The 71,651-nt window shown below is 34.3% G+C and overlaps 7 protein-coding genes, 1 long non-coding RNA gene and 1 pseudogene across 8 annotated transcripts; 4 read left to right on the top strand and 5 right to left on the bottom strand.

Annotated features, from left to right (window-relative positions):
• Window positions 1-1,696: 1,696 nt before the first annotated feature.
• LOC126697389 (glutathione S-transferase DHAR2-like) lies at window positions 1,697-6,144 on the bottom strand. The gene is made up of 6 exons (XM_050394371.1): window positions 5,960-6,144; window positions 5,760-5,850; window positions 5,483-5,626; window positions 4,451-4,568; window positions 4,210-4,350; window positions 1,697-1,931 (listed from the first exon to the last, which is right to left on the bottom strand). The coding sequence occupies exons 1-6, from the start codon at window positions 6,015-6,017 to the stop codon at window positions 1,845-1,847; spliced, it is 639 nt and encodes a 212-aa protein (XP_050250328.1). The 5' UTR covers window positions 6,018-6,144; the 3' UTR covers window positions 1,697-1,844.
• A 6,046-nt stretch (window positions 6,145-12,190) lies between these two features.
• On the top strand, window positions 12,191-17,434 carry LOC126697388 (uncharacterized). Its single transcript, XM_050394370.1, has 4 exons — window positions 12,191-12,624; window positions 13,630-15,598; window positions 16,245-16,431; window positions 16,547-17,434. Exons 2-4 carry the CDS (start codon window positions 13,709-13,711, stop codon window positions 17,155-17,157), a joined length of 2,688 nt encoding a protein of 895 aa, XP_050250327.1. The 5' UTR covers window positions 12,191-12,624; window positions 13,630-13,708; the 3' UTR covers window positions 17,158-17,434.
• Window positions 17,435-19,397: 1,963 nt separating this feature from the next.
• Window positions 19,398-20,485, top strand: LOC126697387 (dirigent protein 25-like). The gene has a single exon (XM_050394369.1). It carries the CDS (start codon window positions 19,478-19,480, stop codon window positions 20,339-20,341), a length of 864 nt encoding a protein of 287 aa, XP_050250326.1. The 5' UTR covers window positions 19,398-19,477; the 3' UTR covers window positions 20,342-20,485.
• Window positions 20,486-24,581: 4,096 nt separating this feature from the next.
• Window positions 24,582-26,093, bottom strand: LOC126697386 (dirigent protein 24-like). Its single transcript, XM_050394368.1, has one exon. It carries the CDS (start codon window positions 26,042-26,044, stop codon window positions 24,719-24,721), a length of 1,326 nt encoding a protein of 441 aa, XP_050250325.1. The 5' UTR covers window positions 26,045-26,093; the 3' UTR covers window positions 24,582-24,718.
• A 1,886-nt stretch (window positions 26,094-27,979) lies between these two features.
• Window positions 27,980-28,696, bottom strand: LOC126696557 (dirigent protein 25-like). The gene has a single exon (XM_050393275.1). The coding sequence runs from the start codon at window positions 28,694-28,696 to the stop codon at window positions 27,980-27,982; it is 717 nt and encodes a 238-aa protein (XP_050249232.1).
• A 1,585-nt stretch (window positions 28,697-30,281) lies between these two features.
• LOC126697385 (spliceosome-associated protein 130 A) lies at window positions 30,282-36,771 on the top strand. The gene is made up of 4 exons (XM_050394367.1): window positions 30,282-33,588; window positions 33,907-34,398; window positions 35,450-35,605; window positions 36,301-36,771. Exons 1-3 carry the CDS (start codon window positions 30,580-30,582, stop codon window positions 35,585-35,587), a joined length of 3,639 nt encoding a protein of 1,212 aa, XP_050250324.1. The 5' UTR covers window positions 30,282-30,579; the 3' UTR covers window positions 35,588-35,605; window positions 36,301-36,771.
• A 1,651-nt stretch (window positions 36,772-38,422) lies between these two features.
• LOC126697384 (caffeoylshikimate esterase-like) lies at window positions 38,423-42,277 on the bottom strand (annotated as a pseudogene).
• A 14,451-nt stretch (window positions 42,278-56,728) lies between these two features.
• Window positions 56,729-58,985, bottom strand: LOC126694154 (uncharacterized). Its single transcript, XR_007645615.1, has 3 exons — window positions 58,721-58,985; window positions 57,946-58,015; window positions 56,729-56,989 (listed from the first exon to the last, which is right to left on the bottom strand). It is a non-coding gene; the product is annotated as an uncharacterized LOC126694154 (long non-coding RNA).
• A 5,832-nt stretch (window positions 58,986-64,817) lies between these two features.
• Window positions 64,818-66,653, top strand: LOC126697383 (60S ribosomal protein L35). Its single transcript, XM_050394366.1, has 4 exons — window positions 64,818-64,974; window positions 65,113-65,248; window positions 65,355-65,511; window positions 66,367-66,653. The coding sequence occupies exons 1-4, from the start codon at window positions 64,971-64,973 to the stop codon at window positions 66,439-66,441; spliced, it is 372 nt and encodes a 123-aa protein (XP_050250323.1). The 5' UTR covers window positions 64,818-64,970; the 3' UTR covers window positions 66,442-66,653.
• The last annotated feature ends 4,998 nt before the right edge of the window (window positions 66,654-71,651 follow it).

Genomic DNA, 71,651 nt, shown 5'->3' with positions numbered 1-71,651 from the left:
AGTGTGAATTTACCAATACAAGTGAGAGTTTACCAATACAAATGTAATAGATGTTAGCCCATTACAAATACCAAGGCTAAACTAGCAAGATATTCAATATGAAATCTAAAGAAACAAAGTATCAAACACATAGAAGACATGCACAATGCATACACAAGATTTACATGGTCCTGACACTAGGCCTACATCCCTCGGTCGAGAACCCCAAAGGACCCCAAACACCTTTGAGACGCTTCAGTAAAGTTTGAAAGACCCCTGGTAATAACTTACATCCCTTATCTCTCACTGGTGTGTTTTCTTAGCTTTTGTGCATGTGTGTGTGATGTGAATTCCAACACTTAAACCTTTAAAAAAGGCTTGCAACATGGGCTGAAAAGAGTAAAAACAAAGCCCTTAAGGCCTAAATTAAATACGGCCCAACAAATGCCATGTTTCTAATCTCTTCTACCACCAGACCAACCTCAAATAAGTTAAGGAGCACCGCATTGTAACTTGCCACTATTAATTCTTGCATCCCAAAAGGACAGTCCCAAAGCACATGGTTGACAAGCTCTGCAGCATCTGAGCATAGCACACACTAGTAATATGAGGAAATGCCACGGTCGAATAATCTAGTTCGTGTTGGCAGAATCCCATGACATTCTCTACATATAAAGGCTTTGATCTTGTTAGGCACAGGGACAGTACAGATACACAAGCTAGCCCCCACCAAAAAGCATGCACATCTTGCGGGTTTTTTATGTTGATCCTGTCACCAAATGCTAGCTTGAGCTCTACCACTTGCAACTGGTAGGCACTCTACACGGTGAAATCCCCCCCATTGTCCCTGTCCAAACCAACACATCCTCCTTTTATCTCCCAGTACTCGAGTTAATATCCTCTAGAAAAAGTCTAGGGACATAACATAATGTCAAGACATTTACACACCACCCTAGTTTTCAGTTGTGATAACTGGTAAGTTCCAATATAATATTTATTATTTTATTTTTAACCTATGATAGGTTGAGACTTCCAAGTTCCAACTGTAAAACAAATGTTGACATTTTGTTGTGGCAGTAAAACAACTCTATTATTAACTTAATCATAGTAACTTCAAAAAGGGGGGAGATTTCATCAATGAGGCTCGAATTCCGTGTTATGTAGAGCTTGGTCAATAAGCTTACTAACATGTGAATTTTCCGGCAACAGCAATGAAGGAGAAATTACTTTGTATGTGATAGGGGAAGGAAGTCACCTATCTTGCCATTTGCAAACCTTGTCACCCACTCACCCTTTACCAATTCTCTATCTTGAACCCATAATAATGACTTTTGTAGCTTTGACAATGCACCTCACCCCCTCTCTTCTGGACAATACAAATTGCAAGCCAAGAGCATTGGAACCATATCGTAATTGAAGGAGATGCAAAGTGCTGATGCACTACCTGACTGGTCTATTAGTAACATTGTTAGTAGTATTTTATGTCTTAAGTCTTCCTTTGCTAGTTGTTGCTTTCGTTGGGTCAAAAGGAAGTGTAATTCAGCTGCACATGTTGCTGCAAAATTCACTCTCCATTCTAAAGAGTCTTTATGTTGTAATAAAGACAATCTCCCTAGAGTTTTAGACTCTTGCCTGTAAGAGAGACTGTCTATCTGTTCTATATATATTGTAGTTTATCCAAAAAAATAAATCAAAATTCTCAGGTAACACTCCAAAGGAAGCACAAATATAGAGCAGCTGTTACTCAAGTAATAGTAAATACCATAGTTAACCCAAACACAGATGCATACATTTATTAGGCACGGAAACAAGCCATGTCCAATTAACATAACTAGATTTCAGAAGCCTTATAATTTAGAACTATTTTATGCATTGACCTTCGGCTCCCATCCTGCAATTACGTGCTCTTTTGTAGGCTTGGTTTTCTGGAAAGACTCTCGAGAGAAAAGCAACTGCAAAATATGATCACAAAACATAACTGACGATTAGTTTACTGAAATAACTTCTAATGATCTACTGCTATTCAAACTAGCAGACGTGCATGAGAAAATACAGGAGAGAGACTAGTTCCAGCTTCACTACTACAAAGTCGAATAATATAACTCTATGCACATGAATGTATATGCATACACATTGAAAATCAATATTGTAATTTCAGAGTAGTCAGGGCCTAAAGCGTGTGCATCAAGTATATGGGTCCACACTCCACATGCTGGATTTAAAAAAGGGGCAAAATAAAATTAAAATAGAAACATTATATGCATCATATATCTTAATGGATCTGAATACCGATCCACAAGATCTAATTTGGTTTGAAGTATAACTATTTTCAAACCTTACCATTTTGCCAAATACAACGACTGAGCCATACTAAATATGTGAACCCTACAAAAATTAAGACTGTATTTTACATCACCTATCCCTTAAATCCACGATGCAGAATAAAATGTGAAACAGCAATGAATATCTAGAAAATTTTAAAATATATAAAAATTTCAATACACCTCTTCCATAAGCAGTAGTATTAATAACTGCTATTCTTAATGCTACAGAAAAATAAACATGCATTTCTTGTCATTAAAATGCCATACATTGTCATTAGCAACTGCTTCCAGTATTTAAAATTTTAGATATATGAAACCCCTTCTCATAATGAGAAATTTCTGTAGGGTGTATTGGCTGGTAGAAAATGCATTTCCAGTTAAAAATCTTGGGTAGTTGTTATTTTAGGAGACATTCTTTGGATAGAAATTCAGGTCTGTTTCTAATGTGGGTTCACATTTTGAAACATATAACCAGGTAGCTCTCTCAGAAAGGAAAGATATTAATTGTTATGGGGCAGTAGAACAGGAGGTAACTTTCTACTGGACTATGTTTTTCCAATTCCATATTCGGTATATAAATTTTCAAACTCAACCACGTGACTCTCTGCACCTTTTTTTGATAAGTGAATTTCAACTTCCAATACAGAATAAGTGAAGTGAGAGCTAACTACCACAAGCATCATTGGCATATTATGAGTCTTGGAGGTTTAATCTTCCACCGGACAAAGTCCTTCCAAATTATGATAAATTTCCAAATGCAATACTTGATGTTCTGCACCTCAACCTTTAATAAAGAACATTACAAACATAACCGTCACTGGCATATCATGAGCTACCTATTATTACCTTTCAATGATTCACCCTCAGATGCATTCTACTTAAATGGAACCATGTGAAAAGAAAAGGTGTCTTAGACAGATTAATAAACACAGTCCAAAGTATCTTTATCTCACCCTGCCTATCTTCCGTTGAAGAATTTCCAGAAAAGTTATTCACTAAATCTTGCTCAGCAAAAACCACATCCAAATGCAATGGATGATTCATGGCCACAAGATCATACTCTTCGGAGGGACCGTGTCATGTCAAATTCAGACCATCTATCTGCCCTAAAAGCAAGAGCTTGGAAAACGGGTGCCAGCAGTTCGGTTGAAATTCGGAATTAGATAATAAGTGAATACTTGGGCTTTTTAGACTTTGGTTGGGTAATGGTAAGCGAATTCGCTTCTGGGATGATGTTTGGCCGTGCCATTCCCCTCAGAGATGCATGCCATAATAAATCAATTCACAAGGTTCTCATGACCTCAAAGTGATAGACTACGTTCAATATGAATGAGAAAAAAGGATTTCTCTCCCTATTCAACTGCCCATCCAAGAGCATTTGGCTTCATATAGTTCTAGGTTCAGAGAGAAATGACTTTCCCTATTGAAAAACTACTACAAGCCACTCATTTTTAGCTCGGAGTGGCAACTTTCATTGAGTTTAAACACTTAAAAAATCTACTTTTGATTGATTGGAAGAGAGACGAATGGGTGTAGCGAAGAAAGAAAATCGGAGTGCTATTTACATATAGATCAACATATAATAGATAGTGTGGTAGAAAGGTGCATCTAGTTCTTAACAACATACTATTTCCATATGGCTACCACGCTACAATAACAATTATAGATACTACTATAGTAATCCTAGACCAAAGTCCAAGCATAGGATGACTACAAAAACAACAGTAACAAACACAGTGCCTTTTTTTTTTTTTTTTGGGGGGGGGGGGGGGGGGGGGAGGGGGGTTATTAGTTTCCACACTTCATCATACGGATATCTACTATTTATCGAGGCACGCATGCCAAAAAGCCATCTGATTGTTGAACACAAAAAACGAAAACAAAACAACGTATAAAAATTATATACCTCCTTGTATTTGTGGAAATGAGTTAAGCTTGCAGGCACGGTCCACTTCTTGAAATGACCAAGAGCAACGTCGAGATGGTACAGCTTTGGTGCCAAACTCAAATCAACAGAAGTTATCTTCTCTCCAGCAATATACGGCCCCTGATTCCATCTCCAACTTATCAGCATACATTTCCAAAGCAAAAATGAAGTAAAACTAATAACTCTTACAAGTGTTTTCTTTAAATGTAAACACACATACATGTGCCTTAAGGTGTTCATCCAATGCCTTCAATTCATCAAGCAAAGCCTGCTCGGACCCATCACTGGGGTCCTTGCTCTTCAAGAACTTAACGAAGGCCCCAAAAATCTTAGATCCCCTGCAAGCTCACCATAAAAGGAGGGTAGAAATTAAGAAATATTTACAAAAGGATAACAACCCAGACTGCAAATCAATGAAGGTCCTTTTGAGTGAGACCATTTAGAAAATAATAAACACATTAAATTAAATAATAAGAGGTCGATAACAAATTCTGACCAAAAAAACAATGAACTTCATGTAAAACAAAAAAAATTCCCTGCTGCAAAGTAAAAGGACATCATAAATATTAATAAGATTTTATAAAAATATATTCCCAAATAAACCTTGCATAAACCTTAGTTATCATGTGCTTAGTTATCACATGTTTGCTAGACCCAACACACATTTATTAAAATTAGGAATAGTTACATTTTTGCACTTGTAGTTTGGGTTAACTCTTATTTATTAAAATGAGGATTAATTACACTTTCCCCCTTGTGATTTGGGTCAGATCCGATTTGTAAACAGTAAACTTGTGCTTTAAAAAGTCCCACTTTACCCATATAAGGATTAATTTCATGAATTTATATTGTAATGAGATTGCTATTTTGTTTTTGGGTTTACCTTGAAAAAACGTGATTTAAATATGCAACTTTTTAATGGTTTTGGGTTCATTTTTCTTAGGGAGTTAGACTTATGTGTTGTGTGCGTAAAGTGCAACTTTTTAAACCACAGGGTGCCTGAATGAATTTGGTCCAACACAAAGGTAGGTAAAGTGTAGTTGTCCTTGAAATTAACTATAAATCAAAGAACAAGGGACTATAAAGTCTAAAGTATATTAATATATTTACAACATCCACCACATTTAAAAACAAATGGATAGCCCAAGCCTTGGACTTTCCGCATCCTATGCGTATCAAGAGCACCATCTGATACCTAAAATACAAATCCAAACTCACACAGACAGAGAAAAAGAGAGAGTGAGGAACATACACAGAGGCAAATTCAGGTGGAGGAGTAAGAGAAGGTTCAGGGTGCTTTTCCTCAAGAATTCCAACAAGAACATCAGAATCAGACACCCACTTGTCATCAAACTTCACCACAGGGACCTTCCCTTCTGGGTTCACCTCCAAAAACCTATCCAAACAATCATAATCATCATCATCATCACCACCACCAAAAACAATGACAAACCCATCTGCCCAAACACTTAAACAACACAAAAAAACATGTTTTTTATTTTTAATAAAGGCACAGGCTTTGTGATTACCATTGGGGTTTTTCAGAGATATTGATGAGGTGCACCTTGTGTGGGACTTTCTTCTCCTCCAAAGTTAGGAGAACCCTTTGTGAAAATGGACCTGAAACCAAAAGCATAGCCCAGATTATAACACAAGCAAATTAAGATTCTCAATCAAAACCCAGAAGTGTAGTAATCAGAGAAAAAAAAAAAAGGACATGTGATCATACAGTCTCCAAGAACATCAGGAGCACCAGCAGCAGCTTTGGCAGCGACCTCATAAGCCATTTTGTTACAGAGATTTCACAGATAGTATTACTGGAATGGAATGTAGAAACTGAGATATCAGCTATGGGATTGTGAGCGATTTGATAATATTAATAGCGTTGTGTGTTGGGGATAAAATGGTATTTTTATATAGTTTTATGAAAGTTAGCTGGATGAAATTCTTAATTACTCTGTCAGGATTAGCCTCGTACTAGAAAGTTCGTGTCTTTTTTTTTCTTTTTTCTTTTTTCTTTATTATGGAAAGAAAGTTCTTGTCTTTAAAATTTTAAATCCTATAAAAAAAATTAAAGAATGGGAATTGGTTCTTAAATCAGATATATATAATATAATATGACCCAACTTTTTCATGGGAATCCTTATTGATAAAAGGGAGCTTGAAAGTTAAGCTGCTTTTCTTATCTAAATTTTTTTTTTAAATAAAATAAAATAAACTGCTTTCGTTGAATGAACAACTCCACTACCATGAATCTGGTCATAATGGTAGCCAAATTCGTGATGCATAGTGAATTAGGATATGCCTTTTATTTATGTATTTATTTATTTATTTTTGGTAACGGACATGTCTTTTATTAGTCCATATTTCCATTTTGTTTTTTTGAAACACAAGTGAAAATAAAGTAGATTTTAAACTAAAATAAATGAGTGTATACTTATTGGATTTTATTTCTGCTTTTTAGAAACATTAATTTATTTTTCTCAATTTAACATTTTAATACCGACAATATTATTTTTATATTTTTTACATTGCTCGTATTCTCATCTATATTACTAAAGTTTAATTTTAATTTATACTCAATAATAGGGACGAAATGTGTATCTTAAAAACACATTCTTTAAAAGAGTAATTAAGATCTATCAAAATCCTTGTAGCTTATTTATAAATATATTTTTGTATTTTTTAAAACATCTAAAATTCAGATCATCATTCTCCTATTGTAATTATTGAATTATCAAAGAAAAAAAAAAGCTAATGTTAGTCATCCTATTTGAAAACTATCAAAAATGATTTAACATAATATGTCAATCGACCCAATATGTCTTTTTTTTCTTTTTTGGGTTAAAAACGGAATAGCATAAAACAATTAAAGGAAACAAAAGATTCAGGACAACGCTCGGTTAAATACAAAGTCTCGTAACAGACTAAAATGTCCACAGGCAAAGTATCAAAATAGCTAAAATCTGTGAATATGTCATTTGCTATGTCGCTCCATCACCCACTCCACCCCGCACCCCAAAAAAGAAGAAAAAGAGATGTCATAGCGGTGCTTTATGTCCTAATCCCACACTGGGTAAACGGTCAGGATTTATTGGAGTCATGTAAAAAACAATTCAATTGCAAAGTAATGGTCGTGGCCCACGCAATTATTGGAATTATCTCACTGTCAACTTCTCCAGGAGAATGGGTTCATTTTGTCTACATTTTCTATCTAAACTCTATCTATCTATCACATATTCTTTCTCTTTCCTCCTCTAAATTGTCAAAAGCGTAATGACTTTCACTTTTGAGCTTGAGAGTAACCTATTAATGATTTCTACTTTTGCTAAAGTTCCTTCTTTTTTTTTTTTTTTCTCTTTTTTTTTTTGGCAATTGCTAAAGTAGGAATATTCCTTGATGCACCAAAAAACTTTGTATGGCAAGATGATATTTTGGCATATTCTCAAAATTAATAGACTACATCTTAAAATTTTGGAAATTTTGATTTTCCATCTGTGGGGCCCGACAACAGATGGACCAGATCCACCTGTTCACAGGAAGACTTAAGGCCCAAGCCGAAGAAGATAGTAGTCCAAGCCCAATAACGCAAAGCATCCATGTGCCAGAGAAGCCGCCGAGGAGGGTATAGCCCTCGGCTGGCCCAGAACTGCACTAAGGAAAGGGGCAAAAGTGGCATAGGGATAATCTTGTAAGAAATCTGAAATATCTAGGAAAGGCTGCCCATACTACCTATCCTAGACAGAGTTTTGCCTCTCACAGAGTCGTGTTCCTTTAGCCTACTTAACCACTCCCCAACAGCTCAGGTCTAAAACTGATGGGACAAGTATCAGTCTTGAAAGGGTCGACCCTACACGTGGACGAAGGAAATTGAATGCATGCGAGTATAAAAGAAAAAATATGTAACCTAAAGGGGGGGCCTCCAGTCCTACGGAAAAAGGGGAGGTGCTTCAAAGGAAAAGAAATTGGAACCATGCATAAATATCTTAAGAAATCCACAGCCGGGCAAACATGACTTAGCCTTTCGATCCCACTCTCTACAAATGATATTGTATGGGCCCATTTACGTGCGAACCCAACCCAACTACGGTTCCACGCAAATCGTGTGCTTACACCATCTTTCAAAATTTAAAATTTTTAGATTGTGACCCTTAAGTTTACACATCATTAGTGAGATTGTTTGGTGGCAATTAAGTTAGCGTGTTTAGGGTCAAAAATCATGATTGTCAAAAATCATGATTTCAATTTTCAAATCATGATTTTTTTGTGTTTAATAAAAGCTTCTAATCGTTTGGTCCAATAAACATGATTTTTTGTGTTTTTGCAATGGACACCTTAGGCCGCAACTCCAATTTGCAGCAAAATGAAATATAAAACCACAACTTTTTCATATGACACAGTTTTAGAAAACTAAACCAAACTCACCCTAAAATTACATTATTTTGAACATGTAAAAAGGGTAAAAAAATCATTATTTCTCTCTCTCTCTATTGCTAAGATCTAGAACTGAGTTACCAGATTATGGACTTCAGAGCAATTTTGAACCATTATTTTCCTATTGCAATCAAAAATGAAAATTAGAGAACACTACAATAAAATGATGCCAATAACAAACTCAACCTTGTCCAAACAATAATTATACAAAACAAAGCAGAATAAATAGTAATAAATAAATAAATTGTAGCTAATGTAAAAAACTCTCACTTTTGTGGAATTTGGGAGAGATTGTAGTAGGCAACCTTTCTCCAAATTTTTGAAGAGACTAATTCCCATATATAACATGATCTAAAATTTCCATGTTAACGTTCTCAATTTTGGCTCATAACTAAATAAGTAAGGAGTCATTTACTTCCATTTCCATTAAATATCAAACCACAAATAATCTTGGAGATCCTTTTCCTTAAAGCATTTACTTCTATTTCCATTATATCTATTATCTAAGTATGAATCTAATAACCAGGTTTCAAATATATATATATATATATATATATATATCTAACCCCGCTCACATCAAATTCGCCCAATAATTTTACAAATCATAAGCAAAGGTAAAATAAAATAACTCCAAACTTAGAGATATAAAATTATAAATTTCAATTTAATAATGTTAATATCCATACCTGCCACTCATTTTCAAATAGAGCCTTTGGGTTTGGCAGGTACCAAATGGCCCATGTAGAATTTTAGTTGGAGGGGAGAATGGGAGATAATAACCTGAAAACGACCCATGTGGTTTGAAATAGACATGCGCTTAAAATATACATGAAATTTCTCCACCCCCCACCCCAAAAAAAAAAAAAAAAAAAAAAAAATGTAGAAAGAAAGTAGGTTAAAATTCCCACCCAAACTAGCGCAAATCCGAATAGGCTCTATCTAAACTAAATACAAATTGCCTTACCACATTGAATGGCCCCTAAAAGCCCAAAGGCATTGGTTTGAACTTTGAAAGATCAAGAGGATTGACTGAACTAATCATAAGAAAAGTACTATATTTACAATATTTTCACAATAAATTATAAATGGTAAATTATTATTGGTTCTAATTTAAATTCATAATTTAAATTATTTTTTTACCCACTCTTAACAACTCACCACTTAAAATTTGTTATAAAAATACTCTGAGTGTGTTTGGATACTGTTTATTTGCTGAAAACTGAAAACTTATTGCTGAAAACACTATAGTAAAACAATTTTAAAATGACAAAACACTGTTACTAAAACCTGTTTCTATTTATCACTTCATGGCTAGTTCAAGAACAGTGCCCCTCCCAAACACAAAACACGCAAACCATAGCTCCCAAAAGCACGCTATGAACATAGTGAGGGCGTTTGGGCTCCGCGTTTCTGCGTTTGCGTTTTCTCCAGTTCACGTTTTCTCCTTTTTTTTTTCTTTTTTTTTTTGGCTCGCATTTGTTGACTTTGAGGGACAAATTTTACTGTTATGAACAGTGAATATACTGTTCACATATTGTGCTAACACTGTTCACGTATTAAAAAATATTAAAAATAGGTCCCACGGTACTATGTTTTTAGTTTTCAGTTTCAGCAACAATAAGCTCAATCCAAACGGACCCAGTATTTCTCTAATTATAATTAAGGCGAAGTTTTGTGAGACAACCGCATGGTCCAAGTTGGGCCCAAAAGCCTACTTCAGAAATAAATTGGGCCTTGGTCACTGAGCCCTATTAGAGAAATCTAATCTAACCGAAAACTAAAGCCGACAAAAAGCTGTATTACCGCTGAAACAACAAGGCCCGTAAGTAAACTTCCTTAATGGGTCACAAAAAGTTGTCGGCCCATCAGCCACCAAAGAATTCCCTAGGGTTAAATATGATACAATCAGAAAACTCTAGTTTTGACCAAAAAAAGGCTAAAAAAGGAAAAGAGAAACGAAAACCTAGTATGGTCAAAAAGCTAGTTCATGTCGGAAATGGAGGTGTACCGAATATTGTAAAACGCGAATTTTCGCTATTCCCACTCCAGCTGGCCCTACAATTTGTTAGGAAAAAGTCTTAAGTGGATGATGCTGAATTGTAATGTAATTATAATACGAAATTTTTGGAATTTGACTTTGTATTTTTAAGAAAATTTGTGATTTTAAAATTCAACCTAAAACAAATGTTTTTGTTAAAAAAAGAAAAAGAGTTGGAGTTGGTTCTAATTTTAATCTGTCATTAAAATTAATTTTTTGTCTTCTAGTAATAATTTGCCACTTATGATTTGATGTAAAAATATTGTAGACATAATATTTTACTAAATGAGGTGCTTATATATATATATATATATGAATATAATTCACATAATTGGGACATCACAATGTGATTTTCCTAATTCTTAGTATTAGGGGAAAAAAATCTTGGCTTGATTTAAGGGTGGTTGAATTTAATTTTTGATTATAAATCTTCACATGCAATCTGACTTGGTTTGCATTAATTAGGAACATCAACGATTAGGGCAATTAAAATATTTCAATGATCTAATTCTCAAAAAAAAAAAAAAAAAAAAATCAATGATCTTTTCTTTATTAGGTCTTAGGGTTTGAATAATCCTCCTTTATATGCGTGGTCTCACTTTTGGAGTGAATAAAGGAAATTTGAATTATATTGCTTGGATTCCCTCTATTCGGAGGTCTCTTTTAAATAGGATAATTTGATATAATTCACATGTAATTTAATTTAGTATCACTGATTAATCAAGTTCTTTGCTTTGATTTAATTTGACTAATTGACTTAATTTGTCATTTAATTACGAATTTGAATTTAAGATATGTTTCCTTACGATATGTGATCTTTGAAAATAAAATTTCTTGTGTGTATTTCATATTTTCATTTAATGCAATAATTGTATGATTAGGATAAAGATCCACCTTAGTATTTTCCTTATTTAAACATAGCTAGCCTAGCATCACAAAAGAAGGTTGATAGCTTGGGTACTTTGACTTGTAAGTTATAACCAAAGTGTTGATTCCATTTTTCACCCTAATCTTAGAGTTAGTAGTGTATTCTTAGGAGAGTCATTCACATAACATACAGGTAAAATGTACATTTTTTAAAATCATTTCAACACATACATTTTTATTTTATTTTTTTATTTGAAATAAAAATATAAAACTTTACTTTAGTCCAATTTAAGTATATGTGTATGAAATTCTCTTTTAAAAACTTAAAATCTCGACCCTTTTTTTCTACACATTCTACGTACACTTATATTTATAGAACGACTGTTACGGCAAAGATGTACAGTAATAATACACATTTTTACAACAACTAACCCACAAACTTACCATTCCTTGTGCCTGGCAAATCAAACTCTCGGTAAAAAAACCCATGTATTTGTAGCGCGAGCTACGCTAATAGGACAAAAAAATATTCGCGCGTAGTTCCAGAAAAGACAATAGAAATTTAATAATAATAAATAAATAAATAACTTAAAAACCCCACCAATTCAACACATACACACTCACAAATCTCCCATGTTTTCTCTCTGGTTTCCTATCGTTTCAGACACTTTTTCTCAGATAATTTCTTCCTTAATTCACGTCTCAGACTATTTCTTCAAAAACCCATTTCTCTTTCCAGATAAAATCCATAACCCAATTCCCAGATTTTGCTCTACCGACCATTTTGCGTGTCCAAATAGAAAAAAAAAAGGAAAATTTTTTTTTTCTCAGTGATTTTGACGTTTTAAATTTTTTTTAGCATATTTGTTTGACCAAACTTGTCATCATGTCGGCGCGTCCTTTTGTTGATTGATTTTGTTATCAAGTTCCAAACTTTGATGGTTTGGAATGAAGTGGGATATGAGAGTTTCTGCATGTGAAACAGCATTTGAATTATGGGTACGCATTAAAATCCAGAATCATTGTTATGATACAGCAGAGAATTAATAAACAAGGTCAGCTTTTTCTCTATTTTTAGTAATCAATTTCTGGGTCTTTTTTCATTTATTATTATTTAAAATGATTTTTTATGGTCCACTCCAATTAGTATATGGAATATTGGGATCCATAATTTTGTTGGGTTTTGAATTTTGCGTGTGCTTTTATCAAAGTGGGTTTTGTTTCTTGTGGAAAATTTAATAGGGATATGCTGTTGTAGTGGCATCAATATGATTTTGTTTAGTTTTTGTTTCAATGAGCTGTAGGGTGGTTGCAATTATTATTGTGCAGGTTTTAAATTTTTTTTTTTTTTTTTATTATAATAAAGTTGTGCAAGTGTTTTGAAGGCTAATTGTATCAGATTTGCCTATTTTAAGGATCATGATGGTAGGTTGCAATTACTCATGTTCTTTACACTTGTTTAGTTGTTTCAATTTTGTTCCAGTAACTACCTACCAAAAAAGGTTGCTTCAATCATTTGGTCCTGCATGTTGCAATTACTCATGTTCTTTACACTTGTTTAGTGGTTTCATTGTTGATTGCTCGAAACTTTACTATGTTGTATTCATGAGAGGACACTTACATAGTTACATGGGATTTTCAAAACCGGATTCTTTCAATTTGTTCATTATATTATTATTATATTATGTTATATATAATAATAATAATAATAATAATAATAATTGTATTTAGGGCTAAAATATAGTTTTAGATCTTGATGTGAAACGAGCAATTTCCTGTTTTTTTGGATTTTTTTTTTTTTAATTATGCTTATAGTTTTGCATAAGGTCTTATTGAGTATTCATTTAAATCGTATAGAACTGAACTTCCAGGAAGCAGAGAGGTTTTAAGACTTACAAATGTTCCAAATTTTGCATTTGATATTTGTTCATGCTTGTGGATATACTACATAGCCAGAATTGGTTAGCAGATTGTTGTTGTTTTTGTTCTTTTGTAGATTTAGTTGGCAGTGATTATTATATGTTCACTTCTTCATATAGCATTCTCCCTGTTTGGTGCAGATGCATACTTTTATCTTCTAAAAGGTGCTTGAGTTTTAGTGAGTGTTTGCTAAAACTAGCCAAAGATTTGTCAATAAAAATGGAGTCCAAAGAACGGATGCCAAGTGTTATTGCAAGATTGATGGGCCTTGATGAACTTCCACCTCAGCAGCCTGTTCAAAAACAACAAAGAGTGCTTTCTGAGTATTATTTACAGAGGGTTGCTTCTATAGGTGTCCGGAAGAAGCGTTCATACCATGAGCGTGCTTCCTTTAGAATAAGCAGTGAAGAGCAGAAGGAATTAGGTTACAACTTTAGAGTAGTGGAAACATTAAATAGATGTAAGCAACATAACCAGTCGGTTGAAGACGGGAAAATCAGCTCAAGTTCATCAGAAGAAAAAATGGCTTTCATAAGGCAGAATTTTTCAGATGCAAAATGCATTTCAGTGGATAAGTCGTCACATAGTGTTCTTCCTCACTCGCAATCAGAGCATCATACAGTCTCAAAGTCATCACATACTTCTTGCGGTAGCAATATTGACAAATGTGGGAAATTTGGGAGGACAACAGTACAAGGGAATGTTAAATTGCAGCAGAAACCTAAGAATGGCCTTGTTAGAAATTTGCATGGAGAACTTGGTCTTGATAATATATGCAAGTATTCTAGATCACAATTGGAGTCAAATGGTGAAGCATGCCATCTGCCCACAGCAATTGTTATTTTGAAACCAAACCATGGCAATCCAGAGAATTCACAATGTTTTGCTTCACCTAGCTCATATGAAGGTTCTCTTTTGGGTGATGAGGAGTTAAAAGATTCTCCTTTTCTTGAAAATGGGAAATTAGACGTTGAAGTCAGAGAGAGGAAGAACTTGGCGAATGACATGGAACCTACAAGGCGACGACCTAGAGTTTCAAGAGAGATTTCAGAAGAAGTTACTAGACAAACAAGGCATGGCACAATTGGGATTTCAACAAAGGTATCAAGGTCAGGATTGAGAATTGATGGCACTGTTGCTAAAGAGTCTGAGTTGAAGATGCCTTCAAATTTCTCTCATTGGAAGAACCAATACAAGTCCTCATTTTCCCCTTCGCGTGGGTCATATGTCACCAGGGAAGCAACTAGGAAAATCTCCGAACGATGGAAGATGAATAAGAAGTTTCAGAAAGATGGACTGGCTGGGAGAGTAAGTACTCTGGGTGAATTGCTTGCTATGCCTGATCATGAAACTGGGGCAAGAAATGTTGATTACAAGCCTGTCAAGCATGGGCTGAGCAATCAAACTGGTGCAAATGATGGACATGTGAACTCCGGTGGTCCTTTAGGCATTAGCAGCAGGGATGGTTTGAAGGATGGGTCTATCAGAAACTTACCAAAGTCTAGATCTCTTTCTGCATCTTCATCTGCCATGGAGAGTCCTAGAATTAGGACTAGATATGATGGTCTTCAAAGTGAATGGAATTTGAGCTTGGAAGGGTCTGTTTGTTGGGCACAGCACAAGTCAAGGAAGCAAAATTTAAACCAGAAAAATGGTCTAAAATGTGGAAACTTATTCAGCTATGAGAAATCCCATTCTTTTTCCTGCTTGGATTTGGAAAATAATCATACTGTAGATGAGGTGAAAATCAAACTTCAGAAGGATCTATCTGATAAGAATTTTATGGGTCCTCAGTCATCAACTACCAGTTTTTCTTACTCTGATTTGGAAAATAATCACATTGTACAAGATAAATGGTTGGTGGAAGGTGAGCTAAAGATCAATGTTGACAATATCAATATGTGTGAACAGAATGTTTCACTTCCTAAGCCATCAGTTTGTAGTTTTGCCTCAGTAAGCATGGTAACTGATGTGGTGGCTGATGCGAAGATTAAGTTTGTGGGCAGGCCTACTGGAAATTCTAAGGAAGAGCTGATTGAGCCAACAACTTTCATCCTAGAGACAAATTCTGATTCTTCTAGTCTTGCCTCAGATACTTCAATTCAACAGGTACAATGTTTCTCTCTTATATAAGATATTACTTATTTTTGCAAAGCTCTCATAATTACATACCTAGATGTTTGTAAACAGTAGATATTCTGGCGTAGTAGTTTGTATATTAGGCTTCTTCTATCTGCTATATGGGCCGGCAATATATCTCTGCTTTATTGATATTTTTGTCAAGCTTGATATTCTAACACTGATATGTATCACACCTTGACAATATCTTATGATATGTAAGGCCACAAGGGAAGAGACTGAACATTCAATTTTTATTGTACTGCAAAATTCAAGATTTTTTATTAGCTTTTTCATAAAAAGCATACTTGACTTTTCTAAAACAATACAAAATCCAAGTGTGGTTCAAAATCATTAATTCATTTTTAGACTTAAATATGACCTAATATCTTTCTACAGTGTCTAGAATCTAACACCATTTATTTCTTCTTCTTCAGCATTTGGTATTCTTTAAATCCCAATTGTCTATTTATAGCCACTGAACTTGTGTGTGTTTCTTTGAATGAATGATTCTCGTACTGGTTCAATATTTCCAATTTTCATGCCAATTTTGTTAATTCATACCTTGTTCACCTATTTATAGATTTATGGTACCAATATTTTTCTTTGACACAACATATTTTGTCATAAATTGTAGGAAACATATGCTGGATTCCATGAAGAAGGATCTGTTTTCTCACGGTGTTCTGGCACAGAGCCAGAATCCATATTAAGCTTGGGGGAGGCTAATCATCCTAGTCCAGTTTCAGTTCTGGAAGCACCTTATAAAGAAGAGCTTTCATCTGGTTCTGAATGCTTAGGAAGTGTCAGCACTGACATTAGTGGTAAGATGACTATAACTGCATCTCATTATATTAACCAACCTTTAGTTCAAATTCTTTCGATATATCTTTTCCCCTTTCTTTGGCTGGGTTCATGGATGCAAGTTTCTGATAACAGATATCTCAGAAACTCTCTCAGAGGCAGCTAGAATGATTGTTTCAAGTGATGAAGATTCTGATGAAGGATCTGCAGATGACCTTAAAGAAAATGAAGATTTGATGAGCTTGTTTGGTGTTGAAGAAAGCAGGGATTTCTCCTACCTTGTTGATGTATTAACTGAGGCAGGTTTTCATGGTGAGCTTCTGTATATGGACTTTGGTGCCTGGCACTCTTCAGAATGCCCAATAAGCCTTTCAGTTTTTGAGACCCTAGAGAAAAGGTTTGGTGAGCAGTCTTCCTGGAAGAGGTCAGAAAGGAGGCTTCTCTTTGACCGAATAAATTCAGGGCTGTTGGAGATTCTCCAGCCATGCATGGGCGTGCCCTCATGGGCAAGGCCTGTGTCTAAAATATTTAAACCAAAGATGAGCCAGGACATGATTGAGGAAGAGTTATGGATGTTGCTGGTCAGCCAAGAAAAGGAAGTGAGCAAGGATTCAGCAATGAATATGCTGGGAAAGGAACTAGGATCTATAGATTTAGGAGATGATATCGATTTTTTAGGTAGAGAAATAGAGAGATTATTGCTTGAGGAGCTTGTAACAGAGGTTTTTAGCACTGTCATTTCTTGAGCAGTAGTGTTTTGTTTTTGGCGGATATCTATATTGAAATATGAGAACTTTTCAGAAAAAAAAAAAAAAAAAAAATGTATATAGCAATCATTTTGATCTGAGTGACAAAGTGTGAAGAGGATTTAGGTATAGATTCATTTTGTTCATACATGAGTGTATTGAAATTTTCAAGGTCTTGTATTTCTGATGGATTTTCAAACCATCATGATATTGTTTTTGTTTATTTATTTATTTAGGTATTGAAGTTTCAAAATGTCTCATAAGTGCAGTAATCTTACTTTTGATTTGCCAAGTGTTATAACAGTGGTATACATTTTTTGTGTGATGACTTGCTGTTTTATCATAAACCCTTGAAGATACGATGTTTTGAAGTTCAAACTTTCCTTTCTCTAATTACTTAATTTGATGTTTAAGTTTGCACCTAGATTTATGGTGTAGGTTACTTCTTATTTGGTCCCAGGATGTTGCCAGATAAAAAGGAACCGGTTGCAGTTGTTTTTTGGGCTCATCTTTGTAAGTAGGGATAACAGGATTTGGCAAACTTTATAAGCAAACTAATCAGAGGGACATTGTGGTAGGGTTAGGTTCCAGAAAATGGAAGTGGATGATTTTTTTTTTTTTTTTTAATAACTTTGAAAGCATGATTTACAAAACTTCATATAGTATAGTTCTGACAGTGATGAATACTGATTAGTGATAACCATATTGAGAACATGTAGAATTTTTTCCCTTAAGCATCAACATTGGTGGAGCCATAAATTTAACTATTTGACACCACAAAAAACTACTTTATCTATTTTACCTTATTTTATAAAACATCCAACATCAGTGATTTTATTTTAGTTTTTAACAAAATAAAATAATATAAACAACATAATATATCCACTACAATAACAGTTATCACAACCACTATTGCAGTAGGTTTGGCCTTCTATTTTTCTTCCTATTTGAACACACTAACACACAAATTTGCAAAAAAAAAAAAAAAAAAAAAAAAAAAAAAAAAATCACAAAATTCCAATTTGCAAAACCCATAAAACAAACCAACATCTAAAAAGTGAAGAGAGCTGGGAGTCATTGGCTGAAAAATAGCGTGCATGGGAAAAAGAGGCAAAAAAAAAAAAAAAAAAAAAAAAAATGAAGAAGAAGAAACCAGCGTGCAAGAGAGAAGGAAGAAAAATAGAGAGGAAGAAGATGAGCGTGCAAGGGAGAAAGAGAGCGTGGAAGTGTAATAAAATAAAAATTTTTATAGTTGTGCACTGTAGTAAGAAGCTAAAAAATTTCAGATATAGCACCACCATTGCAGCATGCTTTTTAGTATTGGTAGTGCTAAAAATAGTAATATGACTTTTTAACACCACCAATACTAATGCTCTTTTATTGATACCAAAAAAAAAAAAAAAAATCAAAGGTGAATTTTCCCCTTAACCAATTGAACTCACTAGATCCTATGTTTATTGTTTACAACTGAATTCAGGAATGCCCAAGATGTTCACTTCAATATTTTAATAAAAAATTTGGAAGGTAATTCGTGATGTACTGGTTACCACTCCATCATCCATAACATGGAGGAACAAAAGATGAAAAAATTATGAGGGCAAACATTCCTAATGCTAGCCTCTCGGTTAAGGCAGATCATCCTCAATATTTGAAATGAGCTTATTTGAGCTCTGGAAACTCATTTTTGCTGTCACAAGCATTGTGGGTGCAAGTCAAACAAATATTATAGAATGTATTATTATTAGGTGACCTAAACCTTGTTCTAGCCAAATCATTCTTTTCATCAACTTTTTAAGTTTCAACACTTTTTCTCTTGGTCAAATATATAAAAATCTAGGGTCTGACCCAATGCACCAACTCCATCTCATCAACTCCAATTTCAAAGCTCAAGCTATACACTTCAATCCTTAACCAGAACAAAAATGGTTATGCATACACTTCATAAAAAAAACTGCCATGTCATACTAAAAAGGCCACTAGAAATTTTCTAATGCCAACTGCTTTTAACTTGTAAGATAATCAACTTCTCTGTCTTTGAATGAACATTATTCCGGCTTAGGGAATCCTTTTTGAAGTTGCAAGTGCTGTGTGGGTGCAAGTCAAGCAATTATTTGCATCTCCTTAGGTACCTAAACCATTGTTCAACCCAAACAAATGGTGTCAAACCAAAAGATGCATCACCAACTCCATCTCATCAACTCCAATTTGGAACCTCAAACTATATATAAGCACACTTGCCTTACTTCCAATCCATCACCACAATACCAAACACAATCTTCTCAAAACTCTCTTATCTCTCATTCCTTACCAAGCACTTCAAATGGAAACCCACAAATCCCTCTCTAGCACAACCAAGGCCATAGCCTACCTTTTGTTCCTCACCCTCACCATTTTATCTGCTAACTCAACTCCAAGCCTCGATGAATTGCCACCAGAATCAACCAATGCAGTTGTCCCACCAGTCACCAATGTAGCCCCAGTGACTACACCTAATTCAGCTGCAACCACTACCACTGGTGCCAATGTTGATTCCTCCCATACCTTAATATTTTTCTTGCATGACATACTAGGTGGGACAAAGCCCTCAGCCCAAGCCATGACAGGAATAGTTAACAGCCCGGCTCTCAATGGTCAACTCCCATTTGCAAAGCCCAATGGGGCAGTCCTCCCAGTCAGCAATAATGGACCTCAAAATAACGATAACAACAACTTTCCATTCCTTACTGGCCTTGGTGGCGCTACTTCGCCTGTGTTACAAAACAATGGTGCAAACGTTCCAGTTGTTAATGGGGGTCAACTCCCATCAGGCTCTGACATGCTAAAGCTCATGTTTGGCACTATGACAGTGTTTGATGATGAGCTAACTGAGGGGAATGAGCTCAGGTCAGGATTGCTTGGAAAGGCACAAGGGTTCTATGTGGTGAGCTCAGAGGATGGCACTAGTCAAACCATGGCTTTTACTGCTATGTTTGAGAGTGGGCATTATGCTGATAGTCTTAGCTTCTTTGGGGTACATAGGACTGGTGTGTCAGAGTCTCAATTAGCTATCATGGGTGGGACTGGAAAGTATGTTAATGCTAAGGGATTTGCCACAGTTAAGACCTACACGGATCAGGCCAATGAGCAGCATGAAACTGATGGGGTGGAGACGAAGTTGGAGTTCACCGTTTATATTTCTTACTAATGCATTTGTGTTTGAAATGTCAAAAGTTTGTGGCTTTTTAACTTTGCTGTAATTGTAAGACAGATGCAATCTGGGAATGTAAGCTCCTTAAAGAGCAATGTGTTTGATTATTTGTGATTCTAGTGAAACCAAATGATTCCAACTTGTTTCTTTCCCTACAATGTTTTGAGGGGCTTTTTGTCCCTTGGCATGGTGATGGTATTATAACAGCAAGATGGAAAACGCTCCTTTGTCATCTAAATTTGAGAAGATAGTTCATCTAAAAGATTGCAAAGTATATTCATCTCATGTGATGTAAACAACTTCCAAAAAGAAAGCAGAATGTTGGAAACAAAATGGATATGGAGTGATATGTGAAACACTTATATATGAAAGTCAATTCACTTCCAAAGTCATTTTAGACAATTTTTCTTTAGGAAGATTTGATATGGCAAAAGCTTTGACATCTATTTTTCTCAAGTATATCCCATTTATAATAGTAAAGTTATGAAAAAAAAGAAATAGAAAACAGAATAAACAATCACATATAAACGAAGATTTTCGTGGTTTGGCCTTAGGCCTAAGTCCACAAGTGGCATCAAGGAGAAAGTTTCACTAACTAAAATAGAAAAATCACAAAGATGGCACATAAACACTCACACAAAACTCAAACCCCAAATACATCCAATTTCACTCTTTTTTTTTTTTGGTGGATATTCGTTTCTTTGACAAAAAATAAAACCTTGAAATAAGCATGAGTCCATCATCAAAAATTTTATAAGCGTCTTATAGGTTCAAATATATCACTCTTGGAGTCGGTGTGCCTAATAGCAGTATCCACTAACATGATCTGCAGAGCTTCATAAATTATTAAAGTTGGAAATCTTGTCGTATATATACTGATATAGTGCTTGAATTAACACCTTCAACAACAAATGTCAAATACACGAGGTGTCTTCAAAGTCAAGAACCAATTTTCTTTCTTGTTCCTCAGATTGCATCTTAGGCTTCATCTTCATCTAAAATTACATATAATATATTCAACCTATCTTAGAGTAGATATCGCATGAATGGCCTCCAAACCTCCCCCCTTTTTAACATATAATAAAAAGAATCGTGTCCTTAATTCATCCAAAAGGTATAAAGATGGTAGATCAAAATGATTGAACAAATTCTTTTGTGTTGTTAGCCTGGCTGATGAATTAGATTAAATTAGATAATTGGTCTTTTAGACTCTTTACAACTAATGGTGCCAAAAATCTTTTTGTTGTACTAATATCTCCCAATGTGTCTACCAGAGCTATCTAAGATCAAATCCTCCCTCACTAACTATTGAATTATCTAACAAAAAATGCAAGAACCTTATAGCTCAACTATCGAAATTTTTAGGATTCAAATCCCCCTTCCTTTAATTATAGAATTATCAAGAAAAAAAATACTAATGATAAAGTATCAAGTAATTAAATAAATTCAAAGGGGCTTGAGTCTTTTGATTAGATCTAGACCCATATATCTCCCGTTCATTCACTTTGGCAATAGTTGATGAATAAATTAATGGGTCTAATTAAATAGACAAATAACAGAATTAAGCCTAGAAGTTCACTTCTTATGAAAGGAGTAGGACCCCATTCCGGAGAGAAGGGGTCTTATATCCGCTACATAGCATGAGATATACACCATCTTATTTTTTAGATTTCTTGCTTCTCTTTTTAAAATAAGAATATTAAACAATATCTTGGGAGTACAATATTTTCAAAGTATTGTCTAATTACTTCTTTTAAATAAAAGTTGAACCTTACTTTTTATTTTAAAACTAGAAGTAAGATGGTAAAAAATGATGAATTTGATTGCTTGACTAATATTGGAAACACCTCACTTTATGCATAGGCCCAAACTTGATTTGAATGTATAGAACGAAAACATGGAGTTTGTGGGTGCTTGAGGACCGAGGACGAAGTTGAAGAGTTGCAGTGTTGGTGTTGAGATACTACGGACCACGGATCCAAGGAGGGGAAGGGACGAGTAATAGGATTCTAAGATGTTCCAAGTGGAGAAAAGGGTATGAGGAGAGAGAATACATGATCATAGGGGAAATTTCTAGTTTGAAGTAGTCTGTTGCCTCTGCATTTAATGGTGGGCAATAGTTTTATTAGCTGCATTGATGAGGAAGTGACCTGAATAGTGTAAGTCACAGCTAAGCAGATTCTTTCCGCCACCTTCTTCAGATACAGAAAGAAACAAGTGTCATGATGAGAGGTATGTTAGGTAAGAATGGATGGTTGAGATATGAGAGAAGGAAAGTATATAAGAAAAATGGGGGTTTTACAGAAAGGGAGAGAGACACAAGTACCAAGATATAGAGAAGAAACGATAAGAACACTTAGAGAAAAAAGAGTGAACAGTAATAATTCCTATGTAATTGTGGCCTCCTCGGACAAGCTTATAAGGATAAATTGGTTCACCTATCTAATACAATCGGCCTTTTCTTCCTTGATTTTGTCCTCGGGTGAATCCCCCCTTTGGTTGTCTGGTTCTCTCTGTTACAAATTCTTTGTTTTGGGACACGGTTGAACTAATCTAGCCACTATTCTAAGTGGACCTGGACTGCTAGATCCTTTGGTCCTTACAGAGTTTATTTTATTTTTTTAATTCTTTATTATTAACCTCATAAAGAGTGAATTTTAATTGCTTAAGGTGCATGTTTGGTTAATTTTAATACTTTATTTTTCCGAAAAAATAAAATGTATCTAAAAAAAAAAAAAAAAAAGAGTCTATCAAGATCTATACATAAATCAGTGACAAAAAAAAAAAAAAAAAAAATAGAATTTCAAGTTAAAACATAAATATCCAAAGGAACGGATTTGAGTAGTGTAGGACACATTAACACCAAGGCTATAGGCCAATGAAAAAATCTTGTGGTATATCATGTCTAGTATGATGTGATTTACCTTCAAAATCTTATCTCTTTTTTATTCAACTTAAAAATTTAAAAAAAAAAAAAAAAAAAAAAAAAAAAAAAAAAAGCCTTAAGGTCCTCTCCTATTCTTAATTTACATTGTGATGTTACTGTAGTATTTCACTTTTTCCTATAATTTTAAAGTCTTGTTAGCAAGTGTTAAAGTGTATTTGTTTATGGTTGACATTTGTTTTGTTTTTTTTGTTTTTTTATTACAATTGATTAGCCGCACAACATCCAGTTAAAAATATGTTGCGGAGGCAAGGAATCAACCCACGGTAGACTACCTTCCTAAGTATACAATTAATTTAGATTCTGAGCTTGTAACAATCCGCAATGAGAAGTTTGAACAAGAATCCCGAATTTAACTTACACTCATACTAGTACTTAAAAAAGGAAAACTCTTATTCAGATTATTCCTTTCAGTTACAATTTTCACTCCTGATGTTTCACACACTTGTTTGTCTTCTTTCCTTCTAATACTTTTCTTCTCCTTCTTCCTCATTTTTATCATGTGCGTGGTTCTTATTTTCTTCTCCACCTTGTGCCACAATAGGTGCAATCCTGATATGGTTGGGCAGCTTTTTTGTCCCATCAGGCTCTTCTTTTGTTAAGGTTATGATAAACAAAGACTTTTGAGACTTATTGTTTTATTCTAATAAGTTATTTGTTGCATTGAATGCAATTACATAAGATGGATCGCTATGGATTCAACAGAAAGATTTGGAGGGCATATTCCTCAAACATTAGGCGTACCTCAATGGTATGCCTTAGGCATTTTGGACATCCTCGAATATAGTTCGTACTTCAATGGGATGCCCTTGTGTCTATGGACATTTATCCTGGATGGTTTAAATGGTCCGGTCATGCTTGGATCGAGGGTAATGGGCCCTATAAGGTCGGTTTCCAGGGTACGGGCTTATGAAATTGAGCTCATTTTCTTGGAAAGGTACATCTTGGGCCTGCACAAATCTTAGGCCCAGTGTTGTGCCTTGAGTTTTGGGTGCCACGTCCCTACATAAGTGTAATCTCAAAAAACAAGAGAAATACAGTTTTGAAGTTCAAAACCTTAACTTGAAGTCACAGTTATGTGTGCATTAAGAGATATGCAGTATGCACTATCTTTTTTATTAGCTTTTCTATTTCCTAATACAGTGGATTGGCTTCGAATCCTGCATTTCTTCTTAATCGCTGGCTATTTCAAATTTTGATTCCATTGATAAAGAGATTTTATGTTGTACGCTTGTACTTTGCATTAGCCCCTTCGAGAAATACTAGACTACGTTGCTCATACTCATTCAAATCGATACCCAAAACGATCCAAACTTTCTTTTAATATATAAACAACAACATTCTCATACAAATACAGATACTTGAAATTCAGACACAGACACTAAAACAGCCACACCAATCAACAACAACCACAAACTACCGTAATACTACTAATAAGAAAGATAAACACTGAACTCCAAGATGGTATCCACGCCGTCCGTGGTGTGCTGATCCTCCTGATGAAGCGACCCCAACGTGGCATACCCTTTTGCATTCTCATACTTCCCGGTCCCACCAACCACCGCTATCTGAGACTCGTGCGACGCCGTCCGATGCACCCCAAAGAAACTTATCGCATCCTCAACCACCGTCTGATCATGATGTTGTTGACCACCGGCACCACCACCACCACCATGTGAAAGCAACACCGTCACAGCAATGGTCTGACTCGTCCCATCCAACGAGCTCGCCAAGTAAAAGCCTTGAGCTTTACCAAGCACAGCTGAACCCAGCTCCTGTCCTTCGGTTAACTCGTCGTCGAAAACAGTTAACAATCCAAACATGAGTTTTTGCAGCGAAGCCCCAGATGGCAACTGGCCTGCCGTCACAAAAGGCTGGCTGTTTCCGCCGTTGGTGATGGCGTTGTTGCCGCTGTTTTGGAAGGTGGTGGAGGATTGGGGTCCAATGCCGTTGAGACCTGCGAGGAATGGGAGGTTGTTGTTGTTGTTGAGGAGGCCGTTGAGGTTTTCGTTTGTTAGTGGGACCGTTCCAGAGACTGGGAAGATGTTGTCGTTGGGTTTGGAGAAAGGTAGGCCGTTGATTTGGGTGTTGGCTATGATCCCCGTGACCACTCTGGCTGATGGGTGGGTCCCTCCTAGGACGTCGTGCATGAAGAAGGTTAGTGGGGGAATTTGTGGGCCAGGTGTTGCTGAGGTGGCGGTGGTAACGGGAGTTGGTACAGTTGGAGATGTGGCGGCGGCGGCGGTGGTGGTGGTGGGACTAGTTACAGGTGCCACGCCAACTACGGGTGTTGGAATGGTGTTGGGTACTTGAACATTTGGTTGGGCTACTGGATTGACTATAGGTGCCACAGGTGTGGTGTCTATGTCAGGAGTTTCAGGTTCGGGTTGTGGTGTGTCAACAACTGGGTCGACAGTTGGACTAACTACGGGTGCCACGGGTGTGGTGTTTGCGTCAGGAGTTTCAGGTTCAGGTAGTGGCGAGTCAGTGTCATCGACTACAGTAGTGGGAGCGGTGGTGGTGGCAGGGATTTGGCCGCTTGGCAATGTGGTGGTGGGACCCACTGTTGGAGTTACATTTGGGACAGTTGTTGTGGCAGGATTGGATAATTGAGATGGATTAGGGAGGATGGGGGGTTGTGTGTCCACCTCATCAAGGATCCTGGCAGAGTTGGCACATCCTAGGGTGATGGCTAGATACAAGAGGTACATGGTGGCTTTGAGTGTCTTGGTTGTGAGGAGGGAAAGTTTGGCCATTTTGGGTTGTGAAGAAGAAGAAGAAGGAGAATGTTTGAATGTGCTTTTGTTGCTTAGGGAGAATTCTCTATGGGTATATATATAGTCTAGGAGAGTTTTGTGAGGAGAATTTCTAGAGAAAAGTGGAGCTGATGTAATGGAGTTGTTGCATACCCTTTCCCCTAGCCAGGGTGTGTTTTGGTTGAAACACCTAACTCATTGACGATATATGAGTACTATAGTAGTATAGTGCTGTTGACTATAAACTGAACCATGGGATAACCTTTTTTCTTAGTGGGGACTCTTGTCAGAATATCTTATAATAGAACTTCAAAAACAGGTAGTGGGACTCTAGTGGAGTAGATCAGTGTTACAAGGCCTCCTCGTAAAAATTGATTGGATCCCTTCCTAACTTACAACATTTAAACAATACTTGTTTAGCAAAAACATTTAAATAATACTTATCCCAACAAACCAAAACAAACTTCAAGAAGGTAAGAGAAATCATGCACCTAATGATAATGAATTGGTGGGTTCTGTTTGTTTAATAATTGAGCAAATCAAGTTCCTTTCAGGACCTATTTTGTTAACATAGGAAATGTATCTGTGCATCCACTACGTATCTGTAATTTTTGGGAACTCAAGGTTGTTTGCAGCAGAGGAGTTGCCCAATATCAATGCCATGGTATATATCAATTTTTGCCAATGGCTAGTATTTTGATACATCTCGAACTAGGATAAAGTCACTGAATTTAACATGTTAGAAGTTATCATAGATTATACAACCATTATTAAGTTGAATGGAACTTGGCATTTCCATCAACCGCACCACCATCTTGAGCATTTTACAACGGGAAATTACGTGCATTGCATTTAGACCAGTGAGACATTGAAGCGATAGGATCTGAAGATATAAATTGTGCAGCAGTCTAGTGCATATTTAGGTGTGCACTAACAACTTACATGACCTGCAGAGAATGGAGGTGAATTAATTCATACACCTTGCCTTAAGTAACTTTTCACATAATTTTTACCAATAAAAAAATCACAATTTTATTAGTATTCGTTGCATATAGTGCCATTAAAAAGATCCATTATCTGGTTATTCTTCATAAATTTCAATTTACGATATTCCATTCTTTCTGAATCTGAAGAGGCTAATTGGAATTGTGAAACTGATTCAGTGTAGCAGAAGCTTGTCTAAAAGAAGCATAGGGCCACTACAAGAAAATTTTCCTAATACAGTCGGTACCTAATACTCTTTTTCTTTCTTTCTTTCTTTTTTTCCCCATTTTCTCTTTTCGGGTGACGATTAGTGAGTTTTGGTACCTGTTACTTTGAATCATGTATTGGAATGTTAAATATTGAAAATTCCATTCAAGCTCTAAGGTAATAGAATGAGGCCATTAAAAATTCAAAGCCGGTTGAAGCCTTCTCTTTTAGGGAAGTTTAGGCAGCAAGACCAAAGAAAAAAAAATCCATGAATATGAAATTAATTAAGTAAATTAGTGATATCTGTTAAGCTGAAGCCGCAGCTAGCTTTAGTTGTTCAATAGTAACAAAACCTCTCCATTAATTAAAAAAAAAAAAACAGCTCATTGATGCTAATCATTAATCAACAATGGTAGTATGTTAAAAATTTCTCCATTAGCATTTTCTGCAGAACTGTATGCCTTGAGAAGTTGAGAAATTAACAAAATATTGATGAATTTGCCGTAAACATCTTAAATCTTTCCAGCAATTTGCTAGTTTCAACATTCAAAGAATACATAGTTGATAGGTTTTCAAGTGCCATGACCAAAATTGGATATATTCAAAATTTTACTCAAAACAAAATGATCCAAATAACCCAATTTTCAATTAAAACATTCACTGTATAGTTAAATGTAAATGTAACAGCTGAAAGCACAAGCTTTAGCTTAAAATTGATATGTCTCTTGGCTACCAAAGTTCCCACTAACTTAGATATACATTGAACAAAATGACCTTATTGGTTCCTTTTCCTTCCCCATCAACATGAGACCTTACATCCACAGCCTTAACTGTTGCATAACCATTAGCACCCCGATACTTCCCAGTGCCACCAATAATTGCAATATGAGACTCAGGAACATCAGTTTGGTGCACCCCAAAAAATCTCAACCCATCTTTGAAGTCACTACTAGCAAGATATGCTGTCATGGCCATCATGTGGCTACTCCCATCTTCTGAACTAGCAACATATATCCCTTGTGCTTTTCCAAGTATAGGTGACATGTTTCTTGGCCCTTTAAATATTTCTTCATCTATTGCTTTTACTGTCCCAAACTCCAATTCTTGAAGAGTAGCTCTAGCTGGGAAAGATAGACCAATGCTTGATAAGCCAAGTGTTTGAGTGGACGATCCTGTGCCTTGAATTGTTGGATTGTCTAAGGGGATTCCTCCAATAGGAGGGAAAAATCCTAGTGGTTTTTGGAAAGGCAGCTGACCAGTGACTTTAGTGGTTGAGGGTTTTGATAAGGGGTGGTGAGTCACATTGAGCACGTCTCTCATTAGAAATGTGATTTTGTGATAATGGTTATGATGGGTTGGGGTTCGATTGCCAAGAGTTCTAGCTGAAGATGAGTGGTTGATTATGGCCATGAATAAAAGTAAGATAAAGGCTATGGTTAGCATGGAGGGAAGCTTGGCCATTTTCATGAGGAAATAATGCTTTTGCTTTTGCAGTGAGACAATTCATTTTATAAAAGGGTAGGGCTCGAAGAATTGGTTTGGTTAGATCTAGTTGGGGTGGTTAGTTGTGGATCTAGTATTTTTATCAAGTCTAAATCTAAACAATATCTTATGGACCTTTTTTTTCTTTTGCTTTTTTCATCATCTTATGGCCTCTTAATTGAGGGATGAATAAGCAAAATGTTGCCTTCCTCCTTCAAATTTATATAATAGAGCAATTTTACTTTTGTCCTTGGTGTGAGAGCAATTCTTTTATTTACAAGATGAATTTAACTAGTTTGTTTCTTAAGACAACTCTTTTATTTGTGTGTTTAATATATATATATATATTTATATACATGATAAATTTGAACTTACAACGTTGGTTTTATGATAACTAATCATAGATTTGCGTGAGGCTGGACTCGTTGGCTTTGTGTTCTATTTTATTAGAACTTGGTTTGAGAACCATTTGTCATAGATGTACAAAAAAATTTGACAATTTGTTTGTTTAATAAGTGAAAAATGAAAATAGTAGGCGAAACTTATAAGTGTTAGTCTTACACCTTTTTTAAAATTATGAGATTATTTTTTAATAAAGTATAGTTGATATAATATTTTAGATTTTCTAAATTAAGTTATCTATATTTGTTATTTGAAAGTGTTTTACATTTAGTAGTTTTTTTTCTAAGGAAATATAATGCATTTTACATTCAATTATTATATAGGGCATGATAATTTATAAATAATTTAATGTATAATTAGAGTTTGTTTCTAGTACTTTTTACAAAGGGTTAATCAATTATATGTCTTAAATGATCTAAAGAGGAAGTAAAGATAATTTTAACGTATGGCATATGACAAGAGACTTTACCAATTGCTAATTGCAACCCACGACCTAAAGAAGAAGTAAATATAAGTAAATTCATCACTTATATTAGAAAAAAAAATGTAAGACTTTAATAACATAAAAAATGTAATTTTATCAAAAAATTACTAACATTACACTAAGAATGTGACATAATTTTCAATAAAGTTGCTCATCTTTCTACACAAACATCTTCTTCTAAAGCATTCATCAAATGGACCGAATTGGACTAAAGTAGACAGAATTGGACCAAAACACTGCCATAGTGAAATCGAAAAGAGTATGATAACAATAAATGCCACACTTCAGTTTTTATATTTTATATAGAATAGATTGTTCTTTATCATTATGTTAAGACACTAATTGATTTTTTATACATGCAACATTTGAATCCATATCTCTTAGATGACAATAAACTTTATTAATTGGGTTAACTGAAATTCATGAGTCTTTTATTTATTCTTTCAATAAGACAATAACTAAACAATGAATCCAAAACTTTTTGGACTCATATTGCCTTGATCATTGAGTAATGTGTCATTATTCATGTCTTAGTTTTACCATAAATGTTAATACCTTATTTGAGAATATGGTTCTTACTTGTTTGGGCCCATCTTAATGTGAAGATGCATTTCGGTTCAACAGCTATAGCCTATATAAAGCCCATCTCACCAATAGTAGTTCAAATTCAGCCGTCTGATTCAAACAAACCCAGAAACCATTTGATTTGGTCCATTTCTCATCCCCCAAAACCAAAAAGTCCACTAGGGTTCTAAACTCACTTCTAAATCACCAGTTTATCACACACTAGCACACTCTTCTTCCCTCACAATTACAACCCAAATTTTATCCAAAAAAAAAAATTACAACCCAAAAAACCCAATTCCAAAACCCTCTCAAAAACAAAAACCACCAAATGCCCCTTCTCTAAAACCCTAATCCCCAAATTTTCCCTCGCATTTCAAAACCCTAGCTCACAAAAATTTCCCCCTAAACCATGTACCTCTACAGTCTCACTCTCCAGCGAGCCACCGGCATAGTCTGCGCCATCAATGGCAGCTTCTCCGGCGGCAAGTCCCAAGAGATCGTGGTCGCGCGCGGCAAACTTCTCGAGCTTCTTCGACCCGACGATAACGGTAAAATCCAAACCCTTCTCTCCGTCGAAACTTTCGGTGCAATTAGGTCTTTAGCTCAGTTTAGGCTCACTGGGTCTCAGAAAGACTATATTGTTGTTGGTTCCGACTCGGGTCGGATTGTGATACTTGAATACAATAAGGAAAAGAATGTGTTCGATAAAATTCACCAAGAAACTTTTGGGAAATCTGGGTGTCGTAGAATAGTTCCGGGTCAGTACTTGGGTATCGATCCGAAAGGTAGGGCTGTGATGATTGGGGCTTGTGAGAAGCAGAAGCTTGTTTATGTGTTGAATAGGGATACAGCGGCTAGGCTTACCATTTCGTCTCCTTTGGAGGCGCATAAGTCGCATACAATAGTGTATTCGATTTGTGGGGTGGATTGTGGGTTTGATAATCCCATATTTGCTGCCATTGAGTTGGATTACTCGGAGGCAGACCAGGATTCGACTGGGATGGCAGCAGGTGATGCTCAGAAGAATTTGACTTTTTATGAGCTTGATTTAGGGCTTAACCATGTGTCTAGGAAGTGGACTGAGGCTGTTGATAATGGTGCAAATATGCTTGTTACTGTTCCTGGAGGTGGGGATGGGCCTAGTGGCGTGTTGGTTTGTGCGGAAAATTTTGTGATATATAAGAATCAGGGACACCCGGATCTTAGGGCTGTGATTCCTAGGCGTGCAGATTTGCCTGCCGAGCGTGGGGTTCTTATTGTTTCAGCAGCTACGCATAAGCAGAAAGCGATGTTCTTCTTTCTGTTGCAAACGGAGTATGGGGATATTTTTAAGGTTACTTTGGACCATGACAATGACCACGTTACGGAATTGAAGATTAAGTATTTTGATACAATTCCAGTTACTTCTTCCATGTGTGTGTTGAAGTCGGGTCACTTATTTGCTGCTTCAGAATTTGGGAATCATGCTTTTTATCAGTTCCAGGGGATAGGTGATGATGCCGATGTGGAGTCTTCGTCGGCTTCGTTGATGGAAACTGAAGAAGGTTTCCAGCCAGTGTTTTTCCAGCCCAGACGACTTAAGAACCTTCTTAGGATTGACCAAGTTGAGAGCTTGTGTCCAATAATGGACATGAAAGTTGTAAATCTCTTTGAAGAAGAAACGCCTCAGATTTTTACACTTTGTGGGCGGGGTCCTCGTTCATCCCTCAGAATATTAAGACCTGGTTTAGCTATCAGTGAAATGGCTGTGTCAGAGCTTCCTGGTGTACCAAGTGCAGTTTGGACTGTTAAAAAGAATGTCACTGATGAGTTTGATGCATACATTGTTGTGTCATTCTCAAATGCAACTCTTGTTCTTTCCATTGGTGAGACAGTTGAAGAAGTTAGTGATAGTGGGTTTCTTGACACTACTCCTTCACTTGCTGTTTCTTTGATAGGTGATGACTCTCTCATGCAAGTTCATCCCAATGGCATAAGGCATATTAGGGAGGATGGACGTATCAATGAGTGGAGGGCTCCTGGAAAGAGGACAATTGCCAAGGTTGGCTCTAACAGACTTCAAGTAGTCATTGCACTTAGTGGGGGTGAACTGGTGTATTTTGAGGTGGATATCACTGGTCAATTGATTGAGGTGGATAAGCATGAAATGAATGGTGATGTGGCTTGTTTGGACATTGCCCCTGTTCCTGAAGGAAGGCAGAGATCCCGGTTCCTTGCAGTTGGTTCATATGACAACACGATTCGTATATTAACATTGGACCCTGACGAAGGTATGCAGGATCTCAGTGTACAAAGTGTTTCTTCAGCTCCAGAATCTCTTCTTTTTCTTGAAGTCCAGGCATCAGTAGGTGGGGAAGATGGTGCTGATCATCCTGCAAGCCTTTTTCTTAATGCTGGTCTACAGAATGGGGTTTTGTTCAGAACAGTTGTAGATATGGTGACTGGTCAGCTTTCTGATTCCCGTTCTCGATTCTTGGGACTGAGAGCCCCAAAGCTCTTTTCTATTATTGTAAGAGGCAAGCGTGCAATGCTTTGCTTATCAAGTCGACCTTGGCTTGGTTATATTCACCAAGGACATTTTCTTTTAACACCCCTGTCGTATGAGACTCTTGAATATGCAGCATCATTTGCCTCCGACCAATGTGCAGAAGGTGTGGTTGCTGTTGCTGGTGATGCTTTGAGGGTTTTCACAATTGAGAGACTGGGTGAAACATTTAATGAAACTGTGATTCCCCTTAGGTACACCCCAAGAAAGTTTGTCCTTCAACCCAAGCGAAAATTGTTGGTAATTATTGAGAGTGATCAAAAAGCATTCTCGGCTGAAGAGCGCGAAGCTGCAAAAAAGGAGTGCTTTGAGGCTTCTGGAACAGGTGAAAATGGAAATGCAGAGAAGATGGAGAATGGTGGTGATGATGAAGACAAAGATGATCCCCTCTCAGATGAGAACTATGGCTATCCCAATGCAGAGTCAGAGAGGTGGGTTTCTTGCATCAGAGTTCTTGACCCAAAGACAGCAAGTACAACTTGTCTGCTTGAGCTTCAGGAGAATGAAGCTGCTTTCAGCATATGCACTGTGAATTTCCATGATAAGGAGTATGGAACTCTTTTAGCCGTTGGCACAGCAAAAGGACTACAGTTTTGGCCCAAAAAAAGTTCAACTGCTGGTTTTATTCATATTTATAGGTTTTTAGAGGATGGAAGATCCCTTGAACTTTTGCACAAGACACAAGTGGAAGGTGTTCCTACTGCTTTGTGCCAGTTTCAGGGAAGATTACTTGCTGGTATAGGGCCTGTGCTCAGATTATATGATTTGGGCAAGAGGAGATTGCTTAGAAAATGTGAGAACAAGCTGTTCCCCAACACTATTGTCTCTATTCACACTTACCGTGATCGGATATACGTTGGTGACATTCAAGAGGTATGGTTTTATTTCTTTTTCTTATTTATATCTTTGAGTTTGTTACATTCAAAATTTGAGTTACATGAAGCACTCACGTATCCAAAAAAAAAAAAATACATTAAGCACTCGAATAATTAGCAATTTATCAGACCTTTAATGACTGATAGATAGTAAACCATATATGATATATATTCATACCATCAGGTGGTCATTCTAATCACTAGTTGGGTAGGTGGAATTAATCTGTATCCTGGTCTTTTAATTGCTTGTGGTGTATACTGAAAGTGGGGTGTTGGGAAGTGCTTTCTATAACTGCTTTCGGTGTCTTCTCTGCAGTCGTTCCATTACTGCAAGTACAGACGGGATGAGAATCAACTGTATATATTTGCTGATGATAGTGTTCCAAGATGGTTGACTGCATCATACCACATAGACTTTGACACCATGGCAGGGGCAGACAAGTTTGGGAATGTCTATTTTGTGAGATTACCACAGGATGTTTCAGATGAGATAGAAGAAGATCCAACCGGTGGGAAGATAAAATGGGAGCAGGGGAAGTTGAATGGAGCTCCGAACAAGGTAGAGGAGATAGTGCAGTTTCATGTCGGTGATGTTGTCACCTGCTTGCAGAAGGCATCTCTAATTCCAGGAGGTGGAGAGTGCCTCATATATGGCACAGTGATGGGGAGCTTGGGGGCATTGCTAGCATTCACATCCCGTGATGATGTTGACTTCTTTTCTCACCTGGAGATGCATCTGAGGCAGGATAATCCTCCATTGTGTGGAAGAGATCACATGGCTTATAGATCTGCATATTTTCCGGTTAAGGTAATATGCCTCTTTTATTCTTCCTGTTATATTACTTGTTGTCCATATAACCACCATACGTGCAGGATAATCCTATTTAACTGCTATTTGTTCTTCAATGATATTTTGCAATTTAGTAAAGATGTTTGAGATTCTTGTATATCTTTACGTTAGGTGTTTATAATCAGTCTGCTATTTCTTATATAGAGCATGTGCTGTTGATATCCAGCATATTTTGATCTCTTCTGTGGAGAAAATTAGAGTTATTATATGGGCAAGGAAAAGATTCCACTAATAGGGTGGCTTTTGGAATGAGTCAAGTTCTTATCTCACGTACATATGTACATATGTACAAATATAAATTTTCTTTGGAGGTGACCTGTGGATTTCAAAGGACAGTTGAATTATTTCTCATCAATTTAATGTTACTGCGAAAACATTATTGTTACTGTTGTTGCTACTACAGTATAAGAAAGGTTTGTATATGAACTGTGACCATAGCCTTAGGATATTTACAATTACTACTATTGATGATGTTGTTGTTGTTACTACAGTTTAAGACAGGTCTGTGTATGAGCTATTGACCATTGCCTTAAAATTATTTATAATTACTACTATTGATGCTGATCCTACTCGTAATAATATTAGAACATAGCTTCTTATCCAAAATGTTAGCAGTGTTTGGTGATCATGTTTAACTTCCAGTTATTAATTGGATCAATTTTGACCGTTCCAGCTTGCTTCCTTTCATATATATACACCCTCCTTCCCCTATTGTTAGGCTTGTTTAGACAATCCAACTTTTTAAGGGAATATCATTTAAAACATTGTCTTTTACATACCTATAAAAAAAAAATTGTCTTTTACATTTTAAAAAATAAGTACATGTTTCCAAAACTACCATTCCTAATTTAAACTTTAGCAAAAGAGAGGTACTGACTTTTTAATTAAAGTAAATGGTATGTTTGAAAATTTATAGGTTGACTTTTCAAATGGGACTTTATTTTTGAACAACCCAGAATGGAATAGAGGGCTAACAATTTGTGACTGAGCGAGTATATATATTTGGCAGGATGTGATCGATGGGGATCTATGTGAGCAGTTCCCTACACTGCCTCTGGATTTGCAGAGAAAAATTGCAGATGAATTAGACAGAACTCCAGGAGAGATACTGAAGAAACTTGAAGAAGTTCGAAATAAGATCATTTGAGGAAAAAACAACTTAAAGGTGCCTTTTTCCCCTTCATTCTATTTATTTATCAATATAGCTTTCTTTCTTCTTCTTTTTTATATAAATAATTAGACATTGGTGAACCCAGCAAATTGGTCCTGACATTGTGTCAAAACAGTGCAGCTTTTGGGGCACAATTTTGCTGGGTTCTTTAAATTTTGCACTGTGCTATCTTTTGCTGGTTATGGTGTGATATGTTATGGGTTTAAATACTGTTATGTACTAATGGAGTAGAAATCTAGGAGAAGCTTTGATGGGGTTAATCCCAAGGTTTTAGATTTTAGTCTACTTTAGGCAGAATTTCCGCTCTGGTTTCAATTCATGAAGGAAGAAAGAAAGAAAGAAGAAGAATAATGGAAGCATATGTAATCAAACCTTAGTGTTCACACTTCTCTCCTAGGCAAGAAGGCAATGACACTCTGAAAGAAGATTTTTAGGCTGCTGGCTATCTTCTCATTCCAACTCTGAAAAAATTGACAGATTATATGAGCTTATACATGCTGCTTGGACTACGAGTCTAACAGAATTATGACATTGGTGTAGAACGAAATTAAATTTAATAAATATAGATGGTAAACAAACTGCAGAGTGCAGACCACTGAAAACTGAATAAAACCTAATAATAGTACCAAGTTAAGGTTTTAAGAATGGCCAAATCTTACCCATAATTTGTTTGTACTTTGTATATGCAGGCTATTGTTCTAGATATTGATCTACGTAGATTAGCTGTTGTAATTGCACTGAGGAGGCAGTAGATGCTAGGCAAATGAATGTTGTCTGATTCTTAAACAAGACACGGAGACGCAATCACCCAATGTTGGGAAAAGCCAAGCATATTGGTAATCCCAGACAGCCTTTCTTGTTGTATTTAGTTATAATTTATCGTCGTTTTGTACCTATCAAAAAAAATATATATCGTTGACTTTGTTCTTTTCATGGATTGTATGTTAAAGTTACTGGTATTCTCGCCTGGTCAATGTGTGTAAGGCCTGCTCAGCGCTTAGATTTTTCTGAACTTATATTTGTCACTAATCGGAGTTGTAAAAACTAAGATAAACCTGCAGGATCACATAATGTGAGAATACTGTCCGACCTAGTTTGGAATTTGAACAATGAGACACTGCTGTAGTTAGAAACAATCAACATTCATACACTGTTTCTTTTGTCTCTGAGCATGCAATTTTAACGCTATTCAGCTAGCAATTTATGGTGATCTAGAAGAATGGGTAGCATGCAATCTTTGTCTGTAATGTGTTTTCAGTTTCAGAGACAAAAAACTTTTGCAACTTGTTGAGGTGGCAAGTTGTGATTGGTGCACGTGTAACATCACTTACATTGAACATTGCTTTTATTATACACCAATTATAACATATCTCCTCAACCATTGTAAAATAAATATGTTTTGTAACTAGCATTATTGTTTAAATTTAAAATGGTTGTGGGAATCGATTAAAATGCAGTCTGATGCCTAATGAGTTTATAAAAGTTATGTTTTTTTGCCAAGAGCTTTGTAACTCAACTCAGTTGGCATCTTTTGGTGTTTTTAACAAAAATATTAAGGGTTCAAATCCAGCCTCTCCCAACTGAATTATCACTATAAAAGCTATGCTTTATTTTCCTTTTCCTCTATTTTTGTTTTCCCTTTGGCTGGTGTGTTTAGAGCCCCCATTCTTTAAATATTTGGTGAAATCATTCACAAACCTTTTTTTGGGGCTAAATTAGTTGAAACCTTTAGATTATAATAACGTATATCATAATTAATAAATAGTACATTAAGAAAAATGTCAACGTAGCTGTAGGTATGGATGTGGTTGTAGTTGTAGGCATGGTTGTCAAAAGAAAGAGTGCACCTGTTCGATTCCAGCTTATTTATTTCTTCTATTTTTGGTAGATTGCACGATCTTTCTTAAGATTCGGAGGAAAATGACACTCACTTTTCTTGAAGTTTGAGCAAATTAACACAATAGTCCTTTCGTTATAATAATAACATATATTCAATATTTAACCAAAAGAAAGCCTTCAATAATCATGGCTATGTTTTGATCAAAGGGGTCTCTTTAGAGCATTTCCATTGGCAATCCCAAATGGGAAATGTAAGGGAAAAGTACAATCAAGGTACAAAAACGTGTTGGCAACTGGACTTGTAAAATGCTAGAATTGTAATTTTTTTGCAATTGTGCTACATTGCCATCCTACATTAAAATGCTAGAATTATAATTTTTTTGCAATTGTGCTACATTGCCATCCTAAATGTAGGATGGCACTGTAGCACTTTAGTAAAAATTAAAATATATTTTAATTGATAAAGTGGAAGAGAGAGGGAAAGTTGTATTGAAATATATTATATTATTTTAGTGGGTAATATATATTATCTTGATAAGTAGAATAGGAAAATAAAAATTGAAATGTTGGGTGTGTTGTAAAATGGTATGGTATAATTGATAAAATAGTTTTTTAAGATGGTAAAATAAGATAAGATACTATTTTCCATTACGAATGCTCTTAAAATTTAGAATATTTTGTTACAATTATTAACAGGAGAATTAGTGTATTGATTTCTTTAAACCTTAAGGAAATGGAGTATAATTTATCTTAAAGTTTAGAGTTGAGTGTTATTTCCTGAACCTCAAGAGGGGTTTGTGTATTTTAAGATTTGGGGGTTTAAGGTTGAGTGTTATTCCCTGAACCTCAAGAGGGGTTTGTGTATCTTAAGATTTGGGGTTGAGTGTTATTCCTCCAAACCACAAAAATGAGAGTAGGTGCAAAACAAAGATCAAAATGCAAAATTATAATTTTCAATAAGAAACAAATATGTAATAGAAATAGTAATGAATTTCCAAGGTCTAGCCTTTCCTTTTTAGATTCAATAGTATCTGTATTTCAAACCTGGGGCACACTTATTGACAAGCTCTCTTTTACACATGAATTGAGCTATAAACAAATTTAATATTCAATTCACCAGGCATAAAATTTTCCTTACTCTTGCCTAATTAATTTCCATCCACCCTAAATTTTGGCCACTAAAACAGCAGTGCTATTGTTTTTCAGGCACATTGTTAGTCTTTGAGAGATCGGTCATTTTCATGCTTATGCTCCCTCTCCAACCTCGAGTTTCCTAAGGTGGATCTCTTCTCTAACCAGCTGATAATGTCTGCATACACTATGTCCAAGTTTTGTTGTGGCTCTCCATAGAGTAGACCATGCCACATTTCTGGATACATTTTGATGGTCTTGTCTGTGCTTGAAGCCACCTCATGAAGCTGTTGGCTAACAGCTTTGTCAGTCACTCTATCCTCTTCACCATGCAGAACTAAAAATGGTAATGAAACCTAACAAAGGTCAAAGAAAAACACATGTTAACTCATGCTCTTGTCCAATTGCTTCCATACAGTAGAAAAGTTCTTCAAATTCTTTTTTTTTTTTTTTAACAAAATGTACAATGTCTTATAGAGTCGACAATTGTTAGAGGTATTAGGTTTATGCGCATAGGTTCAATAGGCTCAATTATATTTCTCAACTCATGTATAACTCTATCTCCTAATCTCTTTATATACCTTTCTTAGTATTCATTGTAACTGAATAATTGATATTATAGACAATGATCAGTTTATGCTAGAGTACTTCCTAATAGATTATAGAATAGAACAGAAAATAATAATTAAAAAAAAGACTTGGTAGGTCCAAAAATAGAAATGTGAACTAACCTCTTGAAGTCTCTTCTCGATGTCTGTACTGATCCTGAGAAGTTCATATCCGGTTCTCAGGCGAGTCTTCCCTTTATAGCAATATGGGTTGGCTCTTACCTATTAAAATGTTATCATTAACACTCAGTTTCACACTGGCATAGTAAAGTTGAAAACTTATTCAGTTATTTGTTACTAAATATAAACTATTTCTATTTTCTTCCCTTTTATTATTTATAGGAAATAAAAACAAAAGCAGGAGATATATACCTGTTCTCTTATCTCGGGCTCTTTAAAGGCAAGATCAATTATATCTTGTCCTGGAATTATTTTCCATGTTGGAATAATAGTGGATAGCCTTGTCAAAATAGAGATGACTATTGGACTTGGCTTCATGTCATCAGCAATCTGTGTACAATATAAAAATTGAAAACAAATTAAAAATAAAATAAAGTCTTCTTTTTTTTTTTTTGATGGGAAATAAAGTCATATTTAAATGGTCATTAACTTTATGTAATTGTCAGGATTGAATCTAGAGGCTAACTAATTATTGGAAAAATTCAAACCATGGGTTGGAATATCAATGTTCACGATTGGATCCACATTTTTCTATTTATTATTATTATTATTTTTTTGACAATCCAGATTTTTCTATTCCAAGAGAACATTCAACATATTCTCATTTCTCATATCATCTATCACTACTATTTTTAAATTGATTTGGTCAAGTAATACCGTTTTAAAAGATGAATTTTTTAGTCCTTAAAACTTGGTGATAGAGACTAAATGCCATGTTATTTCGTTATAGAAGTGTCACCCAAGAAATCGCGGACTCGCTTTTGTTTGGTTCTGAAGGAGAGTCGTCTCAGCTAAGGCTTATTTTTTATTTTATTTTATCAACAGTTTACTTCTTTTAAGACAGGACCCACTAGATAGTTAATGGTCTAAAATAATTGCAATCTATATTTGACTAACCACACACGGATTTATTTTCTAAGAGAGAGATAAAACTATGCCTATGGCCCTATAAAAAGTTGTGCTAGTTATGTATCACCAACCGCGTATAAAAAAAAATGTGAAAAATATGAAAAACTCTCTCTAATAACAATTAATTTCAAGACAAACTGTTAGCTTAAGTTGAATTCTTAAGGGTCCAATTTACACTAAAATTTGATTATTATCTTGATTTGATAATAAAAAATTATCATTAAAAACAGACATTATAAGTTAAAACTCTCTAAAAAAATTCAAAACAAACTCTCCTAAGAAAAATTCAAGACAATATTACATAAAGATAAGAGGTCACATCAAATGAACACTGTATAAGGATAAATAATGAAACTACAGAGTAGTTTGCAACAGGACCATATACGTACTTTTATCAGCACACTCAAAAACTAGCGGGACAAAATTGAACCCCACAAGAAAAAAAAAATTGAACAATGGAAGTTCATACCTTGCACATAGGGGCAACCAGGACTGCACCATCCCAGTAATCAGGCTTTTTCCTGTGTAATAGCAGACACATTGCACCTCCCATGGACTCACCCAACAAATATCTCATCTTCCCTTTGTTTTCTTTCTTCTCTGTATATCACCCACCCACACCCAAAAAAAAAAAAAAAAGGCTAATTAGAATCACAATATTGAACTCTTTTTTTCTTTTTTTTCCCATCAAAGCCAGAAAAAGACAAAAACTAAGACTTTATTGCTGAATTATAATTGAAATTCTCTAAAATTTCCTAGTTGGTTTCAAGGTGATAAAAACTGAGTAAATTCTAACCATTTAATAGAATTCGACGCTAAAAACTTTACTAATAGTTTAAATTTTTGAGACAATTGATAATTTAACATGATATGAGAGTGGCAACTCTTAAATTCAATCTCTTTTCCTTCACCGTCCATTTAAAATTATACGGGTTGAGTCTTACCTATTAAAAAAAAGAAAATTTGAGCCTACACGTGAAGGATGTGAATGAAGTATATAATTATATTAAGCTTTTGAAAAAATCGGTTATTTAACACCCAAACACATACGTTTTGACAATTTGTGATCTATATGCTTTTTTTTGTTTAAGGTTCAAAGAGACAGAGAGTAAAATCTGACCACATATGGTTGTAAAATGATCAGAGCAATCATCCACAACATTGTCAAATATCTTAACTAAGCCCTGCAGTCCTGCTGATTTCCCATGGCCTTCATAATCTATCCCATAAACTGCAAAACCCGCTTTCACAAGCCGGGTTGCCGTACCTAATCCAATCACAAAAATTATATCAGAATACTTTTTATTTGCTGTTCTATGTATTACTATTTGGTTTTCCATATAAAATTAATGAACAAACAAACCAACAAACAAAAAAACTCACTGTTCATGGTGATGCTGCACTCCATAGCATATCCGTGGCATAAGAAAATCAAGGCTTTTGGTTCTTGATTTTCTGGAATCCATTTACACGTGAAAAGCTTCAATCCACGGGAATTCACTATGTAGTCCTGCAAAATTATGAAGCAAACAATCAACAATGAATTCAATACACACACATGTATATATATATATATATATATATATATATATATAATATGATAGAAAAAAAAGAAACCAGGCTTACCTCTTCATATTTAACACCTCCTAAGTCAGGTGCTTGTGCCTGCAAACGTTAAAAGAAAGAGAAGAACATTAATATCAAAACCCTTTGTGTGCATGAGAGAAAAAAAATAGATGGTGTATGAGAGAGAGAGAGAGAGAGAGAGAGAGAAACCATGAAGGAATTAGGCTTCTGAGTTCTGAAACTTTAAGAAGAATAAGAAGGAAGAGCAAATAAGCTTTTTTTGGTTTTGGTTTTTTTTGGGACTTTTGAGTTTACCAAAATATGAAAGAAGAGACACTATTTATAACAAAAGAGTAAAGAAATACAGTAAAAAGCACTAATTTTTTAGTACTAGGAATTTTTTGTATCAGAGAAACGTGGGGAGAGCTTTTGATAGTTGAAGGCGTTTTAAATACAAATAGTGAATCACAATAGAAGATGATGAATTATTATTATTATATATCCAATGCTACACCATTCTTTTTAGGCTACGTTGCCAGTGGGGTACCTTATCTACCACTCCGTGCGTATGTATCGTATCTTTATATCCCTATCAATCATATCCCTTATAAAGCGCCTTTAACATCCAAGAGACCCTAATTTAGACTTTTTTTTTTTTTTTTTTTTGGGACCCTAAAGACTTTTTTTTTTTTTTTTTTTTTGGTTGATAGAGATTTTAATTTAGTACGTAACTTTTCAATTGTATTAATTTGGTCTTAAACAAATAAAATTAGTTTTGATTATTAGTTACGTTAGCAATTTTCATTCAAGAGATAAAAAGTTAAAGACCAAATTAAAAATATAATGTAAAGAGATGTAAAGATATGAACTAAATACATATTTTACCATAGATAGAATTGTTAGCTTCAAAAATTCTATTATATATATAGTAGTGTATAATATATTAAAAATGGAAAGACTTAGGGTTTTTAAAAAAAAAAAAAAACTTTTTATAGGTTAAACGCAAAGCAGATGAGAGAAATCCAAGCCTCCAAATTTTTTGCCTAACTTTTTGAGGGTCCAGATAGGTTGTTAATAATCTGTCCCCGAAAAAAGAAAAAAAAAATAGTTATAATCTAATCCGATCTATTGCTTTGGCATGCTGTTGCTGACCAGCTATTTTGGATTGCAAGTTGCCGGTCTATTGCTTTGGCATGCTGTTGCTGACCAGCAATTTTAGATTGCAAGTTGCTACTCGGTTTCTTTGACTTTTCTGTTATATATATATATATATATATATGAGTTAGATTCGAGTTGCATCTTGTGTAATTTTAAATAATGTTACACTATTTAATATTTTTTAATTAGATGTGAATTTTGATAAATCTATTGCTAGATTACATTATCTTCGTATATTCTTCATACTTACAAAATTTAAAGATGATCAAAGATCAATAGCCATGTCATCAATTAATTATTTAAATTCAAGTTTTTATAGTTTAAAATAATGCATAAAAAATGAGTTTATGGATCGAATGACAAATTACATCCGATTAACATAAAAATTGACATGCATGTTAAGAACATATAGAACATGTAATTTAACGATTAGATTTTTAAAATATAAATTGAATAATAAGTTATTAGGTGGTGTAACATTATTTAGAATTACATTATGTATAATTTGAACCCAACCCTACACACACGCTATTAATTGCTTTTACAAACTTACGTGTTATGTATTCAAAAAAAATTAACAAAATATTGTTTTTTCTCTGTTTATTTTTTATTTAAATATAAAATTTGATAATTATGGTAATTGCTTCTAAAAAAATAATTATGGTAACTATTAAGAAAATAGGTTTGAGTGACTCATTTTTCACACATTTTTCATTTTTCAGATTGTTGGTTGAAAAATCACAAATTACGTACCTTAGATTTGACACCTCAACAGTAAACATCTCATTGATGTAAAATAAAGATTTCCAAAAACGATTTTCGGGATCGATGAAGAAAATTGATGTCCTTTCATCGTGTAGCAGCAAATTCAATGTTAGTTTTGGATCTTTAGTACATTTTCATAGCATCTAAAAAAATGGTGACTCATTCAATGTCCTTTCACCGTGATGTGCTCTCATCCATATCCAGTAGTTTCTAAAGCTAAAAATTATTGGGGTCCAAAAAAAAAAAAAAAAAGCTAAAAATTATTGCATAAGTTAAAAATCCTTAATGATTTTTGGAGCTGGGAAGTTGTAACTTCTCCAGAATTCCTGCTGGAAAATGTGTAACTCCTTGAATAATATCACTTTTTGGATCTAGTTTCTTTGCCTGATCCACCATCTTATTGGTCGAAGAAAAATTTTTGTTATGAAAAATCTTTGTTTTAACTTTCAAAGAGGGAAAGAGCTTTGGGAATACAATATTTTAACCAATGAGGTGTCAAATTTAAGAAGGTTTGTGATTTTTCAACGTTAATATTTAATAGACATTTATTTTGATCATGTTTATATATAGAATTATCCATTATATCATTTAAAGAAATAAGCACTAATGCCTTAATTTAAAAGAATATTTTTGGAGTAGAACGTCTCAAAATTAGGATTTTCCGTTGCATGAATTTCTTGAAAAATGAAGAAATAAGATGTAACAAGATTTTTTTTTTTTTTTTTTAATGTGACAAGATTATAATTGAGGGTTTTAATATTTATTTTTATAATAATGACTTGTAAAATTCTGAGACCACAAAAGCTTATATAGCAGGATATCGTAAAATTAGACAAAAGTCAAATAACTTCAATTTTATATATGTTACCTAATCAATAACCAATGTTTAATAAAATATGGTTTTATCCATTCTATCATTTAAAAAAATATGGTTTTATCTTTAAAAAATTGTTTTTATCTCTCTTGTATTTTGTATATAATTAAATATGAATATGATAATTATGATAGTTACTTATGGACATTTATTATGATTTTGTTTTTATATGAAACTATTAAATATAAATTTATGGTAATCATCAATAGGTATTTATTACATATAATTATGGTTTTATTTAGTACTATTAAATATATAATTATAGTAATCATTAATAGTTTTTTAGTAATACTATAGTCACAAACTACAACATTTTTACAAATTATTGATGTGACTAACTTTTTTATTTTATTTTTATCTAAACCCACTATTAATATTACTTTTTTATTGACAAATAATCATTTACCACATTAGCAGTGTGCAAAATTTTTTGTAAAATAGTTTGTATCTCTAATACTATTCATAGTTTTTTATTTTGATTGGATTTGTATATAGAACTGTCTATAAGATTATTTAAACTAGTATGTAGCCCCGTGCTACTGCACGGGAATGAATATATTATTAATCATGAGTTTATTTATGTTTAAAAGGCTCAGTTAACAAAACTTAGCAGTATATATATTTTACACAGAAAGATGAACCTTGGTGAAAAAATGTGTGAAAATATATGTATTGTTATATAAAAATTGAAAATATGTTCTTAAACTACTCTACCAAATGGGAACCTTAGACTTTACACTACAACACATATTTAGTCTAGATTTATATCTCTAATAAATAGAATATGAACAACCTATCAAATAATTGACCAATAATAATAACATAAACAATAAAAAAGAGCTGACCTTTGATAAGAAAATAAGTAGTAGCTAAAAAGCCTCAGTTCGTTCGCAATAGAGTTTTCCAATTTTACGACAATCTGGAGGGAAAAAATCACACAAAATAAGGACATGAATTGTAAAAACATAGATGACCTTTATTAAGACAATAATCTGTTTAAAGACCCTTTATCAATCAAATATTGCGTATTTATAAACAGTAACTGCAATAGTAAATGAACAGTAAAAATATTGGCGTGAAACGCATGTAAAAAAAAAAAAAATGCACACAAAATAAAGATGTGAAATTCTACCTGATGATTCTACCCAAAAAAAAAAAAATTCTACCTTTTTTTTTACTGAAGAAGGGAGAATTGATATATTAAAAAGTGGCAAGAGTACAAAAGTATAAGAATAGGGTCATGAGCCACTATCCGCCTAGGCTATAGGACAAGAAGCAGGCTAAACACTGCCACAAACAGAAGACATGACTAAAGGAAATAAATAAAAAATTAAAGTTATAAAAAATTCTACCTGATTCACAACCGTCTAGTTGTTATAAAGTTAAGCTTGTTGTTTATTTTATATATATATATATATATATATAATTATTAATTACTGTTTACTTTTTATGACCCATGCCATTACCTGACCACTTAGGGACTCTAAATTTTGAGACTTCTAGTTTCAACTTTCAACCATACACGTGGTGGAGGTAGGATGGGTAATTGATAAATGATGTTTGGTAAAATCAAAAAGTCACTCTCTGTGCTTCATAAAAATGACAGAAGAACTGATGAAGAAATAAAGAAAGAAGGATTGGAAGAAAAAAGGTAGAAGAGTTAGGATGCTGGAGATTTCTCTTCAAAAAAAAAAAAAAAAAAGGATGCTGGAGATTTAGAGGTGTTGTCTGCAACTATATGGTGGTGCAGATTAGGTAAGTTGCTAAAATTACATTAAGCTTGAAGTTTTTTTGGGGAGGGCAAGCTTGAAGGTGGCTCCGCCACTGGACAGAGGGCAAGCTTGAAGAGGTGGCTCCGCCTCATCACCACACTCACGGCTTCGCCTCATTGTCCACCATCGGTTGAGGCTTCTCATGCTGACGGATCAGCTTCTTAGTCTCAAGACTCAGGTATATTTTCTTCCTTTTTCATATATCTTTTTCTCTATTTGGGAATATGATTTTTTTTTCCTTTAAATTTATGTACATTTCCTGATATTTAGTTTTTTTTCTTTTTTTGGGTGTTTTCATTTGCTTATTCACAAAAACGAAGGAATAGGAGTAATCAAACCTTTCGTTTTGCAGAGCAGCACCTTTAAAATTGTGAAGAAAAGCACAATCGTAATAGATGAAGAACCTCTACCTATATAAGATACAGAAATACATGCATCATGGACACCGAGATATTCTTTTGAAATTCCATAGCATTAATTGAAGAAGAGGGGAGCTGTATATTGAAGGAGATGAAGGATTTTGGGTTTTGATTATTGTAGAAGGGGAGGTGAACCTGAAAATACGCGGACGTGAGAAGCAGAATGTTTTATTCACCCAAAAAAAAAAAGAGCACAGCATAATCTGATCCTACTTAATTTTAGACGGATTGAGGAAAGACACGTCACAGAATTAGAGTTCAAATTTGAAATTATAATTTGGACAAGTGGCATAAAATTAGAGATCTAATTTGAAATTGTAATTTGAGTTTATCTCTGCTTCACCTATTATTTTATATATAGATAAAATATAACATGAAAAAATTATAATCAAGAGTTTAAATATACAATATAATTTAAATTTAATTAAAATATTGACTTGTGAATTTGTGTGGCTCTGAAAATTTTAAGTGGCAAAATATCTTAAGGCCAACCAAAAGCCAATATCTTCAATTATATATAGATTACAGATATTTCTCAAAATATATATATATATATATATATATATATATATATATATATCGATTACAGATTGTAGATTACTCATGCTAATTGCAAAATATTACATGTCGAAGGATGGGGTCTTCGTCTCCGCCCCGCATGATATTGTCTTGCCCCATCCCCGTCCCATCCCGCATGATGGGGAAAACTTTCTCACCCCATCCCCGACCCTTAGGGTCCTGCGAAGCCCCACCCCACCCCGTAAAACCCTACTTTTTTTGTTAATTTGCCCTACAATTAGTACACTTTTTTTAATGAAAGCTATTTCATTAATAAAAATATAATTAAAATTACAACTAAATTTATCCTATCAAATCAAATCAATTTTTAGAAAAAAAAAAATGAATAATACATCCAAGTGTTTAACAAGACAATCACCAAAAAAAAAAAAAAAAAAAAAAAATCTCATAGTATAACACATAACAAAATAAAGGCAAAGAACCAAATTGGGTAGAATAAAATAAGCTAAGATTGATATGTTTGTTTAAATAGTAGGGTTTTAGGGTATGAAAAATTTATAATTATAACCCTTAGCAACGCAGGGTGGGACGGGGATGGGAAGGGATGGGGCGGGGTGGGTCTAAAAAGTCTAAACCCATCCCCGCCCCGCCCTGCCCCGTGGTGCGAGGCTAAAATTTTGCCCTATCCCTGCCCCACCACCTTTGCGGGGCGGGGCAAAATTGCCATCCCTAAATGGCATGTCTCCATCAAAGTTTAAAATTACACCAATTCATGTGAATGTGGAAATTTAGAAATTTTCTTAGTTACCTCTAATAATGCATTGGTTGCTTTCAGCAAGGAAATGCATGCAATAAATAAAGGCCTACTAAATCCATATCATGTCATTGTTGAAATAGAGTCCAAGCTTAAATTCATGCGCTAAATGCTAATTCAAGTTTTGTGTTTTCCTTCAAGTCTTTCACATGCATTCTTTCTCTTGTTTGCAAGTATTCTATTGTGATGTGCAAACTATGTTAGATCAAAATATGAATGTGGATCGGTGTTCTTCAACGATCACCTCAATGTGGAAATATAAGGCATGTAATGACCGACCCATATTATTTACCACGTTTTTTGCAAGTTGAAGGGAAAAAAAAAAAAAAAAGATGTATATTTCTCCAAGTTTCAATTTGCAAACAGGGTCACTTTCACGCGTCATCTATTGAAGAAATTCCTTTCGTTAAGACAATATTGTCGATCACTTCAAAATTGCCTATCACTGAATAAAACAATGTTTTTTTTCCTTTTTTTTTTTAATTATAAATGTTAATAGAGTGGGATGGGACATTGGGACTACATATGATGCATAGGAAGGTTGGGGCCCTGTGGCGTAGCTAAATGAATTAAGGATGTGATTTGCTAAGATACAAATAAGGAAATAACTAAAAAAGAAATCAATCAGTTATAGACGTGATTTGCTACTTTCCAGCTTCTACGCCTGGACTTCTGCCGAAAATAGTCATTATCGTTGATTTGGGTCTTCTGTAGACTTCTAGATAATTGCCGGTAATAGAATATATATCTTCTGTAGGACTTATGCATGATTGGCAAATTAACCTTAAATAAGGAAGTCGTGGATTCACAAAATTAGTTACCTGTTCTCTGAATTCTCAAAATCACGCTTAAGCTTTACCTAACATTATTTTAAACTAATAAATAAATATGGGTATAAAAGTCATTTAAAAAATTCTTTGTAAAATTAAAAATACAGAATTCACCTCATTTTCATAAAATTTAGCATACCTATTTAAAATTTAAAATACTCAACTTCTACACAAATACAAAGTACAAATGTCCACCACCACATACACGTTCTAATCCTTATATTTTTTCTTTTATTTTTTGAAAAAATAAAACTTTTAAAATTGTTTAGAAATCTCTCTTACTCCTTAACTAAACTTTAAAAGTCTTAAGTTTTAACTTATCTAAAATTTTAAAACTTAAGACTTTTAACTGTTCACAAACACAATTGCCAATATTTCCTTTTAAAAAAAAAAAATTGCTTACACCTATACGTCTACCCACATTTTAATCTCACTTAAAGTTACAAGTTAAAATTTATTTATTTTTTGATACACTTGCTAGATTGGGTTAGTTCAATTTTAACACCGAAATCAATGGCTGAAACAAACTTTTTAGAGGGGTTTTCTAATTTTAAAACATTTTTGTTGGGATTCAATCATCCTTGTTCATGAATTATTACTTGAGACTTGAAAATGCAATTTGAGTACGCTAAACGGCATGTCTCCATTAAAGTTTTAAAAAGTACACCAATTCATGTGAATGTGGAAATTTAGATATTTTAGTAGATACCTTCAATAATGCATTGGTTGCTTTTAGCAAGGCAATGCAAACGATATAGCTCCAATCAATCCATATCATGTCAATGTAGAAATAGGGTCCTAACATAAAATTCATGCGTCGAATGCTAAGTCTAGTCTTGCATTTTCCTTTTAAGTCTTTCACGCGCATTCATTCTCTAGTATGCAACTATCTTTACTTCATAGAATTAATGTTTCAGCATCTATTGCAAAAAAATAAAGGTCTAATCAAAATATGAATGTGCATGAATCGGTGTTCTTCAACAATCACCTCAATGTAGAAAATTAAAGCACTGACTGACTCAGACTCAAATTATTTAGGTAGTTGTTAGCAAGTTGAAGGAAATAACAAGGATGTAGGCCTACTCAGTCTTTGTCATTGCAGAAATTAGATTCACTAATTCGAAAGTATATTTCTTTACGATTCAATTTTCAAACAAGATCACTTTCAAGTTCTTGGATTATTGACTGGTATCTTCTAATAATAGCTCCAAACTCTTATTGGTACTAGGGGAATGGATTGAGAATTCATAGTGTGACCCTGTGGTATCATCTATCAATTCGTAGTTGCTGGGCCTAGGCTTCTTTGTTCAGTCTTTTCTTACTTTTATATATAAAATTCTATCTTCTTTTTCAAAAGAAATAATAAAATAATAATGTTATTAATTAAATATTGTGAAAGACCAAAACAAATGCAATTTTAATGAGAGTTAACAGACAGTTTAATGAAATACTAACTAAGGTCTTAATTGAATACTTTTAAAATATAGAGAACTGAATTGAACAAAAGCAAAGTTAGAGTACTAAAATGAATTATGGTGAAACATAGGGGGTAGGTTTTGTATTTTAGCCTAAATTATAATGACTCTTTCTCCTAATCAATGCAGTTTATTATTATTATTATTATTTTTTTTTTTTTTTTATAGACAAACATCTAAAACCAGTTGAGGACGGTAGGGATGGCAATGGGGCGGTGCGAGTCCGAATGATGGGGTTTTTGCCCCCACCCCGCAAGATTTTGTCTTGCCCCATCTCCACCCTACCTCACATGACGGAGAAAATTTTCTTGCCCAATCTCTAACCCTTGGGGCCCCGCAAAGCCCCGCCCTACCCCGTAAAATTCTATTTTTTGTTAATTTGCCCTACAACTAGTACAAATTTTTAATGAAACCTATTGCATTAATAAAAACATACTTGAAATTATAAGTAAATTTATCCCATCAAATCAAATCAATTTTTAGAAAAAATTGAAAATATATCCAAGTGTTTAACAAGACAGTCATTAAAAAAAAAAAAAAAAAAAATCTCATAGTATAACACATGACAAAATAAAGGCAGAGAACCACATTGAGTAGAATAAAATAAGCTAATATTAATATGTTTATTTAAATAGTAGGCTTTTAGGGTATGAAAAATTTATAATTATAACCCTTAGCAATACGGGACGGGGTAGGGACGGGGCGGGGTGGGTTTACAAAGTCTAAACCCATCCCCGCCCCGCCCCGTGGTGCGAGGCTAAAATCTTGCCCCATCCCTGCCCCACCACCTTTGTGGGGTGGGAAAAACCCGCGTGGGTCGAAGCGGGGAAGGGCGGGTTAAGTGGGGCAAGGAAAAATTATCATCCCTAATAAGAGGCCTAACCTTTTTAGAATGTATATGGAGAAAAAAAGAGCCAAGTAAAAAATGCAGAGTTATAAAACATTTTCTGTTGTTTCTTAAAATTCATTATTTTTTATTATTGTTGTAAGGACACGATTCGTAACGACCCGTAACAGTGTTGAGTTCGTACGTAAAAAGGCCCAAACAATATCATTTGTAGAGCATGGGTTTGAAAGGCTAGGCCTTAGTCACCAGACGGTGGGTTTTTCGTGGTGTTCATACATGGTTAAGTCATTTTCGCCCTAGGAGTCTTTCTCCTGGGGGCGGGCTGGAAGGCTCTGGTTTTTGGCCATTTTTCCAGCCCCCTCTCTGGATTGCTTACTTTTCCTTTTATACTAGCCTGTGTTCCGTATCATTCGTCCACGTGTAGGATCGGCATTCCAAGACTGATACTTGTCCCATCAGCCCATACCCAGAGTGGTTGGGGGTGGTTGTAAAAACTGGAGAGTATGGCTCTGTCAGGTGCAGAGTATTGAATGGCAGTAAGGGCAGCTTTCCCTGGTCGTTATACTTTCCCGCATATCCTTTTCTATTGACATAGATATTTTAGATTTTTTCCCAAGCTGTTTCTATACCATTTTTGCCCCTCTTTCCTGTGAGATCTCGGACATGCCGAGGACTGAATCGTCATCGGCTGTGTCCCAAGGCTATTTTGTACTTGTATTACCGATCCTGGGCTATGACTTTCCTCGGCCTGGGCCTTTGGGCCCCAACGAGTAAATGGGTCTGGCCCACGAATTATTGGGCCCCACAATAGCCCCTCAAAATCCTGCTGTCCGACCTCTTAGTTGGAGAGAAGGGTTTTGATAATGCTAAGTCTCTATTAGGGCTCATTTAATTCTGTCCTTCATTAATGTTGGTGTCTCTTCATCTACCCAGGAAACATTCCGGGCTACGAGACATTCCTCTGATTTCATTCATGACGCATTCTTGCCGTTTGATTATCCAAAACGCGCCTTTAATGATTTCCCTTTACGAGACCATTCAAACTCGACGGTATTTGACGGTGTGGGGAAGTGGAACGGGTATGTTCTAGTTTACAGATTTTCTTGGAAATCTGGACAGATTAAGGGTCTGTTTGGATTGAGCTTATTTTTGCTGAAACTGAAAACACTGTAGCAAAATTATTTTAAATGTGTGAATAATATTATGGGACTCATTTTTAATAAAAAAGTTGCTGAAAAGTGGAATGTGTGGGTCCATGAACAATACATCTGTGCACTGTTCACAATTGACTTGGTCATATTATACGGCTGCCAAAAAAAAAAAAAAAAACCCAAAAAACGCAGACGCTGGATTCATTCGAATCCAAACGGGCACTAAATACCTCTCGTTTTGCCCTTCATATAAGAAGAAAGGCATGAGGTTATTTCTTTCATATAGAGACCCTTTCAATCCTTCTGAAACCAGAAACCCTTAGCCACCTCCAGAGTTTTCTTTATCTGCTAGTTACATCTTAAAGTGTGATACGTTCGAGATAGGAGTAAGTAATGAAGGGACCATACCCTTCTCAGAAGTACCATGTTCTTATGAAGCTTGAAATGGCTCGGTCAGGGTAGGGATGGCAGAGACTCAAGATCCTTCTTACCCTCCTTTCAGCCAAAATCTGAAGCAGGGGCTCGTCGTGTCAAACTTTTGGCGCGACTAAGCTGGGATCACCCATTATTAGTACCAGCCGCTCTCTTACGAGTATAGCTAACATGGCACCAGCGTGTTAGGAGTCAGGACTGACATAGGGACAAAGTGTCCCTGCTTCTTCCTCTCTCCCTTCACTGGTGCCTCCTTTTGCCTCTCTTTCTTCTTCTTTCCACCGCCAGATCCATCCTGGCGCTTTTCCTTCTTCCTCTTCTTCTCCTTCTTCTTTCTCTTCTTCTCCTCCTTCTTTCTCTTCATCTCCTCCTTCTTCTTCTGAATAAGGTCCTCTTCTCAATATGGGCGCTATTGGGGCAGAGTTTGGAAGGATTTCGGAGACGAGTTTAAAAAGACATCTGACTGTTTATTTGTCATATTGTTGTTGTTTTTTTTTTTTTATTATTATTATTTTTGTAATCCACCTTCTGTATAGGCTTGTTTAAGGCATTCTTTGTACATTGTAATACCTCTTTATATTAATAAAAGTTGTTATTGCTTTATTTCACATGCTCTATCCCTTTATTTCTGAAATGGTTATGCCGTGAATAGACATACTATCTTGTGAATTCTTTTCATTTTTACACTTTGACCGATGTCTAGGACCGAAATCCTAGTTAATAAAAAGATCTTACTCTGTGTTTATAGAAACCATCCAACTTAATAATACTGAATCGAACAAATGATACTTAGGGCTGAAACCCATATTAAGAAGAAAAAGAAAAGATATTATGATGAGCTTATTGGGACGGTCTGGCACAATACCGCCGACCTTAGAGCACAATACTTAGGGCCGAAATCCCTTATCAAGGAAAAAGGCGCTATTATGAGCTTACGAGTGCTGTTCGGCACAATAATACCGACTTGAACAAATGACACTTAGGGTCAAAACTCTTGCTAAGGGAAAGATATTATCATGAATTTAATAGAGTTGTTTGGCACAATAATGCCGACCTGAGAAAACAACACTTACCCTAAAATAGCCGAGATGACAACTGAATGCTCGGTGCGATGTAGGAGGTAATCATCCGAAGATATATAACCCAAAAATGAACAGCCCCTCCAAGTTGCTGAGTAATAGGGTGTTCCATCATCTTCCTAACAACCTTCATAGCTTTAACCTTTTTCTGGTATTTGAGCCGAGGATTGAGCAGCTTAGAACTTTTATTAAGTAGCCGACTTTTCCATAGGTTTGAGTCCGAGGATCATGCAATACCTTGGTTCCGTCCAAAACTCAGTTTTTCTTCCCAGTAGTTGGTTTCCCCATAAGTTTGAGTCCGAGGACCATGCAATACCTTGGTTCTGTCCAAAACTCAGTTTTCTCATCTAAATAGTTGGTTTCCCCATAGGTTTGAGTCCGAGGACCATGCAATACCTTGGTTCTGTCCAAAACTCAGTTTTCTCATCTAAGTAGTTGGTTTCCCCATAGGTTTGAGTTCGAGGACCATGCAATACCTTGGTTCTGTCCAAAACTCAGTTTTCTCATCTAAGTAGTTGGTTTCCCCATAGGTTTGAGTCCGAGGACCATGCAATACCTTGGTTCTGTCCAAAACTCAGTTTTCTCATCTAAGTAGTTGGTTTCCCCATAGGTTTGAGTCCGAGGACCATGCAATACCTTGGTTCTGTCCAAAACTCAGTTTTCTCATCTAAGTAGTTGGTTTCCCCATAGGTTTGAGTCCGAGGACCATGCAATACCTTGGTTCTGTCCAAAACTTAGTTTTTGGCATGGGGCCTTGGCTTTAGGGGGATTGGCTTCTCGACCAAGCCCCTAGAACCATCCATTCGACTGACGCTACAAAGCGTAGCCCCTAGTCAAGAATCATAGCCCCTAGTGGAACTCTACGTTAGAACACTATAACCGGCTGTTAGAAATGACAAGGGGACTTTCTCGACCTACCGTCTATGCCAACACACAAGCCTTTCCCACAGACGGCGCCAATTGTAAGGACACGATTCGTAACGACTCGTAACAGTGTTGGGTTCGTGCTTAAAAAGGCCCAAACAATATCATTTATAGAGCGTAGGTTTGAAAGGCTAGGCCTTAGTCACCAGACGGTGGGTTTTTCGTGGTGTTTATACATGGTTAAGTCATTTTCGCCCTAGGAGTTTTTCTTCTGGAGGCGGGCTGGGAGGCTCTAGTTTTTGGCCATTTTTCCCAGCCCCCTCTCTGGATTGCTTACTTTTCCTTTTATACTAGTCTGTGTTCCGTATCCTTCATCCACGTGTAGGATCGGCATTCCAAGACTGATACTTGTTCCATCAGTCCATACCCAGAGTGGTTGGGGTGGTTGTAAAAGCTGGAGAGTATGGCTCTGTCAGGTGCAAAGTATTGAATGGCAGTAAGGGCAGCTTTCCCTGGTCGTTATACTTTCCCGCATACCCTTTTCTATTGACACAGATATTTTAGATTTTTTCCCAAGCTGTTTCTATACCATTTTTGCCCCTCCTTCCTGTGAGATCTCGGACATGCCGAGGACTGAATCGTCCTCGGCTGTGTCCCAAGACTATTTTGTACTTGTATTACCGATCCTGAGCTATGACTTTCCTCGGCCTGGGCCTTTGGGCCCCAACGAGTAAATGGGCCTGGCCCACGAATTATTGGGCCCCACAATTGTTATTATTATTTGGATGGCTATTATTATTGCTTTTTGGTTCTATTTATTTTAATAATAGTTTTAAAGATACCACAAATTTTACTATATTGAACTTACAAATTGATATGTCGTTAATCATCAAAAAATAATCAAAACATTAATTCATTAGGTAGTTGAAACTCACCATTCTCCTTGATTGTCATATCAATTTGTAAGTTTTATGTAGTAAAAATTATAGTGCTTGAAAAATTATTAGATACTCCTAAAGTATGATGGTGTTGTTCTCTCCTCTACTTACATTCATGGAGAATCCCACTCATTATTTTAATTAGTAAGATTTACAATAAATGTGAGAGATGTGAGCACTAATTTACCATATTTCAAGAGTACCGAATAATTACTCGTATTACTTTTAGCATGTTCCTTCTTTTAATATTTGAAATGGCAAAATATCTTCTTCTTCTTTTTTTGATAAAAATATCTTTATTTATTGACTTGCCTTTTAGTAGAAAATTGAAATTTAGGTGCCAAATAAAACTGTCAAGGGTTAAGATCTTTTCCCTCAAGTCATTTTACTATAATGAATTATTATTAATAATTATATGATGAGTCTTTACCAAGAATACAAATTGTACACCTAATTTTTATTATAATTCAATAGTAACAACAATGAAAGAAACCATTTTTCCTTAATTCATTTGACAACAATTTTTCTTAAACCTAAAATGTTGAATATTGAATTTGTGTGAAAGATTATCAATATTAACTAATTATCTTATCCATATTAATCATACTAACCATAGATCCCTATCCATGATGTTGTCAAATTTATAATTTAACCAGTTAACGATTACAATCAGTTATTCAATAACATATAATTGTAAATCATTCTCTCTTTTTTCATTAGGTAATTATCAATCATTCTTAAAGTTATTTTTCACTTCTTCCCAAAAAAAAAAAAATTTATTTTTCACTTTGCCAATATATATATAAAAAATAAAAAATAAAAAAAAAAATAAAAAATAAAAAACTGTGTTATATTCCTTTTGTCACGACCCAAATCCATGGAACATGAATTTAGATGCATGACCAAACTACTAAACTTATAACTCCATAAACGTAATTAATCCAAAATAAATTAAAAACTCCAAAGAAACAATACTCTTAAATAAAACCTCTTACAAAATCCAAACTCCACAAATTTAGAATAATCTCCAAAATACAGTGAAATCTAAAGCGGAATAACAAAAAAAAATATATATATATATATATATATATATATAACTAATAATCTTTTAAGACTTCCAGTATTATTGACTTCGCCTAAAACTCCCACGCTCTACCTTGCACCTTACGAAGCAATCCAAAGGTTCTGTTACCCAACTAAACTTTAATCTGAAAAAAATTGTAATTGATGGGGTGAGCCACACATCCAGTAAGCAATTATACACAATATACAACAGAATAGAGTCAAGCAAAGCACGAGTTTGATTTCACAATTTCACTTAAAATATTCGATATAGTTTTCCAAACATATAAAGAACCACTAAACACATATATATATAATCAAATCTTAAAGTTATTCGAAAACACATACAGATGATTGATCAGAGCACAGTATCACATATACACATCACATATTCTCACATACAATCCTGTGAGCGGATACCAACATCTAACCCCTGTTGGTGAGGGATCAACACATATTCTCACATACAATCATGTGAGCGGATTTACACACATATCTGATATATCTGATCAATTCTAAAAACACTTATTTTTGAGTCACATATCACAAAAGTAAAGTTTATACAAAATATACTAATTTACTTGATAATAACAATTATTCCAAAAGCAGAGGCATATCAAAGGTCACAATATCTAATTGAACATAAATCAAAGGATGCTTGACTCTCTTAGGAAAGGAATAAGAACTGAAGAGTTATATAAATATTTTTACAAGTCTTGAGTAAGTATGAAAATTAAATTTGCTAAAAGAAACATTTTAAATACCATTTGAGAATAGGAATATGACTAAAATCACTTGGTTTTAACAAATTTAAAGAACTAGAACCTTTTTAGAAACTTACTTTGAAACTCAATTATTTTCGGAAAATAGTTTAGTTTAGAAATCATATTTTAAATGAGATTTGGAAATTCAAAACATTATTTCAAATTCGAAGTCTCTCTTTAAAACATTGTCTAAAAGTCGAAGTTTCTCTTTCAATAATGTAAAAATAATGATTTCAATAAATTTTAGAAAACGTAAGCTTTAAAAACATAATTTTTGAAAACTTGACTTCTAAGAACCTAAAGAATAAAACTTGTGCATATTATGCATAATTACTTACAGCACTTGAATCCCTCTGAAAGTCCAGCCGAAACAACCTCCAAAGGCCTCAAAAAACTCTTAAATAAGACCTATATTCAATCATAGAAATTACTTACTATCCTCCACAAAATATAAAACTTATTGAATTATACAAACTGACTCACTAGGAAAAAAAATACTGTGCTGAACTGATAACACCTTAACACTAAATTAAAGTTTCTCTAACTAATAATATTCCCTTGCATTAATCGAAACTCATATCGCCATGAGGAAAGCAGTAACCAAAATATCACTGACCTAAGATTTAATATAAAACCCCAATGAAAAATTGTAAGAGCCACATACCTGAATAGATATTTGTAATCCATGGCTTATTCTAGAGACACACAGTGGCCAACTTAGGATTTAATTATGACTCCGATGAAAAACGTGAAGGCCATGATTATTACTAATATTTTGATCCATGTCTATTTTCATGGGTACACACGGTGGCAAGATCATTGACTTCAAATATATTATAAATTTACATGTCCGTAGGAAGACATATGCCATAACCATAGATCCTTGAAATTCAGTGGCTCAACTTTTGGATTATATATATATATTTATATCCCAACGAAACCATCTTAAAGTCATCCTAACATAAGCCATCCTTTAATATATATATATATATATATATATATATGACTCAAGAAACACGATAAAGCTACCTAATATACAACATCTTTCTGCCAAAACCATAAATATATCTCAAGGTTTATAACAGTATAATAGTATTAAGATGGAGTTCTCACCTTGATTTCGTAGCCCACATCTTATGCCCCTAAACAATTTTGCCTCTTCAATCGTATGTGCTCTAAACTCCAAGAAAAGAAACACTTCTTAGCCTCCTTAGTGATGAAACCCTAATTTACCTTTTCCTCCACTTTATATTTTAATCTGATGTGGGCTTGGTGGAATAATGGGCTGGACTTTAAAATCCTCTTGAGCTTATCTCTTTAGTCTCCAAGAAGCCCATAAAACATCTTCATCCTTTTTATTTATTATTTTAATTGCCGCACCAAATTGTATGCACTAAAATTTTAATTTCTCACCTATTTGTAGCACCACAAAAATTGTCTACTCTCATCTTACTATGCACACACATATACTACCTCAACTCTATAATAAGATTGACAAGGTACAGTGATAATCATAAAAAACAAAAATTGGGGTATTACACCTTTACTCATGCTGTTTGGGGGGATATCTTGGTGACGGCAGGTTTGACTAGTCATGTACCATGAATTTCACGATCGTCAAAATTACCTTTTTCTTGGGTCAGACTTTGCTTTCATTTCTCTAAAATTGCTTTTTGACTACAGCCATATGGACCATTTATGCAACTTGAAACTTGGAAGTCACAAATGGTTGATGCATCCATTCAGATAATTATTGATAACGTACAAGGACAAGGATGAGTTGGAGTAGGATAACTTTAAGGATAAGTATACTCTCATTTCCAATATAGATTTAAGGTTGAGATTTTTTTTTTTTTTTTTAGTATCTAATGGTTACATGAAATACATTTATTTGGGATGCTAGACTTTTATGGATTAATAATTTGCACCTTATGTTGTGTGCGCTTTAAATTTTTTTGTTTTTTTTGGAAATTTGTGATTGTTGAAAGTTTATTTTTACCTTAATAGAATGTTCAGTTTTATCAAATACAAGTGACAGAACATGTCAAAAATTGAAGCCTAGAAATAAATTAATATATTAATAATTTTTTTAATAATAGAAATAATAACAAAATATTTCAAAAGTGGACACCATAGATTAAAACTTTATCAAAAAAAAGAAAGAGAAAAAAGAAACAATATAGGATATTCCAAAATTTGAAAATAATTTAATGACCAAGTCTTAACTATGGTTAGTGGTTTCTCAAAAAAAAAAAAAAAACTATGGTTAGTGAAAATTTTGCTGGTTAAATATCACCGTTCGTCGTCACAAAAAATTTGAAGGGAAAAAAAACTTCCAACAAGAAATGATTAGGGCTTGGTTTAAAAAAAAAAAAAAAAAACACTTTCATACCTGATCAAGCTAGAAGTGTTTTTTTGAAAGTTTAGTGACAAGGAATTGTGATATTTATCTCAAAAAAGATTTCACTAATTAACCGTGGTTAGGATTTAGTCAATAGAATCTTTTCAGAATTTGAAATATTTTATTACTGCTATTAAGTATTTTATTTTTTTTTGAGAATTCATCTTCATCTTATTAGAAAAAAATCAGCCAAAGTCGGCTAAAAGTACATCCAAAACGGGTGGTGGAACATCCTCCATCCACACTAAAACACCATCAATAGTTTTTGCTATTAAGTATTTTAAGTGCATAGTGTCATCACTCAATTAAATAAAATACTATATGACTAATTTTAAATCTTTAACAAAAAAATAAAAATAAAATATCTACTGCCACTATTATGCGCGAGTCATGTTGTAAGCATGTTGTCTCATACAACATGTAGTTTAAAATGTATATGTATATATTTTGATTATTAGATAGTTGGGAGAGGAAGATTTGAATCTTAGATGTCTTTGTGGGAAATACCGAAAAACGTCAACTAGTTAATCTAGAAGGCTCTTGGCAAAAATATATGTTCATATTTAATAATTGACATGTGATTTAATTTATTAGGAAAACAATTGAAAATAAATGTAGAATGGGTTTGGAAAATAGATGTGAACAGGATTTTTGTTTTTCTTTCTCGTGGGAAACTGATTCCACAATCCACGTTCCAGTCTTCTTTTTTAAGGCACATTCCAGTCTTGTTTCATGCCTTTATTTATAGGCAATGATACATTCAACAAGAAACTTGCTTTGTCACTCGTTATTTTTTTATCCTTTTTCAGACTAGAAAAATTGAAAAGCTAATCTCTAATTCAGGTCATGTTAAGTGGTGCTCTTAGGACAATTGTTAATAAATTATATTAGGAAAATTTTGACATAACTTTTATAGAAAATATAAAAAGTTGTTAACAAAGTTAATTGTTTTATCATTTTCCCATAAAAATATTTCTAAAAATAACTCCTAAACCAATGCTCTTAATGCATTCGTCTACCTTCCCCACCTCTAATGAGCTGTTCTGCAACAGTTTCCCGAAATATACATGATTTTGGAGTTTAAATTTGATGTTTGTCCAAAGCTGGGTGACTTTGTTTTCTGTTTTCTGTTTTCTGAGTTCTAATATTGCTTGCACTAAGAACAAAAAGTTACCAATGTACCAAGCCCTAGCTAGATAGTATACACGAATAATACGACATAGTTACAAGTTAAGGCTAATCAGAAAAAGTTGTGGTCAATATGCAAGCATCGTGAACTTTGTCATCTAGTTGAGGAATTTTTGCACTTGTTTCTAACCACATGTTGCTTGCAAATTACTTTGGGCCTGCACTCAATACATATTTAGTTATAATATTATTTTGAGTAAAATATGTATTTTTTTTTTTTTTAAAGCAAAACCAACTTCATTCAATTAGAAATAGAAATCGAATCCAAATACACTATATTTTAATCTCTAGCCTTTTAATTGTATCATTGGTCTTTAACCTTTCAGTACCATGTCAATTTAGTCTCTACTATTATTTTTTGGATGAAAATTGTTGATATGGCTAACAGCCAAAATAAAAAATTATTTTTTGTTGATATGGCAATAAACTAGTTTTTTATTTTGATTGTTACCAAATCATAAATTTCCTTCCAAGAGATAACAAAGTGACTAATTTGACATGGCATTGAAAGACTAGAAACCAAATTAAAATATGATATAAAGAATAGGGATGAAATACATAGTTTACTCTATTATTTTTCACATCATTGTTATTGTATTATATATATTTTTTTGGTAGAATGTTATATTATAATTAAGTCACCATTGAATTTCTCTCCAAAAAAAGGGGAAAAAAGTCACCATTGAATTAATGATAGCAGTCGATGTATTTTTCATGTGCTCACATTCCACATTCAAATAATATAAAATTTTGATGGAAAAAAGAAAAGGTAAAGCTATGTTCACATTCCACATTCAAATAAAAGAAAAGGTAAAGTTGCGTAAAATGATGGCATCGCTAACTTAGGCTGAATTGACCTTTTAGTAGACGGCTGACCAAAGAAACAGAACCCAATTAAAACCAAGGTTTTATACACACGTCTGTAATAGGTAGACAATGCTGTGCACATCACATTTTCTATAAAGCTTGAACTCAATTTCTTCGGTTTTTTTTATTTTTATTTTTTTAATATTATTTATAAATTCAATAAGGATATGGTGAAACACTGAAACCCCACTTCCAATATAAGTGTGCATAGTCAAATTTTTTTTTTTTTTTTTTTTGGAAACTTTGTGCATAGTCAAATTTGAAGTGGAAGGTTAAAAAAGTGTATTTACACCATATGCTTATTGAATTAATTTTTTTTTTTTTTTTTTACTTTCCATTTTTTTCTAATTTTTTCAATAATCGATTTTAGAAACTTTTTTTTGCGGCTAGTAGTTATATTCATTCTGGATTGGTCTTGTAAAATCGGACACGAACTTGTCAATCCATCCAAATTTTAAAAGGAAAAAAATGGGCTATGTATTAAGAAGTTTTGGAACCTCTTATTAATAATATAGATAAACCTATCTTGAATAGGTCATATAATTGAGGATATCTAATGCCTTACTCATGGCTTGCGTTGGATGACTATTAGTTGTGTAAAACAAAGTGCAAGTTGTACAGTCGTTATGCTAGGGATGTATCTGATGAAATTGTTTGGATGGAAGAGTCCCCTCCACCAGCTTTGGAGGCATTATACTTTGATTCTCTATTATTTTAATGAATGAAAGGTTTTTCATGCTTCAAAACATATTTAGGATCATTCTCTTAGTTTAATTGCAATTAGATGAAGTCATTTTGATTCAAATGGTTGTAAGTTACATTAGTTTTGTCATAAACACCTAACTACAAAAGATTTTTTTAGGGTGGTATGCATAGTTGTTAGTATTGAACAATACATGATGTGTTTTGTAGGAGATTAGAGTTTTAATAAATATTACCCTTGGACATTGACCAAAGTTTCAATTTAGTCATTAACACTTTCAATTTGAACAATTAATCATGGCCTTTGACAAACTAGATATTTTGTTCATATTTTCCTTTGGAGATTAATGAAATTAATCACATCATGTGCACACAATTTCTACCCCATTATCAATAATTTTGGAAATTTTATCATATACACATCATGTGATTAATAAGTTTAAACTGAAATACTAACAAATGGTTTGATTTGCGTCATTTGCCACAAACCTCAAGCCTAAGGGAGTTAATTATTCGAATAGAAAGTCCAATAACCAAGTTGATACTAATGCCAAAGTCTAGACAGTGATTAGTATAAATAATAATAATAATAATAATAGGGTAAAATACTATTTTAGTCCCTAAACTTTATCAAAAGTTTGTTTTTCATTCATAAACTCTAAGAAGTTCATTTTTCATTCCTAAATTATTGAAAAGTTCATATTTCATCCTTAAACTATTGAAAATGTTTTATTTATGTCATTAAAACTTTACTAAAAGTTTATTTTTCATCCCCTAAACTATTGAAAAAGTTCTTTTTTATCCTTATTTTTGTCTCTATACTATTCAAAAAACTAATTATTGAGTTTAGGGATGGAAAAAGAACTTTTAGTAAAGTTTAGGGACCAAAATAATATTTTACCTATAATAATAAAAATGAACATAGTAATGACTTAAACAACTTATATAAGGACAATTGCAACTTGCAAATCGTTAGTGAGAGCTGTCCTCATCCAGTAACTTGTTGATGGTGGAGATGAAGTCAAACGTAGTATATTATTTGAAAATCCGAATGGCCATTAACTTAAACCATATAATAATCTGATGGAAGTTTATTTTCCTTCATTTCATTTTCATGGAAATCATTGTCATGAACGACTTTCTCATCCAAAGAAAAGACACAATGTGGTTCGGCACTAGCTTCGTCCCACATGGAGAAAGGGATGGCCAGTTAAATTTAACATTATAAAAATTTAAGATCTATCAAGAAGCCACAAATTTGTTTCTTCCAAAGATATAATTGTCCTAATATTTATCTTGCCCTTATTACTTCGAGTACAACTATTCTCTATTATTGATATGTCTACTATATTATAGAAATCAAAAACACTTTTTTTTTTTTTTTATGCTATAAAACATTTCATTTTGTTCCTAATATATACATAAAGATTAGAATCCTCTAAAGTTCTTAGAATAACTCCCTTATAAAGTTCTTAAGATTTTATTAATCTATTTGGAAATATGAGGACTAAATTTTATCACAACATCAATATTAAAAATAAAAGATGAATATCTCCAATTTGGTATTTCGTTAAAACTTTTAAAATGTGGTAAATTTTTTTAATTTTAAAATGGATATTAAAATATATTATACACAATCAAAACTCCATGATGAAATCACCATTAGAGGATTGAAATGTGGAAATATGCAAGGGTTGATCTAAGTTTAATGGTGTCCAAATGTTTGAAAAATCTATTAATCTTAAACAAAATTAAAAACTAAAATTTTGTTGCTAGGCCCATCCGAGATTTATAGGACTCCCTAAAAGATGAAATAGGCCCGAGATGGGCTTTATTCTTTTCAGTTCTATGAGTTAAAGAGAATGTGTAAATGTTGAAATTGGACTAAACTTCAGATACACCTAAGAAACCTTAAAAAATTGGGTCAAAATTTTCTTCATCAGGCCACAGTTTGGCCCAAAATAATTCATATCCCTTTCCAACTCTTGAACCCAGTTATGAACCCAGCCCATGACCCAAAATAACAATTCTAAAATTCCCCAAAACCCAATCGAGCCCAACCCAAATCTAGAAAATTCACCAGCCCAATCCTAAAACCTATATCTATATATATCATATATAAACTAGCCCTTTCGCTCTCTCAGTTTCCTAGGGTTTCATTAGTAGTGAAAAAGCATCCGCCGCAGCGTGTAGCTCAGAGACGCAATGGGTACAAACCAAAAACCCTAATAACCCTTTTCTGCATTTCTCAATTCTGATTCCACTTTTTATGTTTTTCTCGTAAATTGAATATGAAAAAAACGTGTTTTTGTTTATTGATCTCTACGTGTTTGTGAAAATGCCACAGCGAGAATCAAGGTCCACGAGTTGCGTCAAAAGACAAAGGCGGAGCTGCTCAACCAGCTGAAGGATCTCAAGGCCGAGCTTGCCCTCCTCCGCGTCGCCAAGGTCACCGGTGGCGCACCCAACAAGCTCTCCAAGATGTACTCTCTCTCTCTCTCTATTTGGTTTATATTTTTTTGTGTTTTCAAAAAACAAGCTTTTGGTTTTTTGGTTATCTGATTTGGATTTTCGTTTTTGGTTATGCAGAAAGGTTGTGAGGCTGTCTATTGCGCAGGTTTTGACTGTGATTTCACAGAAGCAAAAGGGGGCTCTGAGAGAAGCTTACAAGAAGAAGAAGTACTTGCCACTCGATCTGCGTCCCAAGAAGACTAGGGCCATTAGGAGAAGGCTTACCAAGCGCCAGGTATGTCCATCTGCGAGCTTGATTCATATATGCATTTTTTTTTTATGCTTGTTACTTTTTACTTTATTGGGTATGCTATTTCCAATTTTAGTTCATCTATTGTGATAGTTTTTAAAGTTTTTTGTGTGTTTGTTTATGTTATTAAATATGGGGTAATTGAAAAATGTTTAATTGGAAATGCTATAAAGTTTTGGAACATTATGGGTGAGTTATTGTAGGACTAATGTTGTATAGGTTTTTTCACCTTTTAGTTGCTCATAGCTTGTTGAGAGAATAAGAAGGGTTAAATTTTTGGGAATTGGAATGAAAAATTTTATGTTTAGCTTAGCTGAATTCATCGCCCTTAGATGGAGCAGGCCCATACATCAAAAAGAGTTGCTTACTAATAAGAAAAATGTTTTCCATTTTGACCAATGGGTTGTCTGGAATTCCTATAGTTGTTTACTGACTCTGTGCGTTTGGTAATTTGTTGAGCAGGATATATGTGAATTAGGGACCATTTTTGCTTCTGCTTGTATCGGTCATAGTTGGTATTTGTTGGTTGGTTTAAATGAACGAGAAAAAGTCATTATTAGATGGTATCTGATCATATGAAAGTTCCAACGCACCATTTTAGGATATAACGATCAAATCACTTAATGTGCTCATTGACCATGAGATTTCCATAGTGCAAAGTGGGTTCTTGTTAGCTTTGATTATTATTGTTGTGTTGTTGGTTTGCTTAGATTATAAGTCGTGTGATGGCTCTGCGTTGTGTACTTGTATAGTCTTGTCCAATTAGCATGTTATATTTGTGCTTGGAGTGTCTGGCTTGGCTGTTGCCTGATTTGTTTTACTTTCTTTTTGTTTGCATAGGCATCATTGAAGACTGAACGGGAGAAGAAGAAGGAGATGTATTTCCCCATGAGGAAGTATGCTATCAAGGTGTAGGGTGTAGGGCCTTTAGTTTATGAGATCTTGCTACCTTGCTACCATAAATCCATTTGGTTTGCAAATTTTGCCATTTGTTTACTTAATCTTAATTTCATATTGGTGGGACTTGATCTTATGTTTTTGTTTTGACATTGTAAAACTTAAAAGTGAGATTTTAGGCTATTTGGTGTGTGAGTTAAAAGTATGCATTTATATCCTTCTTTCGTGAATGTCATAGTATTATTTTAATGCTATTTTTAACGCCTTATCAATTTTGCCTCATTTTGTTGTAAATTTGTAATCCTTCTTGTACCATTTCATGTTATGAGGAATGTCCAGCCATGGACATACGAGTGTCATGACCTCTGAAATGCCTGAGCTTTGAGTCATTACTTGAAACCTAACCAGTAAATGCCCATGCTTAGTTTAATGTCTATTTTCAGGTCATAATTCATAACCATTGCGTTGTGCTGGATGTTGTGTTTCAACAGTTCTCAGTTTTAAACAGAGTTTTTTTTCCCTCTGACATAGAACTTTGGCGTTAATTGTCCTTTCCCCACTCTATTTTTGTTTGTCACAAAGTTTTCATTCATTCTATTTATTTATTTTTTTTAATAAATGAACACTGTTTACCTTGACTATGCACGATAAAGTCACTCTTTCCAATACCTTTTCTTTTTCATTTCTGAAGGACAGATGATTTTATTGTTTTTCGATTTAGAAAGTTTGTAACATAGACTTTTATTTGGTTTATTCATGGCTGTAAGTGAGTAGAGTTTATGCTTGATTGTTGAACAAGTTGAGTTCAAAGTTCAAACTTAATATAATGTGGTCTGGTGGTTTTGGTAAATGCTTGGGAAATATGAAGCTGTATATATATGTGTATACATGTATTAAAATTTATTTATAGACTTGATATTATAATGAATAACGTTGTAAGTAAAGTTATATCTTATCAAATTATCGTTCGTGATTTATGGAGGGTTATTGGTTCTTAATCACCGAATGTTTGAGAATCTAATTTGTATGTGTTACAACTGCTACAATAAAGTTGTAGTTCCAAAAACTTGGGTTTACTATGGATTCTTAAGAAACTAGTTAGGGTTGATCTCATATATTATTTTCTTTCAATCTAATTTGTATAATTAATAAATGAAAATCACTATATTTAATTGATTTGTATGAAATAATTTTTACCTTTTTTAACAAGAATGTGATTTTAATTATAGTATAAATTTGTAAAGGATAAATTTTTTTAGTTATTATATGTACTATATTTGGGGGAAAAAATGTAAATCAAGTCTGATCAATATTTAAGGTCAAAATGAGAAGAGTGATTAATAAAAATAAGGGGTAATTGCAATAAACTCTCCCCAAACTCATTTTGTCTAATGTTACTTTATTCACTTAAGGTAAGTTTCATTTGTAAAAAAAGGTAAACATGTATTTTTGCACTTTTTTTTTTATATCTCTCTCATTCCAAAAGCATAAAATAAAATAAAAAAAAAATAAAAAAAAGGTTAGGGTTTTGTAAAATTTAAGAACAAACATAATCAATAGCCAAAAACACCTTATACTAAAAATTCAATTTGGGTTTGTTTGTCTTCTGTTGATGGTGTTTCTATCTTTAACTCTCACTCATACAGGACCCCACGGCTAAAAAGCCTTAGGCTTGTGTTCTTCGTCTTCTTCCTTTATATATATATACATATAAACTAAGAAATTTATTTGCCAATGTAGTAGAGGTGAAGTGAAATTTTCAAAGTCAAATAACAACCCAGAACCCACACAATCACCAAATCTACCACAATACAGCCCACCAAAAGCGAGATCCAAACCTTTAGTAACCAAACTTCAGAGTTGAGATCTGTTTCCCAAACCCCCAATCTGCTACTTCACCACCATGGCCACCATTTCAATATCAAACCAAGTTGATCCAACCACAAGTCCCACTTTCCTACACACCATCTAAACCCTAAAGAATTGCCCTCTGCCACTGCTGCTATGTTTGGAAGTTTCGGAGAGAGGAGAGTAAAAGGGAGTAGAGGGAAGGAGAGTAGTGGAAAGGAGAGTAGATGAGAATGGTTATTCTCAACCTTGTTTAAATATTTTTAAAATTAAGTAAAAGGGAGGAGAATAATTAGTCTTTTCATTTGTAATTTTGTTAATATGGTAAGGGTAAATTTGATAATTCATTTGATCAAGTATTTTTATGCTCCACTCTCCCTCCAAATCTCTCTAATTTGGGAGAATTAAAAATGAAGGGTTAGAAGTAATTCAAACCCCACCAAATCCCTCCCTCTCTTTCCTTAAAAAACATCCAAACAAGATAATTAAATTACTCTCCATTTCTCTACTCTACTCCCCCTTCTTCCCCCAACATCCAAACATAGCATACAGGTTTGGGAGGAGTGAAAACTTGGGAGGAGTGAGGAGTGAAAACTTAAGTGAAGGGAAATTTTTTAGGATTAAAAAAAATAACCGAAAAAAATACTAGCATATATTAGTATAAATAGACAAGAGTTGCTTTGCTAGATGTGTGGAGTCTATGGACAATGCATTTTCTTACTGGCAAGTAATATGTCTTAACAAAAAGATTCTCAATTTTTTTTTCCATTAAAGGTTAGTATGTTATGTTGAAATTAATTGTTCCATTGAAGTTCTTCATAAAAAGTAAAGCATTTTTTACAAATACACATTTTTATCTTGTTTTCATTGGTTTTGTTATGTTTTAACGGAAAAAGTAATGAGATGAGTTACGAAATCCTAAAATGATATTTTTCAAATCATGAGTAGGTAAAATTGATTTCAGATCAAATCACAAGTGAGTTTATTGCTGTGGGGCCAGAGGATTTGTGACCCTGGCCCACTTTACATTGGGGCCCAAGGCCCGAGCCGAGGAGGGATATAGCCGAGGACCTACAGTGAAAGTCCAAATAGCCTTGAGACATGGCCGAGGATGACTCTATCCTCAGCATCCCCAAGGTACTCCTAAAAGAAATGGCAAGAACGGCATAGGAACAGTATTGGGAAGAGCTGAACACATCCGCGTTGATAGATAAAGGAGCCCTGGACAATATGGCGACAAAGGACAAAGGAAAGACTGCTATTACTGCAATTAAATACTCTGCGCCAGACAGAGCAATGCTTTTCAACTTTTACAACCCCCCCAACCACTTTGGGTACGGGCTAATGGGACAAGTATCAGCCCTGGAAAGTTGAACCTATACGTGGACGTTGGAAGAGGGGTAAAGGCTAATATAAAAGGAGAAGTAAGTAGTCCAGAAAAAGTGGCTGGGAAAAAAGGCCAAGAACCAAAGCCTCCCAGGCCGTATCGAGGAGAAAAACTTCTCGAGCGAACATGGTTTAGTTCTGTATGAATACCATGACTAACTATCGTCCGGTGACTAAGGCCTAGCCTTTCAAGCCCAAGCTCTACAAATTATATTGTTTGGGCCCTTAACGTGCGAACCCAACATCATTTTGGGGTCGTTACAAATTGAGTCATTTCAATTGCAATTACCCCTAAAAATTACAAAATGAGAATGATTAATAAAAATTTATTTAACCGTAGTGGTCAGAATTTAGAAAGTTTCTCATGAGTCTTGGCTCGTGAAGCACCTCACACACATTTGGTGGACTGCACAGTTGACACTTCACACGTAAGATTAACATTTTGTTCTATTGGTTGCTCGGCCTTTCGCTTGCAGAGTCCATCCTCTTTTTGTGGGCCATGGGTTTGTAATTCAGGCCCAATGGGTTGGATTGGGCTTAAAAGCTAATTCCATGTAGATTTTATCATCAGGCTCTGCTGGGGTTCAAGAGAAGAGACCATGCTCGGGACATGGAAAAAGGAGAGTGCTACAAATCGTTCACAATATGTTGACAAAACTAAATCCTTCTAAGAAAAAAAAAAAAAAGTTAAGAAAAAGAAGAGACTAGGTGTGACATGTTCAAGATATGCGAAGAAACAATTGTTTTCTTCATTGGTTGATTGTGGTTAGTATTTTTATGTCATCCGTTAGATCTTCAAGGTAGTCTACAAAGTTCAAAATTGTATACAAAATTAAACTTTAGTGTACAATATAAGTATAAGTGTATAACCATGGGGTTTAGTCCTCTTTTTTTTTTTTTTTTTTTTTTTTTTTTTTTTTTTTTTAAATATGAATAAGGATAAAATTAAAGAAAGAGTGCAAAACCCAACCCATCTCAATCTTAAAAAACGCAAGGAGGAAGAGAAGAGATGGAAATAGGTCTATCCCAATTACAAAAAGTAGCCCAACATGCCAACTTAGTCCTACTCTTTGTGGTTGTGTCCCCATCAAATGTTCTGCAGCAAAAATAAAATAAAGAATATGATTAGATTCAAATTATACTTCATGTAACTCTTATCGATAAATTCACTACCGGAATTCATACCCTTGTAATCTCTATACAAAGCAAGTAATACTCAAATATTAAAATTTCATCTATAAAATATTTAAAAGTTAAGATTTTGTACAATTTTATTTTCTTTGTATATGTGTGTTACTACTTACTACCAAGAAATAGTTGACTGTTTTCATCTCATCTTTTTCGAGGATCACTAAAAAAATCTCAAGATATACAATACATTCGACTTAAATTTAATGTAGCTCTTATCAATATTGTACTCCTTAAAAAATTTGATTGGATTAGTATTTTGAGAAATCTATTATTTTTTACCATACTCTTCCAATAATTTTTATTATCACTAAATATCAAGATGATATTTAGGATGACCCTCAAATTTTCTATAGATATAGTTTATAAAATATAATTTGTTATGCTTTTTTACTCCAAAAATTATGAGCTTACCTGTCTTAAAAAAATAAATAAAGATTGGATATTTTAATTCAAGATACTCAAACTTTCAGGGAATAAAAATTTATCTCAAGAAATGAGTAAAAAAAACTGTAATTTGTTCCAATGAAAATAAAAATATCTAACTTATTAATGACTTTTGTTGGGGAACCACAATTTGACTCCCTACAACAACTCTAAAAATAGGCCCGTGTGGTGTGATGTCAAATGTCATAAAAGATTTGAGTATGTCTTCCTCATCACCAATTGCTTTTGAGATGAAATGACATAGCTCACGGTTCAACAAATGGTATCAGAGCCAAGGTCATGGGTTCGAGTCACAGAGTGTCATTGTAAAGGAGGGATTGTTAGGGGGACCACAATTTGACTCTCTACAATCACTCTAA

The sequence above is a fragment of the Quercus robur genome, chromosome 8, assembly GCF_932294415.1.
Source record: "Quercus robur chromosome 8, dhQueRobu3.1, whole genome shotgun sequence".
Lineage (NCBI taxonomy): Eukaryota > Viridiplantae > Streptophyta > Magnoliopsida > Fagales > Fagaceae > Quercus > Quercus robur.
The sequence above is the reverse complement of the archived record's forward strand: the minus strand, read 5'-3'. Positions and strand labels throughout refer to the sequence as shown.

Bases quoted from the DNA above. Each gene is read 5' to 3' on its own strand.
- LOC126697389 (XM_050394371.1), bottom strand. From the start codon at position 6,017: ATGGCTTATGAGGTCGCTGCCAAAGCTGCTGCTGGTGCTCCTGATGTT. The intron at 5,851-5,959 runs GTATGATCACAT...TTTTGGTTTCAG, and splicing joins TCCTGATGTTCTTGGAGACT to GTCCATTTTCACAAAGGGTT. The intron at 1,932-4,209 runs GTATATAATTTT...CATATTTTGCAG, and splicing joins ATTTCCACAAATACAAGGAG to TTGCTTTTCTCTCGAGAGTC.
- LOC126697388 (XM_050394370.1), top strand. From the start codon at position 13,709: ATGGAGTCCAAAGAACGGATGCCAAGTGTTATTGCAAGATTGATGGGC. The intron at 15,599-16,244 runs GTACAATGTTTC...CATAAATTGTAG, and splicing joins CAGATACTTCAATTCAACAG to GAAACATATGCTGGATTCCA. The intron at 16,432-16,546 runs GTAAGATGACTA...TTCTGATAACAG, and splicing joins TGTCAGCACTGACATTAGTG to ATATCTCAGAAACTCTCTCA.
- LOC126697387 (XM_050394369.1), top strand. From the start codon at position 19,478: ATGGAAACCCACAAATCCCTCTCTAGCACAACCAAGGCCATAGCCTAC.
- LOC126697386 (XM_050394368.1), bottom strand. From the start codon at position 26,044: ATGGCCAAACTTTCCCTCCTCACAACCAAGACACTCAAAGCCACCATG.
- LOC126696557 (XM_050393275.1), bottom strand. From the start codon at position 28,696: ATGGCCAAGCTTCCCTCCATGCTAACCATAGCCTTTATCTTACTTTTA.
- LOC126697385 (XM_050394367.1), top strand. From the start codon at position 30,580: ATGTACCTCTACAGTCTCACTCTCCAGCGAGCCACCGGCATAGTCTGC. The intron at 33,589-33,906 runs GTATGGTTTTAT...TCTTCTCTGCAG, and splicing joins ACGTTGGTGACATTCAAGAG to TCGTTCCATTACTGCAAGTA. The intron at 34,399-35,449 runs GTAATATGCCTC...TATATTTGGCAG, and splicing joins CTGCATATTTTCCGGTTAAG to GATGTGATCGATGGGGATCT.
- LOC126697383 (XM_050394366.1), top strand. The intron at 65,249-65,354 runs GTACTCTCTCTC...TTGGTTATGCAG, and splicing joins CCCAACAAGCTCTCCAAGAT to AAAGGTTGTGAGGCTGTCTA. The intron at 65,512-66,366 runs GTATGTCCATCT...TTGTTTGCATAG, and splicing joins GAAGGCTTACCAAGCGCCAG to GCATCATTGAAGACTGAACG.